The sequence below is a fragment of the Nothobranchius furzeri genome, chromosome 14 (assembly GCF_043380555.1).
Source record: "Nothobranchius furzeri strain GRZ-AD chromosome 14, NfurGRZ-RIMD1, whole genome shotgun sequence".
In the NCBI taxonomy this organism is placed as follows: Eukaryota; Metazoa; Chordata; class Actinopteri; order Cyprinodontiformes; family Nothobranchiidae; genus Nothobranchius; species Nothobranchius furzeri.
This window is the reverse complement of record NC_091754.1, coordinates 13,716,625-13,772,761: the sequence shown is the minus strand read 5'-3', so window position 1 is coordinate 13,772,761 and position 56,137 is coordinate 13,716,625. Positions and strand designations below refer to the sequence as shown.

Sequence of the window (56,137 nt, the reverse complement as noted above, 5' to 3'; positions counted from 1 at the left end):
TTTTTTTTTTAACGGGCCAAAGGCGGTGCTGATGAGAAATTTACTGTCATGAACAGAACTCAGAAGACCCGTGAAGACGCCAAACACAGTGAAAGTATGTCAAAAAACGTCTTTCTTTTGATGCAGAGTTACCAAAGTTGGGCGAGGCTGGAGACAGAGTCGGAGACAGGCGCAGGTCGAAATGGCAGGCAGTATACAAGGCAGGGGTCAGGCAAAGAACGAGGTCCGGAGGCAGAGATCAGGCAGGGTGGATGGCTGGAGAATTTACCGGCAAATGTTTTCAATAATCTGGCAGAGACTGGGTAGCTGAATGGATCTTTTACAGCAGGGGAAGCAGGTGTGTGAGATGAGCTGAGGAGTCAGCAGCAGGTGAGGTGGATGAAGCTGATTACAGGAACAGGTGAGATGAATGGAGTTGATGGTGGTTGCCAGGGAAACAGGGCTTGTCAGGAGCTTGGTGAGGGGACCAGGTGAGCTGAATGAAGGCTGAAAAATGAGTCATGACATTTACAGGAAGTGGCATCCTAACCAATCACAAGCTTCCATCACTTTCAATGGATAGTTAAAAACGTGGGCATATCTTCGTCAGCCAGTCAGAGAGCCCTTGCACCAACGCATAATGGCGTTGCTTGTCTCCGTGCCGACTCAGACGGAGAAGTATAAATTTGGGTTACGTGTCTTGCCCAAGGACACAACAGCAGCCAAAATTGATCCCACATCCCTCCAATTACTGGACAACCCGCTCTACCTCCTGAGCTACTGCTGTTGCTGACCATGTCCATCCCACCAGGGAGGACGATGGCTAAGGAGTTAAGTGTCCGCCCCATAATCAGAAGGTTGCAGGTTCAAGCCCCACTCAGTCTGTCGCTGTCATTGTGTCCTTGGGCAAGTTACTCAACCCACCTTGCCTGCTGGTAGTGGTCAGAATGGCCGGCATCGCCAGTGCTCGGCAGGCTCCACCTCTGTCATTGCGCCCCAGGGCAGCTGTGGCTACATTGTAGCTCATCCTCACCAGGGAGTGAATGTGTGTGTGTGTGTGAATGGGTGAATGACTGATTGTTTTGTAAAGCGCCTTGGGGGGTTTGGGTTAGGGTCAGAAGCATGGTAATGCACCATGTCAGAAAGCTCAGATCATCTCAGAACAGACGATGACCTCCAGTGGCCTCCAGATTCACATACGATGTTGCTAGCATCTTGGGTGATCATTTACAAACTACAATAATCTCTTGTTGTTTGCTTATTGTCAGTGAAATAAATACTATTGAAATATTTCATTTTAGAGCACTCACATCATGTGAGGTTTCACGATGTTCAAGCTTACGGTTTCCAATCGTTTACAGCTTCTTGTGGCCTTGAAGGCAAGATTAGTCGCGCTGAAATAACAAATGCAAACAGAGCGACGTGGGTGAAAGACTACCCTGAGATGGTTTTTCAAAACCTTCTGATTCACTGGATGAATGAATTTCTGTGTGGCAGACCAAAATGAAATAGAAAATATAAATTTGATCCGTGTTTTTTCTGGTATTTTGTCCTAGGAAACATATTAAGAACAAATGACTGATTTTAACTTCACACACAAGGTTTGAATCATATCTGCTGTTGAGCCCAAACTCGTTTTTGTTTTGGAAAAAAACGGATTAATCAGCCTGAACTATGTGTCGCCCGGTTTTTAGCCACTGAGTTTGTGATTAGAGTGAATAAATTAAATGAAAAACGAGGAGATGAGCTGGGAATTCCTGAGGACTTCCTCAGAGAGTTTAGTTCATAATGAATTAGTTTACTGGTAGAAACTTTAACTCTTTGTCAGCAAAGTGTGAATTTGTTTATGGTTTGCACTACAAACTGTTCCGCTCTCAAATTGTTGGGATAATATAAGACAAACGTATTTTACTGACTGCAGAAAACAAAGCTGAGAAAATACACTGGCCAAGTGTAACCTAATGAGAATTTTTTTGAAAAGGAAATTATCTCTTCATGTTCTATAAACAAGTTCACAATAATAATAATAATGCATTGAACTTATATAGCGCTTTTCTAGACACCCAAAGACGCTTTCACACACTCTCACATTCACACACTGCTAGTGATGGTAAGCTACTTGTAGCCACAGCCACCCTGGGGAGGTCTGACAGAGGCGAGGCTGCCATTTGGCGCTGTTGGCCCCTCTGACCACCACTAACACAGGCAAGTTGGGTGAAGTATCTTGCCCAAGGACACAACAGCAGGATACCCCTGGCGGGCGCTGGTATGGAACCCGTGACCCTCCGATCATGAGGCAACCCGCTCTACCACCTGAGCTACTGCCAAGTTCAGCCAAGTTGCACCTCATTGCACTGATGGTTGTCCCTTAACCACCTTTCCTTTCCTTTCCTTTCCTTTCCTTTCCTCTCCTCTACTCTCCTCTCCTCTCCTCTCCTCTACTCTCCTCTCCTCTCCTCTCCTCTCCTTTCCTTTCCTCTCCTCTCCTCTCCTCTCCTCTCCTCTCCTCTCCTCTCCTTTCCTCTCCTTTCCTTTCCTCTCCTCTCCTCTCCTCTCCTCTCCTTTCCTCTCCTCTCCTCTCCTCTCCTCTCCTTTCCTCTCCTTTCCTCTCCTTTCCTTTCCTCTCCTCTCCTCTCCTCTCCTCTCCTCTCCTCTCCTCTCCTCTCCTTTCCTCTCCTCTCCTCTCCTCTCCTCCTCTACTCTCCTCTCCTCTCCTTTCCTTTCTCATTCTGGCCCTCTCCCTCCTGGATGAGTGTGTGTTTTTTTTAGGGAGGGCTGATTCTTCATACTTGGCTGAACCTTTATGGACAATAAAGATCTAATTTCAAAGTCCAGCAGGGTGTTAGGCCTGGGGTTCTGGCTCAGCTGAAGTTGCCTGCTGGGTGGAGACTCTGTGCAGCCCCTAACCAGATGGCCATTAGCCCACATACAGTAGATGTGCATGAGGTGTGCTGCTGTAACTCTCGTCTGTGAACAGCTCCGGTCTTTATCGAGTTACACTGAACATGACTCAGCATCAGCAATCTGGTATTGCATCCAGTGCTCAAAAATAAATAAATAAATACACACCCTGCAAATAACTTCAGTTTGAAATCTTAATTTAACATTTTAGTTTTATGGATTTGAAGCCAGTTGGTTGTCCTCTCAGGTCATTAGACCCACGGCACATGGTTGGGGCATTTCTAGTTGTGAAAAATGCTCAAGCGACGCAGGAGAAGTGACCAAACCCAGTGTGTTCTTACAGATTTTCCTCTCTTCAGAGTCCCTTCGCTTGTTTACGCTCTCGGTGTTTCATCTTGTTCACATTGCTCAGGGTAGAGATATGCGACATGTTCCTCAAGCGTGTAAAATACATCTGTGGAGACTTAGGTCAGCGCTGCAAAGGAAACCGCCCTGATGGATATGGAGCTGCACTCAGATCTGCCAGCAGTGCATATTTTAGTCATTACATTAAACTTATAACGTGATTTTGGTTCAACAAAATATTTTGTTGTTGAACAAAAGAACAGGAGGAGGAGGAGTGGACTGGGGGTCAAAACGTGACACAACTGAAGCTGCGTTTCAAAAAGCAGACTGTGTCATTTGGGTGAGATGTTTACTGTGTGAGGGAGAAAAGTTGTCATTTTCATTTTACTTAATGTTCTGTAACTGACATCGTCACACTGCAGTTCACTTAACCCGTTAACGTATTTTCAATTATAAAAAGGTTTAATTTGTAGTTTCTCTTTTAGGTGCGCGCGGTGTTCTGGTTGCATTTGGATCGGATGCGGGTTGGATGCAAATTTGCAATAATCGGTGTCGAGGGGATAATTCATATTTTCACAACGTGTGTTGTCACAAGATCTGGTGCACAATCCTTTCTATCGTTTAATTAATTGGATGAGTTTTTAATTTTTCATTAATAATAAAGGACAGTTTTGATTTATTCTACAGATTAGTTAAAGTTGTGGTTCACTCCTTTATTGAGTTCATTGCAGTGGTCTCCGGTGAATGAATGTCGTACTCGGGTTCGGGTCAAGATGCACCTGTTTCGTTAAGTGCAAGTCATCTGGAGGAGAAAGTAGCTTCCGACAGCCACATTTAGAGTCCCATTTCCTGATATTCAGGCATCTCCCTTCTGATTGGATCACAGCAACACGACTCCACCACCGACTCTGTTTGCTCTGCAACATTGATGTTTTATCTTACTACACAAGCCCGGTGGAGTTCTGCCATGTGGTGGAGTTACTAATGCTAATGGTTAGCTTCTACTAGCCAATACGTTCTCTGCTGTTTCATGGACGCTAAAACAACAACAGCCTTCCTCATCGTGAGTCACGATGGGTGAGTCCATGAACGTTAAGTGACAGTGGGACGTAGATCTGTGAGGATTTTCAAATCCTAGCGTTTCACCGTCTATTTTTCTATCAGAAGCTACTGCAGGGGATAGGTGTAGGAGACTATTTTCATGTTCAGCCTGCATGAAAAAACCTCATTGTTTTACAATTATTATGCTCGTGTTATGTTGTGTTTTCATATATTTATGTTTTAAAGACTTACTTGTCCAGAAAGATCGCCAACTCTGCATCAACCGAGGTACGTCTTTAAACTCTCAAGCGTGCTCTGTGATTAACGTCTGTACGTAAGCAGTAGGCTAACCATTGTATTGGCTAGTGCTGACCGGCGCTCACTTCATATTGCATGGAGCTCTACAGGACAAGGGGTGGGCATAGCAACAACAACAACAACAAAAAAAGGTGTATTTACTACATGATAAGACAAACACTTTTATGTATTTCTGAAAAATCATAAGTAACTCCTGAAGGGAGAAAATTTGGGACAGCAGCGTCTTATTAATCAGTGTGAGCTGCATGGTGACATCACTGGTAATTGATAGAAGGTTCATTACCTGGTTGGATTTTGCACGCTCCCTCCGTGCATAGGTTTGTTCTGGGTGCTCTGGTTTACATGCATGTCAGGCTGAACGGACACCAGGTCGCCGGTCTTGTTCGTCTCTCTGTGTCTGAATAATACTTTTGCACCATAATGGAAAAAATAAAATCTTCCTGAGGTTTATTTTGTTGCATAAAAAGCAAAACAAAACAATTTCTTGCAAGAATTTGTGGTCTAATTTTCGGTCTGTCGTTAATGTTGGGAGCATTGGTCTGGATTATAAAGTGTTCCGTCCCTCCCTCCTCCACCTAGGAAAAGCTAACAGTCCTAACCCCTGTCCTGCCACACCTACCGTGTTTAAGCTACACACACATTCCCCTTCTGACATTGGTTTCATCTGGGCGTGAAACAGATTCCTACACCCTGCCAGAATGCACCACCTATCTCTCAATGTGGTTCTCCTTTACCCTTTTTTCCTTCCTTTTTAACACAACTGTTTATATTTTCTTTGTGCCACACGTGTGTCCCTTTTTTTGGTTTCTCACAGAACACGCCCTGCCCCTCACTGAAACTCCACGAAACACATTCCCGGGTGACTGAGATCAGAAATGATTAGAAATCCCATTGTGGCTAATATTTTATTTGACAGCTTGAATTAGATCTAAATGAGAAACACATGATGGCCCTAACCTTTGTAAAATAAACCACAGTCATCCCTGGAATCCCCAGGAGAAAAGCATGTTCATGAAATTCCTTCATAACTGGCACACACACTCACATCTGAGAGTGTGTGAGAGGTTGTTGTTGTATAAATTATTAATACCTCCTGCTGCCACATGATTTTACTTGTCTAGAAGTAGAAACCCTCCTCGGAGAAAGGAAGGAGCTGAAGATACACTTAATTATTGTCTTGTTAGTGCAGGTAGAAGCAAACCATGGCTGTTATCTCTAAGCAAAAGCTTCATAATTTAGGAATATGTTTATTAGCTATCACCTTTATCACCCGTCAGAGGTTACCATACATTAGGAGGATATTTCATATTGATAATAAGGCAGAAAAGCTGTTTTCCTGGAGAATAATGTCTCTTTTGCTGATTTCCTGTTTCTGCTGCTTGTTTTTAAAGGTATAGTATGTAAAACACTTAGAGTAAAATAATAACAAAAAACACACTAATGTCTCAGTTGTGCTGCAGGAAGGTTACATGAGCTACGTTTAAATGACTCAAATGTCCCTAATCTGATTCAAATCTTGGTTGATCGGAAATCCCAAATCTCTCTTTATATGGACACTTAACTGAAATGATCCTGTCATGCTATGAGTATACATGCACCAAGCATTCAGTTAGGTTTAAAAGGTTAAGCATGTGTAGAGTTGTCTTTCCCGGAAAAAAAAACTGTGAGCAAACACCATCTTGTTCGCACGTCTCTCCACTTGCATTTTCTTTTCTTAAGCCTGGTTTATGCTTCTCCATCAGCTCCGCAAGGGACAGACACGCACGGACTGATGGAAGCGTTTTGCTCTCATACTTCTCCGTCTCCTGGAGTGTTGCAAAGCAATTGCCCGGCAGGACAGCAGAGGGTGTAGCGCTGTTCTGTGGTATCCTGTTGTATCGGTCCAAGATAGTGTGCTTATATTGTGTTTTTTGTTTATAAGAGACTTTTTAACACGTACAAATTTGTCTCTCATCCTCCTCCACCTCTTCATGCGCTCGCCACCTCTAAACCCACGTTTCCTGTCATTTTCATCCACAAATAAAACGCTTGCTGCGCATCTTTTCACCCCTCCAGTCACGGGGGAATTAAACGTTCATATTTTGAATGGCGACTGGTTTCCTCTGGCGTTGCGGGTTTCCGGTTCTGGCAAAAACATCTCAGGGAAGATACCTGAGGGAAGGGGTGAGTGTTCTGTGTTTGTGTTCAAACCCTAGCTTGTTCTGTAGATTTGCTATAACAGCTTTACCTATGGTGCACAACATCTGTAGGAGTCGCATATACCCTTCAATATGCAGGAACAGACAAAGAAGCAAATACATGGACCTAAGCTTTGTGGCGTCTTTTATCGTCTGGTAATTTTAGAGGTTACAACATCAGTCCTTTAAGTCTGTTTAAACACACCTGAGACTGCTTTACATTATGAAACCCACAGATTGATGCTTTTCAAGTGTGCACTTATTCTCAACAATAAGGACGTAATAAGGACATTCTTTTCATTGATTTTAGCCAATAATTAGCCAATTTTATTCGATTATGTAAACATTTTTAAGTTTTCATTTTTAATCATAACAAGTTGCTAAACTTATCAGATTAAATGAAAAACTGAAAAAAATATTATTGCTTTTACACAATAGTTGTTTAGTCTCATCAAATTGATTTTGGCCTATGTTTGATTTTTTATATACATATATATATATATATATATATACATATACATATACATATATATATATATATATATATATATATATATATATATATATATATGTATATGTATGTATGTATATACATACATCAAAATTCCAGGTGTTGCATGGTACTCAAAAATGCTTTTATGAATAGCCACATTTTTTAGAAGCAAGTCTGGAAGTTGGGCCAATTTGCCCGAAAATGGGACTTTTTGTTCCTCATGGAGAAAAAAAAATGGAATTAGTAGAATTAATTTTACTGTATGTAGAAATGTATTATTACAAGAATCAAGATATCAGAAGTACGGCAACGTAGAGCTGCCAACCACACAAAAAATAATGAGAGCGATATCACATTATAACATCTTAAATGTATTGTTCTAACATTTTAACAATATGCTATCACATTTGTACACTATACTATCATGTTCTAACGATATGAATGTAATGTTTGTACAGTATAAATATTGTTCGTACATAATAAAATTTATATTGTAAGAATGTGATATATATGTTATTGTAAAAATATTAAAGTTATATTGTTGGAACAATTAGGTTATGTTATAACTTGATATCACTTCAATTTAATTTCACCCGAGTGGCATCTCTGTGCTTCCATACAAAAGAGCAATGTTATTCACTTCCTCATATAAATAGATATAAATCAACATGGTCAAAATCTAGTTGTGGAAAATATTTGTAGTTACTGAATATATATATTTTTATTTTGATAGAAAAAGTTAAGAGTAAAAAAACAGTTTTGACTTCTCGGAGTCAAGGAAAATCACAAAAATAAACTTTAATGTTAACATGTTTCGTAGCATCGATGCAGAATACTACGTAAAATTTTCATTATACAAGATGGTGGAAAATACATTTTGTTAACATTATAAAAGTTGAAGAGGAGGAAGGTGATTAGCTATCCTGCAGTCCTGACCTGTCCATAACAGAAAATAGGAATAAAAATGTGTGTATAAACATTTTAAGATACATTTGCAGGAGGAACTTCTAAGACTAACTTCTCCTTGTTATGGAAGCCCATTCCCGCCACTCAGATAAAAAAAAGAAATTATTATCTCATACTTATGACTTAGCTATCTCATAATAATTAGATACTATCTCATTATTATGACTTAGTATCTCATAATTATGAGATAGCTAAGTCATAATAATGAGATACTATCTCATAATTATGAGATACTAAGTCATAATTATGAGATACTAAGTCATAATAATCAGATAGTATCTCATAATAATGATATACTATCTCATAATTATGAGATAGCTAAGTCATAATTATGAGATACTATCTCATTATTATGAGATACTATCTCATTATTATGACTTAGTATCTCATAAATATGACTTAGTATCTCATAATTATCATAGTTATGACTTAGTATCTCATAATTATGACTTAGTATCTCATAATTATGACTTAGCTATCTCATAATTATGAGATACTAAGTCATAATAATGAGATAGTATCTCATAATTATGAGATAGCTAAGTCATAATTATGAGATACTAAGTCATGATAATGAGATAGTATCTCATTATCATGACTTAGTATCTCATAAATACTGTATGACTTAGTATCTCATAATTATGAGGTACTAAGTCATAATAATGAGATAGTATCTCATTATTATGAGATAGCTAAGTAATAATTATGAGATAATTTTTTTTTTTTATCTGAGTGACGGGAATGGGCTTCCATACCTTGTTTAACATCTTCAGTGCGAAAACTTCTCCTTTGCAGCAGTTTACTGACCCAAAAGATTTAGATGTAGTTACAGGCCAGTTAATAGAAGTAAAAATTATTTAAATAAACATTTATTCAATCTTCAACAACACTGAAGTACATTCATTTACTTTATTTTTTCACACTGGCCCATCTTTTACTGATTTAGGACCGTACTTCTCATTATGGTGACTTAAAGACTGTAAATAACGTGTAAATGTTTCCATAAGGTTTGAGGATTTATTTTATGTCCTCCACTTTTCTCAGAAAGCCCGTCCCACACAGAAAAGCACAGAGGAACCGTGACTACTCAGTGTGATTCATCAGCGTTACTGGCAGGGCAAGAAACTTTATTATAACAGATCTTATCTCGTCTGTCCTGCTCCCCGTTTCAGAGCGTTGGGTCTTTTCACTCTTTCTTCTTTGTCCAACTCGTGTCCAGAGGGCTTGTGGTGTTGCTGCTTGTTTGCAAAGAGATAGAGTGGACCAGCCAGATGGGTAACAGACAGAAACACACACACACACACTCCTACAGATTGACTTGAAGATAGTGGTTGCGGGTGGCTTTTGGGATCAACCTCTGACCACTGCCAGTCACAAACAATTCACACAAATATTCTCCAGATATACAGTTAGCTTTTTACGTATACTTGAAATTTAACCTAAAATTTGGGAGTAAAGATATTTATTGATCATAGTAAGGATTTTATAATGCATTGCTTGTTTCTTAATTCATGGAGTGATATGTGTGTGTAACTTGATGCAACATAAACACAGAGGTGGTTCACTTATTATGTCTCTGTCACCATCTTGTGGACATTGGTTCCAATTAAGGAAATTAACTTGTTCATTTTTATAAGAATTTGTCGCTGAATACTGAATTTTTCCACAGCTGGCGCCCTTCCACTGTATTAATCAGTTCTTTATTCAAAGTCCTGAGTGTCATGTTGTAGGCAAGGTGCTTAACCCAGGAGAAGAACCCCACGTGAAAACCAGGTAAGTAAAAAGAGTAAAATATTTTATTAAATGAAGCGAAGGAAAAACTAAGGACGCTGCTCCAGAAAAAGCAGGAACGGACCGGAAATCTAAAAAGAAAGAACAATCGTGAGTACGAGGCGGAACCAGAGAACCAAGAGAATAAGAAGTTTGGTGTTTGTTCTTACGGTCCTAAACCAGTTCTTAGCGATGGTGGACTGGGTGAAGTTGAGTGGAGGAGAGGTGGCAGGTCTGATGGTTGTAGAGGAGGTGGACAGGAGAAGGTTGTGTGAGTCCAGGGTGTAGGTTGGCAGGCAGGCAGAGCGATGGAGAGTGGAGGCCAGAGGATCCTGAGCAATGGGACGAGGAAAACAACTCCAGGCGTGGTTAGAGGATGTGAGGCGCGATACTAGAAACAAGAGCATACAGGATCTCATAGAACAAGTTCGTTGGAAGATCAGGTAATGTACTGGGCTAGACGCTACCCTGGTGAGAGTATCAACCAGCGCTGGAGTTGTGTCACACCGCTCCTTAAATCCCCTGGCCCTCTGATTAGCGGAATCAGGATCAGCTGGAGCTCGTGCCACGCCCACCTACAACACAAACAGCTGACTGCCAGGTCACCTCACCTGCTGATAGAGGCAGACCGTGACGCTCAGGCCACACATAGCCGGGGTTTTTTAAACGAATATCCGCCCCTACAAAAACTTGCATCCACACCACCTCGTTTTAAAAAAAAACTCTGTCCACACGTACCCGGATAAATACGTTGTTAAGGACATGCCAGACCTGTAGGCGGCAGTACTTCCCCCGTTCTTAACCTCGTCCTTCGTCTGTGGTCTTCCGCAAGGAGCAGTAATTCCGCTTGCAAAAACAAACAAGCAGAAAGTGCTTGGACAATTAATAAAGCGAGCGCAGCTCTGAGGGCTTCCATGCTGTCGGCTAGTGTAAACACAGGTCGCACACGTGATGTCAGCATTTTTTGTCGCGGAAAGTGACGTTGCGGACCTTAAACTCCGATTTGTCCGTCCACACGCAGACACCCAAAACGGAGAAAACGCAGATCTTCACTTTGGCCGGAGTTTTTAAAAAGATCCGTTTTCGTGTGAAAAAACTCAGTTTTCGTGTGGATGACAGGCCAAAACGTAGAAAAATATCTACGTTTGGGCAGATCCCCGGCTACGTGTGGACAGGGCCTGAGATGTTTGCAACTGTCATGCAAAAAAATGTTTCCTTCTCTCTCGTTAGTTCATTCAGCTTCCTGTGTGAATATTTGTTTATCAAAACACAATCTCCTAAAATTTCAATCAGATTAAATTTTATTCACATTTAAAAAAAATTTTTCTTCCCTAAGCAGAAGTGATGAGAATAATTCAACAGGATGAGAAGAAAACAGATGGAATATACGTGTAGCCTGATAAAAGCTGTGGCTTGCTAGGAGGATGAGAAGACTTGATGGTCTACTGGTCCTCCTCTGGCTTGGCTCTGCTTCTAAAAGAGCACAGAACACTTGTAACTAATTTATGACTACAGCAAAAACATCATTTTATAAAATTAGGTATAATCACCTCAGGTAAGAAGATGGTGGGATAATGCAGGGATGAGCTGTAAGGTCAAACTGTCCTTTGACCGCTTCAGTCAACAAGTTCTGAAGCGTATTCAACAGAACAGCTTCACACATGTAAGCAGGAGCAAGCATAGGCTGGAGTGTGTTCTGTGTTATCTCAGTACCCTCTTTAGCCACAGCCTCATTCAGCAGGCGGTGGTGCTGAGGTAAAGTGGCAGAGGTAGAAGGGGGACGCGTTGGAGTACAAGGGCTGGGTGGGACTGGAGAGAAGTGAGTGGAAGACATGTCTGCAGGCTGGTAGGGACGGGGCTTGGAGGACAGAGTTACCGGAGACCGGGCCAATTCTGGATCACTGAGAATATCACTGGAATGAGAAAAAGGATCAGAATAAGTAAAACACACACACACACACACACACACACACACACACACACACACACACACACACACACACACAAACTAGGGATGTTCCAAACTCATTTTATTTCGAGCATCCACCGATTCCGTGTCCCGATCCGCTACTTCAGCAAAGTATTAAAATAGAAGAAAGGAGAGCACATCCAAGTTGCCCTTTATGTTTTTCATTATTATTTATGTAGTTCTTCTTTCTTTCTGTATTTATGTCATTTCCTTAGTTTATCTGCCAGAAAACAGCCCTTGTTTACGAAGTACAGGACAGGCCAAACGTCTTCTCATTCAATGCTTTCTTTATTTTCATGACCAGGACCGCTTCCAAAGGGGCCAACAAGTGCTACACACCTCTGGGAACTCCTTCAACACTGTTGAAAACCATTTCAGGTGACTCCTGAATGCCAAGAGTGTGCAAAGCAGTAATCAGAAAAAAGGGTGGCTATTTTGAAGAAAATAGAATATAAAACATGTTTCAGTTATTTCACACAGGGAGTATGGAGGCAGATTTAGTGCTGCCTCGAACTTCCGTTTATCTTGGAACATAACTTGCTTTTTATTGTGATCGAAGCCACGCTCATGGCTTTTTTTTAACAAGCAGCTCCTAAAGATGTCTGCCCCCCACAGTCCTCGTGCAGTCTCTGGTGATCTGAACTCCAGCTCTAACGAAGAAAAGCTCCATGAGCGCTGCATCTCTCCAGATTATCAGCTCAACTGATTCTGTTTACAAAAGCGAACCTCACGGCCTGTTTTTACTTTCATTTTCAACACAGTTGCCGGCTGGAGCTTGGCAGTAACTCCCCACGTGATCACAACACTTCCCTCTGTTGCATCAAGGTGCAATCGCCGTTTTAAGACAGAAACTTACTACAACATTCCTACCAAGCGAGGCCGAATTCATGCGGCAAAAATCTTCAAGTGGTGCTTGCTGCAGAACCACAAAGGCGGAACTGCACCAGTAGGTGGAGCTGCACCAGAGTCAGCCCCGCCCGTTCCATCAGAGTCAGTCCAATTCCTTCCAGTTGTCAGACTTAATAGCATTCTGGAACCAAAGAGGGTGTTATAGCTAATATCATCTAAAATGCAAGATTGAGGACGGAGTTGAGAGGTTAATTGAACCGTTTTTGTAAAGGTTCCATATAATTAAAAATCTAACTTTTAGAACTTTTAATCATGTTATATTGTCATTTCCTCATAAGAAACATGCCAAATCCATTTTGCCCACTAGCCAATAGTCCTTAAATGCTGTTGTAGGCCGGTTCTGTTGGAGCGGCTATGGACAGATATCCGCTAAAAGAAACCTTTTCATTTCGGGATATATTCAGGCTTTGTCATGTAGCAAGTTATATTTATCTTGCTTAATTAGAGCATAGAACATAGCAACATTAACATTTGTAAACTGGTAACAGCCGTAATTCATGTGGGTCAGGTTAGTTTGCGATAAAATAATAATTAAAAAAAAAACAGAAGAAGTCAGTGGGCTAGGCTGTTTGCGTGAGTGGGCGGGGCTGACTGGTGCAGCTCCACCTTATGGTGCAGCTCTGCCTTTGTGGTTCTGCAGCGAGCACCCTCTCAAAATCTTGCATCGCCATTCCAGCATGACGCACTTGTAAGACACATCGCTGCGGTAGTATTACACTGATTTGCACATTGTGTCTTGAAAAAAGGACTCGAGAAAACCCAACTTTTTGCAGTTCACCTGCAGTTTCTCTTTGTTTATTGGCGCATCTTTCTCTGACGGATGGCTCCATGTTTTTGTCCCAGTTGCCGCTGTGAACTGAGACTGTTAGTGGCAAACTGGGACTTAATGAAGACAGATGATTGGCTGTGGGAGAAAGCCAAATGAGAAGGTAGTTTGTTTTAAAGGCAGCTGGGTCTTTTCCACCATGTTGAACGCCAAATATGCATACATTACAAGTAGCTGTTGCTCTGCAATCGCTGTCTGGTTTAAAATACGTGCAAATGGAAGACATTTTCTCTCTCCTCAGGAGACACATTAGCTCCGTATTAGCCTGCTAGCTAGTTGCTGGCTGTATGTTGGTGTCTGAACCCCACCTGCTGTCCATTTTGTGATGTTATGCTGTTGTTTTTGTCCAGGAAATAAAGAATGCTGATGTAGAGGAACTTGTTGAAATGAAAACAAATCCATTGTTATTCCGTTAGAAAAGTTCTGTCCCAGAATGAATTTTAAAAGTCACGTTTGTTGTTTTAAAAGGTTAAATGCATTATTTTGCACCTGTGATCGGATTGGATCATCCCTAACACAAAACATCTAAAAATGCAGAACTGGGTATTACCTGATCATGCAGGTTAGTATCTGTGCAACAACGTCCTTCCCAGGGCCAGGAGCTGATGAAAGCGAGGGAGCGAAGAGGGGTGGGACTGCAGAAGTGGGTCCAATTTTAGCCTGAATGTTCCTGCAAAAACAAGGAGATGATAAAACTAATCTTCTGTATTTGTAAAGTTCTACTCCCAAAAGGAAGCATGAGGTTACCTAAAACATGTGTGGTACTCGTCAGGACAGAGTTTCAAGTAGTCCTGAAGCTCAAAGGAGTGAGCTGCAACCCTCAGGTGCAGCAGAGCTGGTCGGGGGGGTTGAGGGCACCTCCATATTTTTGCGGCTTCTCGTCGCAGCCTTCGCTCGGCTCGGGTTTGGTTGGTATAAAAACTGACTGTTTCTTCACGCCTGTAGATTTCGCTACCAGCTGAGATAGGAGGAAGAACCTGGAGGAGAATAATATGCTGTGTCATATTTGAACACAGAGATAAAAAAAGTCTTCAATTATGGAAAATTAAGGCGACCTTATATTTACTGAGGGACCCTTTTCTGACAGGAGATGTTTGAGGTTTCTGTCAGAAGCATAAAAAACACGTAAATTCAGTGAAATCGTTGCATAAATTAGATTTTCTTTTCAAAAACGAGTCCTGCAGGACACACCTCATCCACCAAAACTCTTTGGTTTTTCGAAGCACTTTTGTCTGTGATTATGAATTCATTCTCCTGCCTTCGTTTCTCTTCTTCCCAGCGCTGCAGCTCATCATGATACTGAACAAGAGCAGCCTCCTGAGTGACCTGAAGTCGGAGTGGAAAGGAGCACATGGAGAAGTAGTTTGCTGTACATCAGACCATCTGCCAGGTAATTCCTGCTACACTGTCACTGTGGTACCTGACATATGAGATCCAGCTGATGAATGGTGGGGTAATCAGTGGAGCTGAAGGTCAGGACGCAGAGGGTGCACTCCTCTGGACGCAGACGGCCTCGCTCTGGATGGATCTGCACCACCTGTTACAACACGTGCAAATACAGACTTGGTCAGACGGTGTAATAATAACACTCGAAGCTCTGAATCTAAACAGATTCGGCTCATAAAACAAACCTTCTGGTCTGACCCCTTCTGTCGGGGAATCTCCCACAAGAAGAGAGCAGATTCTGTGTGAGACACATTGGTGAGGAAGAAGACTCTTGTAGTTTGTGAGCGAACAGGGACATCACCTATAAGAACACTGTCCTCAGACAGAAATAATACCTGCACACACAGAGGTGATGAGAAAATAGTAAAAATAAATAAATAAACAAATAAATAAATAAATAAATAAATAAAAAATGCAACGTGTCACCAAAATAAATATTTAAAGCTTGGGTGAATATTTTAAAATGCTTGAAGCCTAGAGCGTTGACAATACAGTTTCAAATCTACAAGAGGGAGCGGCCATTCAGCGAGAACGCAGCCCAGTCCCCAGCATGCACTGCGAGGTGACACCAAAACAAAACGGAAGTTTACAAAACACGTACCAAAGCTCCTCGGCTGCCAATACATGTTTTGGTCTGAAAGCGACCACTGGACCATCCGGTTGTCTCACTGAACTGATGCACTTCCCTGGGTCCTCCATTCATAACACACTCATGTATTTAGCAACAGAACACCACTGGTGTGAGAGGTTCTCCACTCAGTGATATCAGAGAAGGAGAAACAGCCGGCTGCTACCACTTCAACTTTAGGACAAACTACCAGAGTCCCAAAAAGAAAAACACCATCTGAAGTCACGGACAACGAAAGACATTTGGACGTAGAAAATAGTAACTGGTGTTTAGGCATTGCGGGTTTCCGGTTCTGGCAGAAGCATCTCAGGGAAGATACCCGAGGAGAGGGACCGTGTTTGCGTTCAAAACCTAGCTCGCTCTGATTTGCTAAAGCAGCTTTAAAAGATGGAGGGAGCTTTGTGATCTACAAGGGCTCAAAACTGATGGGAGTCAGTGAATTTTATTTAGGAAAGGTAAAGTCATTTATTGAATTTTAAAGAATTGTAACCGAACCCTTCCTGAAAGGGAAGGGGAGCAGAGGCAGGAGCTTTAGCCGAGCATATTTCAAAATCTCCTGCTCTCATTGGTTACCATTGGTAGGCCATTTTAAAGAGTCAGTTATGACATGTAAAATCACAAGGGTTGTTTAAATATCATAGGTGAACTCACCTGTCCTGGAAAGGGCTCTCTCTGCATACTGACATCTGAGGAGCTCTGTGTCAAAGTCTTAGTCCCACATCCTTCAAACCTCACAGTTATCAAGTCGTTGTCATGGATATGAATAGGAACATCCATCTCCATTAAAAAAAAACACATTAGGGCAGGGAAATCAGGAGAAAAGGTGTGCAGATAAACTTCTCCGAAAACAGACTGTACAAAGATCTTCTGACATATACATTTACGAGATAAAAATACAGTTATATAGAGTAAAAAGCCGACTATTGAAGCCATACTTGGTACAGCTTTAACTCCAGTGGAGAGAAGATCCACTCAAGTGTGGCTGTCTCCCCAGGGAGAACTTCTCCTTGTGGACTGATGCAGGACAACACCGGATGATTGAAGTTGTCCATCTGAAGCTGTGACAACACAGTTTGGTCAACTTCATAGTGTACTTGCACCGCCCCGCCATTGTATAATTCATACATCTGGACAAAAAAAAAAAACACATATAATACAGATAAAATATGTATTTTTTTTTCACTCACTGTAAACTGCTGGTACCCACCTGCCTTGGAGGCCTGCAGTCCCCGACATCTACAGGGGCGAACGCATGTTGATTGGAGGCAAAGAGGTGTGGTTTGTCTTGCTCTACTGTCACTCCCTGAAAGTTCAGCTGCACAATAAAACATTAAGATAAAGAAAATTAAAGTTAAAGTTGAGCTCATTTTAACAGCTGTTGCAATAAACTTGAAGGAGACTCACCAACGTCTCTCGGCCATAAGAGAGTTTGAATACAACCGGGAGACGATTTGTTCCGATTACATTGTGACTAAAAGAGAGAAAAATCTACTTATTATTGTGTCGTTTAATAAATGAAAGCAGTTAAGAATCTAACTAGTTGACAGAACAAATGCCTGAGGCTAAGAGCAATAAAAACAGACCTGTAGCTGAACTGTACTGCCCTCTTCTGGCCAGGAAGCAAAGTCCCAGAATGAGGAGCAACAGTGAAGAGCTTACAGTCTTGAATCTGCCAACACATAAACATATTAAAACATTGGTCATTGATGTAACGTGATGATGGAGCTGTTCCACCGAAGGTTATTTACCCTCTCTCCTCACATGTCTCTGACACACACAGAACTAATCTGCTTGCTTCTAAAACTGCTTCCTTTCCGGCTCAAGAGAAGAAAGAAGACGAGCTCTTTCTATTTTTAATAAAGCTAATCAAACAAAGTGTTAGTCCAATAATAAGATGTGAACCTATGTGTGAAATGACAATGTTGTGATTAGTAAGTTATAATAAGTAGTATAACTTTAAATGTTTCCACTAGACATACTGATTCACGTAATGTAAAGTCACATGACACATTTTATCTTTCTCATCCAATCGGAACCTTCCTTTCAGAAGCGTGGCATAGTCTCTGTGGTGTTTATAAATCTGTCCAACTTTGATTCGACCGTAAATCAAAACATCCAGATTAATAAAACCAGCCCACACGCCATCTTAGTTCAGTTCACCGCATTCTAAGAGAAGTATCGGACCGGCCACCCGGGCTTCCTTTATAAGCAAAGAACCAACAAGCTGGATAAAATCTGTTGCACTTTACCAACCAAGCAAACGGTTCCTTTCAGAATAAAAGCTGAACCCTCAGGGTCCATCTGACGCTGTCAACCAACTGTCGCTTTTTACCTGGAGACAATCCAAAGACTAATCTGTCGTACTGCTGACGCTGTTTCATCGGTTCCGGTACCGAAAGGGCGGTCCGAGGACCTGGCATTCTGGATCTGTACGGAGGTCTCATCCTGAAGGGTATGTGTGGAGCGACAAGATGGCGTCTCATGTGTTTATGAAACTCCGATCATAGCTTAAGAGCAAAACATCACTTCCCACTCAGACTTGCTTCTCCGGATACGAGAGTTCTGATGACAACATCACTCACACACACACACCACTCATCTCACGTCTCATTCACACCAAGGTCCATTCATCACTTAGAGTTTAGAGTTAGTCTTGTTTAAAATTGTTTAGAAATAAATCTTCTTAAACGTTAAAGGTGACTCTCTCTTCTCATGTCTCTCAGTTAATACGAAGTGTTACATAATCCCTGCAATAAAAAGTTCCAATCTTCTGATTAAAATTACCCAAAGATCCATAAGATTGATTTCATATTTTCCATGGAATCTCACATCTTATGGTTCATTAAATAGATATCAATTAAATCATTACATTGAATAAGTAAAATTATGTCTAAAAGGACTAAATGGTTTTCTACAAAAATCAATTATTTCTAAATATCAATAAGACCTGCATGTGGTCCAGCTCTGTGCTGCTGAGCTCTCCTGTCTCCGCCCAGCCTGGCAGCTCAGTGCGCTGGTCCTTCGGAAATAAAAAGGCCCTAAAATTAAAGAGAAAAACAAATCAGTTAAAAAACAGATATTATATTCAGTTTTTCACATTACATTTGTTATAACCATTTAAAGAGCAAGTCACCCCCAAATCAACTTTTTTTTGGCTGATAAACTACAAAAACGAGTGTCTAATTGTGCTGTAGACACGTGTAGTTAATAATTTGACACTTTAGTGCATCTTAGTTAAAATTTAAATATTCTGCCTAAAACTGTCAGTGTTGTGCCGTCGTCAGGTAAAAACTCTGCACTGTATTCGAATATAACTCTGCCACCGCTATTGGCTAAGAGGTATGCTATGATGTTAACTGGTACATTATGATGTCACAATGTTGTTGTGAGCCTGTGTGTGTGTGTGTATGTGTTAGCGGATCCGCCCTCTTGGTCTGCCAGGCAACGGCATTTGTTGCATTTTTCAAACATGAAGTGGAAATGAAGTAAGTTTCTTGTAGGAGGTGACTTGCTCTTTAAAGTTCCTTGTGTTAGTTATGTATTTATTTAGATTATCCTGAGTAACACGTATCACTCTCATTTCTTTAACAAGCTGTTATAACAAGATAACATCTGAATCTGTGGTTTGTTGTATGCATACCAGTCTACGGGGAAAGAACCAGGGTTGTGAAACATCAACACAAACTCTGCAGGATCAGAATACACAGAAGCTGAACCAAAGCTGAAGTCCAGCAGGACTGTGGGGAAGATGGGAGGACTAATGTGCAGACTGGAGAGAAAAAAGGAGAGAATCATTTCATGGATATGTCCCCAATGCAAAGTGAAAATAAATGCTTTCGTTAATAATTCAGTAAAATTAGCAATGTTTATTATCAGAATAACTTGTACTTTATGGGGGGTTTTGTGGTGACTTCTGCAGAAGAGGGGGCAGAACGCAGATGTTCATTAAGGCTGTCCAGTGAGAGGAGTTTCCACACATGCCCCTTGCTGAGCCTGTCCACACTTCCACCACTACATGCACCGACAACCTGTAAGGTGGGGAACACCCCCTTAGCCTGAACTTCACACAGTTTCTGAGGAGAAGATGATGTAGTCCCTGGAAATAAAACAGATAGATACAGGACGCATAGAGATCAGAAGGATTTGAATGATTGATTATGTATAAAGTGTAAATCTTCTGTTTACCATCAGCATTTAGAACCTGAGCACTGATGGCCCAGAGGTAGCGCGCTTGTTTGTAAAGTCTGACAGAGGACTGGAGCAGCGTCGTGGAGTTTGAGGTGATGGCTCCCGTTTCCCAGTCCAGATGAAAAGCTTAAAGAGCCACACATGATTAGTTAGTATGTGAATTGCTTAAAGAAGGTCTTTGCTCATATTTTAATACATTTGCAGTCATCTCCAGTAGGAATGAATCCCTCGTACGTCATACTCTGGGGAAAAAAAGCACCGGTGCGCCTGTTTCAGCACAGAGAATTCCGCCAGAGGAGAAAGTAGCTTCTAACAACAGGATTTAGAATGTTATTTCCTGATATTTGGACATCTTGCCTCTGATAGGCTAACTGCAACACAACTCTAACACCGACACCATTTGCGCTGCATCTTAATGTTTTACCTCCACAAATAACACACGCTTGGAGGAGTTCTGCTGTGTGGTGGAGTTGCTAATGCTAACAGTTAGCTTCTACTAGCCAAGATGTTCTCTGTTCTCTTCTGGATGCTAAACCAACAACAGCCTTCCCAGTCACGAGTCAAGATGGGTGAGTCCTTGAACGTTAAGTGACAGTGTGACGTAGATTCTAGTCCTAGAGTTTCACCGTCTATTTTCTATCAGAAGCTAATGCAGGAGATAGGTGTAGGAGACTATTTTCATGTTCAGCCTGCATGAAAAACTTAGAGTGACCCATTATAATCAGAAATTATTTTTTAAAAATGGTTTCTCGGAGAAGGACCTCTTTAAACACACACCCATAAAGATGAATGAGCAACATCACACATCGCTGAGTCATTATGAAGAAAAGCACAACAATTACCACTCTGATCGTATTCTTGCTCATAAGAAGGGTGGACATCTGCTTGAATCCGCTCCACAGAAAGACGAAACTTTAAAAAACAGGGACTGTTGTTCACCAGAGGAATTTCCACTTTTCTACAGCTTCCATATAAAACATCCCCCACATCCACGACTGCGTTCTCCACCTGGTAAGGAAACAAACACCCGGATGCAGCACTCACTTTTATTTAGGAATAAAGATTACTCTAACCTGAGTGTAACTGTGACAGTCCCACCTCTATGAAGCCCTTTGCACCCCTTCCAACCACTTCAAGGGTGAGATTCCACCTTTTGGATCCATCACTCTGGACTGGCCAGAAGTTGAGGGTAGGTTGAAGCGTGTAGGATTCCTCTGCCAAAGGACTGAAGGTCCACACCTGAACCTGTAACCAAAGTATTTTTAACTGATCTGTAAAATAGTTTTCCACACGAATGCACAGTAGCAGAAGTCTCTGATTCTCTTACCGAGGTTTCATTGGGATGCAGTTCACCAGCGTCTGGTTTGACAAAAATAAACCTCTGTTCTGTTTCTGGAATGTTCCACTCAAACCTATCATGGAGAACAATCAATAGAGAGTGATGTAGAGCTACGTCCAGACTGCAAACTTAAAAAGCATAAGAATCAAATCAGTATGATATCAAATAAATAAACCAACTGTATAGGCAGGCAACTGATGTTCTTAATGTGATGGGTGCTCTGGGATGTTGAACCCACAGCTGTTGGGTGGAAATACAAACTGCTGCCACTTTCCAGGGACACGTGTGGCTTTTCAGCCACACTTAATATTGTTAGCTCCTAAAAGAGACAGATCACAGGTCAACAACAACAAAACTAAATTCTACTTTGTTCCATGTCATTGTGGAGTGCAATACCTTTGAGAATTCAGCTGCGTTAAGCTGCAACGTTAAGCGTAATCCCTGTTCAGGACTGTCCTCAGTGGGAAGTAATCTGATGGTGATGATCTGGTGATCCCCCGGTGGGATCAGACCACAGCCTGGCAGCAGGGAAAGAGAGTCTCTCCAGGTGTTTGAGGCGTGGCTTAGGCAGAAGGTGAGTGGCAGTGTGCTGTTGTTCTGCAGTAGAACATTCTGACAGGACATTCCACCCAGGCCAGGAAAAACCTAACATCAACAAAAAGATGCGTAATAAAAGAGCAATCAATCAATCAATCAATCATGAAATGTTTAATTAATGCTTTTATTAATACAGATCAAACACTTTTTTTTGCTTTTTACTACCACTTGAGATGGGTTCAAAGAGCAGCTTGGGTCGAAATGTTTCTTTCCTTGCTGAAATGAATGACCGATGACTCTGACAGTAAAACATAAAGGCGGTCGCAGCCCATCAGAAATGTCCTGCATCATCAAGAAAGGAACAAACAGATCAACACTGTTGGAATAGTCTGCACCGTTTAGTGATTTTGAGAAATATTTTTATAAAAACGTGCTACTTTTTTAAAGGTATAGATCAAAACTACCTCTTGGTACACAAAACACTCAAGTTGTCCCCCATGCAGGGTATTAAGCTGCTTGGGGGCATAAGTCACTGTGAATGAGTTTGATGTCAGTGAGTCCAGGTCGAACGAGGATGGAGACACTGAGAAGGGAGAATCTTCAGCGACGGTCCACGCCAGCCTTCAACCAGAGCACAAACAATATGAAAAACCTTGTATTTTATTCTGGATTACATTCAAGAACTGAAACAAACTGAAAAGGGTAGTTACCTAAGTTTCCCTCCACTGTAGTTCCTAACAGTAACATACTGTACGAACTCTGATGGAGAAATAGAAGAGGGTATGATTTTGTGGTTAAACAGCAATTCACTTGGCACCACCGATACATGTGGAGATGATGGTGAAGAAGAGCTAGAGGAGAAAAAATCTACGGATCCCGTGCTGACTTGACGAATGTCTTCCATGGGTGTGGTCAAAATAACAGGGTTTTGATTTATCTGATAAAAAATAGAGAAATGTTCAGAGTCATTCTTAAATACAGCTTGTGTTAGCATTGGGCTGACTGTTATCCAAAATGATGCCCGTTTATAAGGTCTGTAATACAGTTTGGACATGTAGTTACCTCCGGCATGGGTAATGGCACCCCCTGCTGGTCTAGCTGCGTATTTACATTTTGCTGCAAATCATTATCAGAGAATGGGCTGGTCTGGACATAGCTGTAGTGACTCATGTACTGAACCAAGTGTTCAGGTTTTAGTTTTTGTGGTCGCTGGAGCTCCGAGTGACAAGTTCCAATTAAATCCAGAAACACTGGATCCTGAAAAGATGAAGAAGTACGTTTTTAGGAAATCTTTCTCATCTTTATCTGCACATCATGTGAATGTACCCTTCATACCGTGTGCAGGACGAGACATGCCACTCTTCTGTAGTATGCTATTGGTTGTGTGGGTCTATAGACTGCCTTAAGCTTGATGTGGCTATGTGGGGCCACAGACCCACTTGCTGGCAAAATACTAAATACACTGTTTCCACTATCAATGTCCCATTGGTAAATAGCCTCAGCAGGAGATGAATTAATCAGTTTCACTGTCAGCACTGCCGATCCACGTTCTTTAACACACCCAAAGTCCAAAACCAAGGGCAAGAGTGAAACGCTGGGACCTGAAGGCAGAAATAGAGGTTTTGTTTTTATTCAAATGATCTAACTTGTTCTAAAACATAGAAATTTTCCCTAATGAAAAATCCAAGTGAGTTTACTTTATCTGAATTTTTCAGAAGACAAAAAAAAAAAAAAAAAAATTCTCACCTATACATTTGCCTTTAAGTGTGAGCTGAGGATTGTTGATTGACCCGTTATATTTTAGAGACAAGTACTCGACAGAGACGGTGTCCACCACGGTGGGAGAATACGTGACTGAAGCCCGGAGGGACCCACCAGGTGGCAAGATGCCTCTGGTGACATCACAGTAGAACGCTGATGTAAACATGGCTACAGCAGGCAGTGGTGATAGGGAAAAATGCACGCTTACCTGGTTGGGAGGAAAGAAAAAGCAGATGTGAGAGAAGCCGGTCAGTAATGAAAATGTGTGTATGTGTGTGTGTGTGTGTGTGTGTGTGTGTGTGTGTGTGTGTGTGTGTGTGTGTGTGTGTGTGTGTGTTTGTGCGTGTGTGTGTGTATACGTGTGTGTGTGTGTGTGTGTGTGTACGTGTGTGTGTGTGTGTGTGTGTGTGTGTGTGTACGTGTGTGTGTGTGTGTGTGTGTGTGTACGTGCGTGTGTGTGTGTGTGTGTGTGTGTGTGTGTGTATGTGTGTGTGTGTGTGTGTGTGTGTGTGTGTGTGTGTGTGTGTGTGTGTGTGTGTGTGTGTGTGTGTGTGTGTGTGCGTGCGTGTGTGTGTGTGTTTGTGCGTGTGTGCGTGTGTGTGTGTGTGTGTGTGTGTGTGTGTGTGTGTGTGTGTGCGTGCGCGCGTGTGTGTGTGTGTGTGTGTGTGTGTGTGTGTGTGTGTGTGTGCGCGTGTGTGTGTGTGTGTGTGTGTGTGTGTGTGTGTGTTTACTCACAGAGGAAGGGTTAAAGATGTCAAAGTGTTTGCTTAAACTCTGGTCAACTGCCACAGACCCAAAGTGTAACTCTGAAAGGCAATTTTCCTCCTTTTTGCTGCCCGGATGTTTTAACTCAAGGTAAGGATATTTTGCTGGGGGGGGGGGGAAAAAAGATTGTGACTGTCTGAAGTCTATTTTACACACATTTCTGATGTTTCCGTCATTTCCTTGGTGGAGAAAAATAATCCTGCAGATTTTATGGCAGGAAAATTAAAGTTTTCACGTCACACTATGATAATGACCGCCTCCACTAGAGGTGCCGGATTCACATCTGAATCGAGATTCTTATTTATAAAGATTATGAATCGATTCTAAATGTCAACGTTTCGTTACTTGAGAAGGCATTTTCCAAAGAATTTCTAGCTCATTCGCTGCTCCCATTATTTGTCAGCCAAAGGCTTTGGTACTGCCTCAATCTGGCAAGTGATGCATGGACTTCCAGAGCAACCCACTCCGACATCATAGACACCTAGCAGATGTCTGACATACCGAAGAAAGTAGTTAATCCTGGAATTTACACTCTTTAGTACTAAGAGTGCTGATTGTGAATCGATTCTTAACTGAATCGTGAGTTGTAGCCTGGCCTTCCAGACTCCTCCTCTGTTTAGTTCTGCACAGAGAAAGGGTCTGGGAACTCTCCTTTTCAAATAACCCCGCCCCCTGAGAATTCTAACTAAGCCAATCAGCGCTGAGTAGCGTACGTCGCACACCACAACGCCGAGTTTGTTGAACATGGCGACTGAAGCGGAGTTCGCTGTGGATCTTTCCTCCGTTCTAAATGACTTGGACACGTCTTTAAAACCACAACAAGTAGAATCTCTAAAAGCCTTTCTTCAAAAGAAAGATGTTAGCACTGCCGCCAGACGCCATTTTTTACTGCAGCTAAAAAAAACTACAGCGTCGCAGCCGTCACACACAGCGACGCTCAGTTTCTCATGAACAACGGAGACAGCGGCGGGGTTTGCTGCGGCTCTTTCCTCTGTTCTAAATGACTTCAATGTCTTTAAAACCACAAGTAGAAGCTCTAAAAGCATTTCTTAAAAAAAAAATAAACTAATAAAAATATAAAGATGTTTGTGCCGTTGCCAGACGCCTTTTTTTTTTTTACTACAGCTAAAAAACTACAGCGGTACAGTCGCCATCTCCGTCGTTTTTCTGATTGGTTATTTTTGAGCTGCCTAGTCCCGCTCCTTATGTGCCTCTCTGCCTGTGACTTACCAGACTCAGACGCAGAATTAAACAGGCCAGGCTAGAGTTGTAAAATTCACACCCCTACTCTCCACTGTATCTCTATGAAAGTTGATGACGATTTTTTTATGCCAAATTTCTCCAACTTTCTCAGAAAGCGCAGAAATAAAATGTGATGATGTCAAGAAATCATTGAGATAAAAGTGATGTAGTCTGCAGTAACAATCAAAACTATTCTTTGTAGTCACCTAAGGTAAAATATAAGTTATTAAACAAAATAATCCTTATGCTGTGATTTATAGAAACTGTAGATTAGATAGTTTCATTGAACGCTCCAGTTCCTTCTCAGCTGCACCTTCTCCCTGTAGATGTACAGTGACGCTATTAGCCTTTTCCCCTTCATCTCCAAATCTGCAGCAGGCCTGCTGCTGGTGCATCTGCGCCTCTTGTGGGTGGAACATCACTCTGATGGGACACTCCTGCTCAGGCTGCAGCAGGCCTCGCTCTGGGCTCAAATGAAACGGTTCTGCACAATCCCACTCGAAAAACGTCTGGAAATTCCTAGGAGAGAGAAGATTATGAAAATACTTGTTAATGGAAAAGTGGAGATAATTTATGTGGAAAGGGTCGGTGGGGTTCATCACACTGATGCACACAAATATTCACTCTCAGAAATACCTGGCATTTTTTATATGGAATTCAGTTTGTGAGGTGTGCTGAACGGCACAGAGTGGGAGCTCCACAGAACCAGGAACCTCCAGCATATGGCAGGGGATGATGGCATGGAGATACACACAAAATCTTTCTTTTTTATCTTGAAACTCAATGCTGTCCTCATATTCACACTGTCACATGCAGTCAAACACACAACCCATTAAACAAAGCACATAACATTTCACAGGAAGGAGTTAATGTCATGTTTGTGAGTCTGTATTATTTATTTTTGCAACCACTCCAGAATTTCACTCTAAATTGGAATGGTTTACCATTTGTTGTGGCCCAAAGGTGATTGGAATAATGAAAGTAGTCCCCGGGCTGATGAAGACGATCTGAGGAATCGAGGCAGAGAAAATGTTGGACATTGGATGTCTGTAAAGAAAAAAAAACAGGATCGTGACTTCATGTGGATAACTTGGGGCTGTGAGTAGATTTGTGATTATTTATAACCTAATGTTCAGCTTCTTCAGCTTGTTATCGATGTTTTTTAACACCAGAACCTTGGTGAATTTGCTTCCAGGGCTCCAATTGTCCCATAGGAGCTCTGGTTTGGTTTCCAAACCCAAATGACAGGTTTTTTGGTTTGAGGTATTTTTCTGGTACCGCCCATCCTGTCCGTTGTGAGTTCCTGTATCCTGCAATTTGAGGTTTTGCAGAAAAATTGAAATGAAAAGAAAAAGAAATGACTTGAATAAGCATTAAAAAGTCAACAGCTTGTCATGATAAGTGGGTGTTTGGGGTATTTGTCCAAATCATTTAGTAATTTTTCCTGGCAGTTTGGTTGCTCTCTGGTCTGTCAGGTTTGTTTTCACTTCTCTAAGTCTACTGTCATGGCCTGCTAACTTTTGAGGAGGATGTGTATAGCTGTGTGCAGGTGAGATGTGAAACAATCAGACTCAGGGGCGCTGAATAAGAAGTGTCTGGAGAGCTGAGAGGAAAAAGAACACCCACATTTTATGACAGATATTTCAACTTAAAAAATCATTTTACCACTTTGTAATAATTACAGAACATTGTTCACAGTTATCTTTATACTAACTGTATTGCTAACTCAAAGTGTCATTTAAGCTTGAATAAAACCAAAGAGATTTGGGTTCATTACTTCGACATTTTGTCCAGAGATGGAGATTTCCCATCGATTTGCAATGCTGCTAGCTTCTGCCAACATGCCTGTGGGGCAAAAGATATATGGTAATAAAAGTTTAAATGTAACTGACTGGCTTCTTTATTAAACCTTTGAAATTCAAACTGCGGTCAAGTGAGCCGCACCTACAATTGAAGTGCGTATTTATATGGTACTTTACGGTAACACCGTCTCGCTGCTGGAGAAGAGCTGAGATGAGCGACAGAATGGGCTGAAATGCTAAATGTGCCTTTTTCATACACACTTACTAAGTACCTCGAGTACTACCTGGTACCAAAGTATGAACTACTTTTACTGTGTACGTTTTCAGTAATTGTCCTTAAAGTATATCCAAAAAGCCAAAAGTGCTGTTTGAGATGGGATAAAATGGTGGAAACAAAAGAGGTCGTAGGAACAGAAACCAGCAGCATCAGGAGAAAAACCTGGGAGCAACAGAACTACTATTGGAAGCATAAAGGGATACACATAGAAAAATATAAAGGAACAGGTTCTGCTCCAGCCACCAGACCCAGGTTCTGCTCCAGCCACCAGACCAAGGTTCTGCTCCAGCCACCAGGTCCAGGTTCTGCTCCAGCTACCAGGCCCAGGTTCTGCTCCAGCTACCAGACCCAGGTTCTGCTCCAGCTACCAGGCCCAGGTTCTGCTCCAGCCACCAGACCCAGGTTCTGCTCCAGCTACCAAACCCAGGTTCTGCTCCAGCTACCAGGCCCAGGTTCTGCTCCAGCTACCAGACCCAGGTTCTGCTCCAGCCACCAGACCAAGGTTCTGCTCCAGCCACCAGACCCAGGTTCTGCTCCAGCTACCAGGCCCAGGTTCTGCTCCAGCTACCAGACCCAGGTTCTGCTCCAGCTACCAGGCCCAGGTTCTGCTCCAGCCACCAGACCCAGGTTCTGCTCCAGCTACCAAACCCAGGTTCTGCTCCAGCTACCAGGCCCAGGTTCTGCTCCAGCTACCAGACCCAGGTTCTGCTCCAGCCACCAGACCAAGGTTCTGCTCCAGCCACCAGACCCAGGTTCTGCTCCAGCTACCAGGCCCAGGTTCTGCTCCAGCTACCAGACCCAGGTTCTGCTCCAGCTACCAGGCCCAGGTTCTGCTCCAGCTACCAGACCCAGGTTCTGCTCCAGCCACCAGACCCAGGTTCTGCTCCAGCTACCAAACCCAGGTTCTGCTCCAGCTACCAGGCCCAGGTTCTGCTCCAGCTACCAGACCCAGGTTCTGCTCCAGCCACCAGACCCAGGTTCTGCTCCAGCTACCAAACCCAGGTTCTGCTCCAGCTACCAGGCCCAGGTTCTGCTCCAACTACCAGACCCAGGTTCTGCTCCAGCTACCAGGCCCAGGTTCTGCTCCAGCTACCAGACCAGGCTCTACTGGGGTGCGTCAGTAACAATGCCTCCAAAAAGAAACAATGTGGCTGAGGAGGAACTGGAAGAGATAAAGAGATCACTGAGCTTTATGTCAGAAGAAATTACGACAGTCTAAAAAACAACAGAAAGCGCTAATGGAATTAGTGGAGGAGGTTAAAGTCCTAAGAAGAAAAAAACGAGGAAAAGGACAGGAAAATCACCTTACTGGAAGAAAGAGTGTCAGAACTGGAACAATATTCAAGAATAAATGATGTAATAGTGACAGGACTTGAAACAAACATCAAACTTATGCAAGAGCAACAGCTACAGAGAGTGGAGAACCACCTGAACAAGAATTAAACAACTTAGAAAGGCAGGTAATGGACTTCCTTGGTAGCAAAGGGATACATCTAGAGGCCAAGGACATAGAGGGATGTCATCCTCTTCCACGTAAAAATAAAAATCAGAAACCTGCAATCCTTATCAGATTTATGAACAGAAAACACAAGAAAGAACTGCTTAAACAAGGAAGGAAGCTGAAGGGAACCAATGTATATATAAATGAACACCTAGAAAAATGCAGACATTGCAAGGCAAGCGAGACTTCTGAGAAAGCAAAAGAAAGTACAGTCAACATGGAATTCCAACTGTAAGGTATTTTTTAAACTGAATGGGTCTCCGGAGCAGGCACAGATTCTGATCATTAAGGAACTAACAGAACTAGAAAAATACACAAGTGATAAATGAGAATATAAACAAGTTTACAAACTATGGTTACGATCATCAGAATTTATGCTTCCAAACTTATTTTGGATACTGTAAAAACAACATGGATAACTCGGTTTGATATTGGTCTTGATTCAAACTGGCAAAAATCACTCGACTGAAATGGATGATAAAATATATGATATTGACAATAAAATAGATGGAAATTTATATGAATTAAACATAAGTTATGATTATATTGGAGAAGAACAATTGAACTGTGGAAGAATGACTAAGGACACAATGTCACTTATCCACATTAATAGTAGAAGCTTATTTCCTAAGTTATTAATTATCAAAGATTATTTAAATAAATTCAAAAACAAATTTAGTGTGATTGCTATAACAGAGACTTGGCTCAAAGATGATATGATGGATGAAGTACAAATGGAAGGGTATGAACTTTATTTTGTAAATAGAAAAAATAAAAGAGATGGTGGGGTTGACCTGTACATTAAATCAGATCTAGAATGTTAAGGAAATGACAATGATGGAAGATAATGTTATGGAAATTGTAACTGTAGAAATCAGCAATGAAGCTGCCAAAAATACTTAGATGTGTTTATAGAGCACCAGAATCATGTATTGGGACATTTAATGAAATAATGATTGAATTGGTTGATCACATTAAATACAAAACATTAGTTCTATGTGGGGACTTTAATATTAATTTAGAACATGAGGCTGGACGGATAACTAAGGATTTGGCAGATTCACTGTATAGTGTAGGTTTATTTCCCTTGATAAACAAGCCAGCTAGAATTACATCTCAGACTGCAACAATCATTGATAATATATTCACTAACAATAAGGATGATGTCAGGAAAACAGGGATATTAATGACGGATATTAGTGACCGCCTACCTGTTTTCGCAATCTTCAAATACAAACATTCCATAAAACAAAACATCACCATGAACTACAGAAGAGATAAATCAGTTAAAGCCATGGAGGCATTAAGCAAAGATCTTAATAAACAAAAGTAGAAGGAGGTATACGTCAGTGATGTCAACGCTGCATACACATCCTTCATGAAAATACTGTTGAAGTCATATAATGATAACGGCAAATTAATCAAATCCACAGGTAAAAGGGAAAATCAGCCTTGGATGACTAAGGGATTAAAGAATGCGTGTGCAAAAAATAATAATTTATATAGGAGTTTTTTTTTATTGCAAACAAGGGAATCAGAAGATAGATATAAAAAATATAAAAATAAATTGGTAACAATAATTAGGAAGCAAAAAAAAGATTATTATGGTAATCTATTGAATCAGAATAAAAATAACACAAAAGTTATTTGGGGAATAATAAACAGTGTGACTAATAGAGAAAACAAACTCCAGTATTCCAAATCACTTTGTCAAGAACAAAAAAAGACATTTATGATGATAAAGACATCACTGATGAGTTTAATGATTTTTTTGTAAATGTAGGTAGGAGTTTGACGGAAAACAAACCAATAATAGAAGCTAAATTGACCACAATGATTAGTACTGTCAATAGTATTGTCCTTGACAAAACAGATAAAGAAGAAATACGAAACATTGTAAGAAACTGTGGAAACAAACGATGAACCGATTATCAGGACCTGGACAAGATAACTGTTAAAACCATCATAGAATCTGTCATTGAACCATTCACTTACATTTGTAATCTATCACTTTCTACTAGAAATTTTCCCGACGCAATGAAACAAACAGCGAAAGTCATTCCTTTGTACAAGAGTGGTGATAAACATAGTTTCAATAATTACAGGCCGGTGTCACTGCTTCCACAGTTTTCTAACATATTGGAAAAAGTATTTGTATCAAGGTTGGATAAATTCATCAAAAAATAATATTTTAAACAATGAACAGTATGGGTTTAGAACTAAACATTCCACAGCAATGGCAACAATGGAATTAAAGGATAAAATATGAACAGCAATTGACAATAAAATGATTTTGTTAGTGTTTTCATTGATTTGAAAAAAGCATTTGACATCATTGATCACTCAAGGTTACTTCGAAAATTAAGTCAGTATGTGTTACAACCAGGTGTCTAGGGGGCCTGGGGTAACATGGAGGACGCGTGACACAAAGGAAAATTAACAAAGGTTTTATTTACTTTCTCTTAATTCAGAAAAGATGACTATTATTCTTTTAACCACCACGGATCTAAATCCACTTTTACCAAAACAGGTTCAAACAGTAAGAGCACAATATCGAAGTTCTAAGTGGGAGACAACAGACCAGAGGAAAGGCAGCTCTGCACTATTGTCCCCCTTGGTGAGGAGCTCCAGCTGGTCCTTTAAACAATTTGCGGCTGATGAAAACCCAGCTCAGCTGGTGCAGGGAGGAGCAAGGGTGAGCCAACATAGTCTGCAGGCAGGCTCCTCAGATGCAACATAAAATGCACAGAAAAATGAAATCACAACACAAAAAGGCTCCAGCCGTAACACTTCCCCCCATAAAGCCTAAGGTCTACACCTTTGGGTACAAAAAACAAAACAACAAACACTGCTACATCTCATTCTCCAGGTTGGGCTAAACCAAAATCTTTTGTGCCTTTGCTGCTTGTCATCTTACTTAATAAGTGGCCAAAGCACGGAATTTGTAAAGCGAAGGTCTCTGTACACTACTCACAGATAAATCATAATGGTTTCTTTTTATTTTTCCTCTTTATTTTGGCTGGTCCACAAAACCCAGCATCAAACACGGGCGGCTCAGGCTCAGCAGCACGTCTGTCCATTTCACAGGAGCCTGTGTTTTTGTTTCCTGCAATGAGACCATTAGGAGTAGAAACTGACATGTTTTCTACCCCCTTAGCTTGAGGTTTTGACCAGGCAGGTGGAACCATCAAGTCCCCAGCGATGTCATTTCCCAACAGGAGAACGACGCCATCCACTGGTAGGGAGCGACAGACAGCAATGTTAAAATATCCTGTGACGAGATCAGATGTTAAAAACACACGATGGACAGGCCTCTGAAAGGACGGGGGCGCAATCCCTTTAACAACTACTTTAAAACCACAAGCACTTCTTCCAGAAAAGGGTAATGCCGAACTCAGAATGAGAGAATGAGATGCCCCAGTGTCCCTCAGGATTTTTATCGGTACAGGCCTATCATCAGCCGACAATGAAACAAATCCAGAAAATACAAATGGCTTAAAACAGGATCCCACATCCCGTTCCCCAACATGGGCTGAACAGGTAAAAACCTCAACATTGTCAGGCTGTTCTTGTCTTACATTCTTGGCCTGGAGAATGGGACAGTCCTTTATGACATGACCAGGCTTGTGACAATAAAAACACAGAGCAGGTTCAGGAACGACATTCGTTATGTCTGCCTCAGCCGGCGGCCCAGGTGAGGGTCTTCTGTTGGGATCAAAGTTCACCCTGTGAGTTAACACAAACTCATCCGCGAGCTGCGCTGCAGCAGACAATGACGTCACCTTCTGCTCGTTTACATACTGAACCACTTTATCAGGGATGCAGCGTTTAAATTCCTCAAGGAGCAGGAGCTCACGCAAAGTAGCAAAGTCTTTTACCTTGGAGGAATTACACCATTTATCGAATAGAACCGTTTTTACTCGAGCAAACTCTATGTGTGTCTGTGCAGAGTTTTTCCTGGAAAGTCTGAATTTCTGGCGATAGGCTTCTGGCACCAACTCATATGCCTGTAAAACTGCAGTTTTAACAGTGTCATAATTATTGCTATCCGAGACAGAGAGAGCGGCTACAACCTCGGAGGCTTTACCTGTGAATCTGCACTGCAGCAGAAGAGGCCACACATCCCGCGGCCAATTAAGCGCCGTTGCGATGCGTTCAAACGCAGAGAAGTAGCAGTCAACCTCAGATTCCCTGAAAACAGGCATCAACGCCATGCAGTTACTGATATTAAAAGAGTCTTGCGGTGGGGAACTCACCGGAGATGTCTCTTTCTCAGCCTTCACAGCCTCGTGTTCAAGTTCAAGTTTGCGGAGCCGCAATTTTGTATCAGCTTCCAGTTCCAGCTTTCTCATCTCAAACTCCAGCTGTCTGTGCTGGGCTCTGTCCTCAGCGTCCAAACGGAGTTGCTCAATCCTCAGCCTGAATTCGGCTGGAGTCACGTCCTCATCAGAGTCAGCCGGGTCGGCGTCTCCAGCAGCTGTAACCAGTCTGTCTCTGTCATCAGGTGCTGCAGGGCTGACAGGGGGCGGGGTTGCCAGGGGAGGTTCAGCATTTACACGGGCCTCCGCAGGAGAGGCAGCCTGTTGCCGAGTAAGCAGGCCCAAGTCCTCCAAGCCACTGATTACCACCTCCTGCAGCTCCACCTTTAACATTGAGCTGTCCACCTGAAATCCAAAGTGATCCGCCACGTCCAGCAGACCCCGCTTGCGACAGGCACCAATCAGTCCACGGGATGGGGCCTCCACAAACTGCGCTAAATCAAAAGTAGCCATAACTGGTAAAACACTGATACACACAAATGATCACGCATCCGACCTCAGTTTAAGGGTACTTAATGATCCCGGACGAGCCCCCATATGTTACAACCAGGTGTCTAGGGGGCCTGGGGTAACATGGAGGACGCGTGACACAAAGGAAAATTAACAAAGGTTTTATTTACTTTCTCTTAATTCAGAAAAGATGACTATTATTCTTTTAACCACCACGGATCTAAATCCACTTTTACCAAAACAGGTTCAAACAGTAAGAGCACAATATCGAAGTTCTAATTGGGAGACAACAGACCAGAGGAAAGGCAGCTCTGCACTATTGTCCCCCTTGGTGAGGAGCTCCAGCTGGTCCTTTAAACAATTTGCGGCTGATGAAAACCCAGCTCAGCTGGTGCAGGGAGGAGCAAGGGTGAGCCAACATAGTCTGCAGGCAGGCTCCTCAGATGCAACATAAAATGCACAGAAAAATGAAATCACAACACAAAAAGGCTCCAGCCGTAACAGTATGGAATAAGGGGTGTGGCTCATCAATCGGTTAAAACTTATTTAGAAAAAATGAAACAGTTTGTTCAGATAAAGGACCATAAATCAAAACTACTTGAAATTAATTGTGGAGTGCCACAAGGGTCGGTCCTCGGGAAAAAAACTGTTCATTTTGTTCATTAACGACTTGGTAAATGTATCTAAGACACTCGGTACCATTCTATTTGCAGATGATACAACACTGTTTTACTCAGGATCAAATATTGAGGAGGTGGCTAAAGTGATAAATGATGAACTGATTAAAATTAAAAACTGGTTTGATATAAATAGATTGACACTGAATCTTAATAAAACAAATGTTTTACTGTTTAATGATGAAAAGAACAGTGATGTGTCATTGGAAATAGATGGGATTGAAATTCAAAGAGTAAAAGAAACTAAATTTCTTGGAGTTCTTGTTGATGAAGACTTGACATGGAAATCCCATATTAGTTACATAAAAGGTAAAATTGCCAAATCCTTAGGAGTATTACATAGTCAAGTTTTTACTGACTAAATCTGGTTTGTTGGCATTGTACAATTAACTGATTGTTCCATACTTGACTTATTGTGTAGAAATCTGGGGAGCAACATCCAAAAACTATACACAACCCTTATTTATTTTACAGAAAAGAGCTCTGAGAATCATCAATTATAGTGGCTGTAGAGATCCATCGAACCCGTTGTTTAATAAATATAGATTACTAAAATTTCATGATTTAAAAGACTGGAAAATTTTACAAACCATGTATTAGGGCCAATGTAGGTACTCTGCCAACAAACATTCAGGGGTTATTTGAAAAGAGAACTAGTAATTACATGCTGAAAGAAACTGATGTGTTTACAAAACCTAGATTTAGAACTAAAATTAAGGAATGGAATATATCTGTAAATGGTGTTAAATTATGGAATAACCATAAAAGGGAAATTAAAAGAGAACTCTGTCATTTAATATATTCAAAAAATGTACCAAATTGAGTGTACTAAATAATTATGAAAATGTAAATTAAACCAATGATCATGATCACACTGGAATTTAGAACAGGAAAAAGTTTAAAATGAATCTGTATGTGTCTGACAAATGGTAATTATATATAAATTGATTATTTCTACTGGAAAAGGGGGCAGAAATTATAAGATTATTTCTTTATCCTGCTCCTTTTCATTAAAAGTTGATTTTTGTTATGCATTTTTTATTGTTTATATGTTTTATTTGTTTTTATTTTGAATGAAATAAACGGAAAAAAAAAGTATTTGGGAAAAAGGACACTAGGGCACCTATACACACATCCTAAGTACCTCTAGTACTACCTGTTACCAAAGTATGAACTACTTTTACTGTGTACTTTTTCAGTAATTGTACTTCAAAGTATGTCCAAAAAGCTAACGTGCCGTGTTTGAGATGGGATAAAATGAGATTTGGGAAAAAGGACACTAGGCCATCTACATATGGAGTTGGAAGAAGTGAAACTTATTCAGCCCTCTCCAATATTTCAAGATGGTTTTATCTAAATATTATAATGCACAAAAACAACTACAGTCATGGCTAAAAGTTTTGAGAATGACACAAGTATTAGTTTTTACAAGTTTTTTTTTAATAAACTCCTTTTAGATCGTTGTCTCAGTTGTTTCTGTGATGTACTGAAATATAACATTCTGGAGTTTATGCTAATTATTATAAAAAATCCAAAACTTTTCCAGTTTCCAATACTTATGCAATTTTAAAAACCTTTGGCCACGACTGTATTATTTGTTCTTCTATATTGCAATGTATCAACCAAACTATCACAGAGTAACAGTTAAAGCAATGAAGAACCAATTACCTCACAATCTATCTACAAACACACACCCAACAAGATAAAAGTCATCATGCACAATAAACATTCTTATTAGCGGCGTTGGAGCCACGCACTAACTCCATCTCCCATAGTAGTCTTTATACTTATTTAAAAAAAACAAATACATTTCTTAAACAAACTCATGTGTGGCTATTGCTTCAGGTCTTGACTGAGGTTACTCCACACCTTCACACCACAGAGTGGGGTGCACATTCTCTACATGGTTTTTCGAACAGTCCTGGTTGAGAATTTGATGCTTCCCTTGTAGTTACAATCCCCCTCTCAGTTAATTCAATTCAAAAATACTTTATTAATCCCAGAGGGAATTTGATCCCATAAGTAAAAAGTAAGATAACATTTCTATATAAATTACTTGGTAATTGTTTGTTTCTTTCTTTGTATAAGCTGGTCTGTTTGAAGTTCAACCAGATGTGGGAGTTTTAGCAGGCGTTTATAAATTACTCTTTAATGTGATTCTGGTAACCTGCCGTATTCTGATGGCTCTTTTCTGAAGTGAGTGTGCAGGTTATGAAGAGCTGTGTTTTCCCAAACTTCAACGCAACAGTTCGAATATGGCCAAAAAGTGACCAATATACGAAATATAATGCTTGATTATTCATTACAGATTTTGCTTAACTAAGGATTGAAATACTCCAAAATACTTTAGGTTGAATACAGTATGTTGAAAGTGAGGTTTCTGGCAGATCTTGTGGTCTATCACCCATAAACTAGATTTAATTCAATCTTGAAGTACTTAAACCATCTATCATGACTTTACAATTGTATTTCCCAAATATGATTCCCACACAGTATACCAATTTTTTTTAATCAAACCAGGTTATTTGTTAAATTGAGTAGACATCACTCAGAAGGTCCTGTAAAGTCTCCCCTTCAAACAATATGCTACTATCTCCTATGAAACCATACTGGCTGTTAGATAGAAGTTTGCATTTATGAATGAATTGTCCAGAATTTAATCAAATAACATTTATCGTTTTTGAAAAACTTTTTCTTTGTATCTAAAAAAAAAGTGACTTTTTTTTTTACTTCGTTTGAATTACAATAAAAGGTTAAAGGAACAATAAAAGTAAAAATAGTACCACCTGGTACAATACTATAGTATTATGTAGTTGGAATGAGTCTCCAGATGTCATAGTGTCCTTTTTTCCAAATCTCATTTTATCCTATCTCAAACACGGCACGTTAGCTTTTTGTACGTACTTCGTAGTACAATTACTGAAAAAGTACACAGTAAAAGCAGTCAATACTTTGGTACCAGGTAGTACTCGAGGCACTCAGTCTGTATGTATAGATGGCCTAGTGTCCTTTTTTCCAAAAAGCCATTTGATCATATCTCAGGCTCGGCACTTTTGGCGTTTTGGACATACTTTGAAGTACAAATACTGAAAAAGTACACAGTAAAAGTAGTTCATACTTTGGTACCAGGTAGTACTCGAGGTACTTAGTATGTATGTATAGGATGCTTAGTGTCCTTTTTTAAAAACACAATTCTATCCTTTATCAAATAGGCACATTTAGCAGCTCTGTGCCATCCTGATGCCATTCTGTCGCTCATCTCAACTCTCTCCAGTAGCGAGACGGGTGTTACCGTAAACCGTATAAACGCGCACTTCAATTGTAGGTGCGGCTCACTTGACCACTGACAAACGAACGACGGCTCACTTGACCGCTGTAAATTACCGGATGTGTAAATGTGTTCAATTGATACCGCAACTGAGAAGCTAGCTGCCCTGTGTATGAATCAAACTTTAAGCTAGGCTACATGACCGATGCACTAGGGTTTTGTGGAGCAAGTATCGATTATGAAAACTTACTTTAAAAATTAAACTGCACGTTTTAACACAAAAAACTACCCCTTACCTTCAACGACGTATAATCAGCACCTTAGCGAGTACATTTTGTAGCAAAGAAATCATAGAAACACAGCGGATAACGCTCGGAGTTCGTCTGCTATGGCGTTTCCACGGTAACGAGCCATTGCTGTGGTCACCAGAGAGGTTACGGCAGCCGATGAGGGACATTTCAATGAAGAGAAATGTTCACTCAAACCTAACGTTTCTTACTTTTCTAGATAAAGGAAAGTCTTCAACTCAGTCATAAAAGTAAATCTTTATTGTTTAAACCACTTGTGTCTACGAAAAATTAAAGTATCAAACTCATACAGAAATATATTAGATTTTTTCTATTACATAAACAACAAAGTTAAAAAAATACTAGGACTGTTTGTTACTGTACAACATTTGTTGCCATGTATTTGCATGTGCAGCTTTGATACATTTATTAAAATAACAAAGCAAATCATGAAACATTATGGAACAAACTTGAATAATTAAACGTTTAAATAATTACAACATTGGGTACTTTTTTCTACTTTTACTTGGCCTAAAATATCTGGCATGTTCCACTCGGAAATAGTATAAAAACATTTTTAATTACTTTATTATACAGTCATTTTCATGTTTACACACGATTTTTGTTCATACTTTTCCATTCGTAACTTTCAGCAAAAAGAAATGAGTTCCTATGTGCATTTATACATAGACAACAAATGTATCTAGATTACTGGGGAAAACATCTAGAGTTGCTAATAACTGAACATGCATTTGTTGTGACTTTGGGGGAAAGTGGATCACCCAGAAGTTTGACAATTGCTCATGTGGAATTGGTGGTTCTAGGGGTGAGGCCACAGGGGCATTGGCCCTTGCTGAAATCTGATTGGCCCCCTGAAGTGCCCCTTATCTGACACAAATCAGTCCTTTCTGCAATGACCAGATTATGTCAGATTATATAGGTTCAAACGTTTGTGGCACTAATGAGCCAAATTGGATATTCTAGCATAAAATCTTGTGTAAGTATGTTGGACTAATACTTGGCACCTCTATAAATATTGTGTTCTCTATGATGCCATACTCATAAATATCCACATTCATCAGGGGGCAGGACTTGAACTCCAAAAGAAAACAAATTGGAATTCAAAAATAAATAAAAATCCCAGTACTAAAAGTACTGATCTTGTTGTTTTCTTGGAGCCTCCTCTAAACTTTTTCTCTGAGTAAGAAGTTTGATTTTCCATCTCTAAACCCCAAAAAAGCCAGTAGAATCCAAGGAGTCTTCCTTCATCTCTTCTTTTTCACCCTCATCCTCCCCTTCTACGTCATCTTCATCCTCCAGGCTGGAGCTGACAGAGCCACCATGATGTTTGGTTCTCTGTGCATCCAGACTGTCCTCCATCAAGGAGGCTGCAGGCACCTGTTCCTTGGTTTTATAGCTTCTCTTCCACTTCATACGACGGTTCTGGAACCAGATCTTCACCTAAACACAACAAGAAAAATTTTAAACACATGTTCTCTTTCTGGTAACGTTTTCTGACAAATGTGCCAAAAAAAGAAAGAAAAACACATATAACTGTATAGCACAAACACTAAAAAGATCAAGTTGGCAGATGAAATCATCATGCCATCTTGCTTGATTTAGACCCTAACCTGAGTTTCTGTCAGCATGAGAGAGGTGGCCACCTCAAAGCGTTTTGGCCTTGACAGATACTTGTTGAGCTTGAACTGGTTTTCCAGTTCCAGCAGTTGCTGACTAGTGAAAGCTGTCCTTGGTCTCCGGCACTTCCCCAGCAGAGCTGTCTGACCTAATGATGAGACAAAAATCATATATTATAATTAAAAAAAATCTAAATACACCATTTAACCAAAAACAAGTGCAATGAGAAGACAGCATATGACAAAAACACTTGAAAAAAGCCTGATTGTTTGGAAAAATGTGTCCCGTTAGAGGAGGTAATAAACTATGGAGCTCCATTACCTTAATGAAAACCATGTGATTATAAACAAGTTGTAATTTTTTATATTTTATTTGTATTTATGTAAGAAGTAACTGCAAATCAAAGTCATGGTCCTATAACCTACAAGGTTTTTGAATATTAAAAACATCTTAACTTTAATATTATTAGTATTGTTGTTGTTGTTGTTGTTGTTGTTGTTATTATCATCATCATATTTTTATTATTATTATCATCATAATCATCATTATTATTATTATCATAATATTTATTTATTTATATATTATTATTATTATTATTATTATTATTATTATTATTATTATTATTATTATTATTATTATTATTATTATTATTATTAAAGTGTTTTATTTGTGAAGTACTCACTGCCAAGTTCTCCGACTCTGGGCATCACCATCCCTGCTCTGATCCATGGCTCCAGGGGGATTGTTGTGGCCGTGGGTCCCCCATTCATCTCCTCTGGATAAGGCTGGAACAGCTGCGTGAAGCCGGGATACATGAAGGCGGGATGCTGACCTCCGAGGGTCACCAGCGGATGCAAGGACCCCGCCGGGTGCATTCTGAAAAGACCCTGGTGCAGCGCTGTGAGCCCCGACTGCGGCAGGGTGAGGAGATGGGATTCAGACAGGAACCCTGGTCGGACTGGAGAGGAGTTTGGAGAAGAGGAAGGAGACTTATCAGCAGCTTTGCAGTAAAACAACCCCGGAGAGCCTCTGCCCCTGTCCGTCTTCTTCTCCGAGTCATGCGCCAGGAGCGCGTCAATCCGAAAGTTTTGGGACTTCTCCACTGACGCTGTCATTTTGCTTCCCTTTTATTTTGAATTCTAACCTTAAACAATAGAAATGTACTTCTTCAACTCCAACTCGTAAATAATGGGACTCAGGCTTCCAAATGTGAACGGAATCTCCTCTTTTGGCCAATTTCAATTCAACCTTGTGCGTAAAAGACACCCTGCCCACCCAGCAGCGAATGAAAACCTACTAACACAATAGGACCATAAAAACTGCTCTGCTATGATTGGCCAGAGCCCCACACAGGCTCAGGACACTCCAACTCTCTTTTATATCTGATCATCTCCAAACAAAATGCAGACTTTTCACTTTACTCTTGAAATGCTTTAATAATTTATAAAATGACCAAACGTATTGCCTTTTATTGCATTTATTGGTAAAGAAAATAAATGTTCAATCATTTAGTTTTGGTTCTTTTATTTTCGTTTGGTCACTTTTTTCTTTACACTGGTGTCCATAATCTCATAATTCAGATTAAGTCAGTTTAATTTTCTCACAAACACATCAGGAACCCACGTGTTATATTGCACTTTCAGCTTGTGATGCAGGCAAATACTCTTGAAATATATATTGCTGTAATTGCCTGACTCTTGATGACAACATTAATCATTTCAAATCTAATTCCTCGTTAAACTTTATTGCTTACTAAAGCTGACGGATACACAGCAGCTCTTATCAGCGGCGGCTGCTGATTACCGGTCATCACCACACCACAGAGCAGATAAAAGAGCAGTAATTGGACTCAAAACAAACTTATTTTCTCGCGTTGGAGACCAGAAGAGTCTGAGCAGGTGGCCAAAACCCACCGGGTGCTTCTTCTGTCCCTTTAAAATCAAAAACACTTAAAAGTAAAGTAAGGAGCGTGAAGTTTTTGCATCAAACTACACATTGTCCCTTAAAAGTCTTGATTTAATGTTTTTTATAGTCATTAAATTTCACTTAATGGCCACAGGCTGTGTAAACATACACCTTCTGCTGTCATCTGTGGTGATTTCCTGCTGGATTTTTACAGAACTGATAGGAGGAGGTCGTATACCTGGGAAAACAAACCTTCTCATGTCAAAGACAAACACGGCAACACCTGCTCAGCTGCCCCCATAAACTAAACAACCAATGTGCTTAAAGTTGAACTTGTGTGTGCCGGCATGTGGAGCTGTAGCTGCAGCCTGCAGTTGGAAGATTTAAATTAAATCCAGTTTGATTTTGACGGAAGATTTCTCTGAGTTGCAGCAGGGAGATGCTTGTAGCAGATAACGCAAGATTTAATTTGCACATTTACTGATAAATTGTCTGAAATTAAGGCCTAGTCCACACGTAGCCGTTTTTTTTAAAAAATGGATATCCGCCCCTCCAAAAACTTGCATCCACACCACCTCGTTTTAAAAAAAAAACTGTCCACACGTACCCGGATAAATACGTTGTTAAGGACATGCCAGACCTGTAGGTGGCAGTACTTCCCCCGTTCTTAACCTCGTCCTTCGTCTGTGGTCTTCTGCAAGGAGCAGTAATTCCGCTTGCAACAACAAACAAGCAAAAAGCGCTTGGACAATTGATAAAGCGAGCGCAGCTCTGAGGGCATCCATGCTGTCGGCTAGTGTAAACACAGGTCGCACACGTGATGTCAGCATTTTTGTCGCGGAAAGTGACGTTGCGGACCTTAAAACTCCGGTTTTGTCCGTCCACACGCAGACACCCAAAACGGAGAAAACGCAGACCTTCACTTTGGCCGGAGTTTTTAAAAAGATCCGTTTTCGTGTGAAAAAACTCCGTTTTTGTGTGGATGACAGGCCAAAACGTAGAAAAATATCTACATTTTGGCAGATCCACGGCTACGTGTGGACAGGGCCTTAAACTTGCAGGATAAAGTGTAGGTAAAAACCGTCGTATAAACAGAAACAAACTGTGATCACAGTCTGTGCACATGACATTTAAAATGAGATTGCATCCATGATTGGAGCTATTGTTATATAATGCATTGTTTCAGTGTTTTGGTATTAGCAGGTGAGGCAGCTAGCTAAGAAATTGTCTTTTTGTTATGAATTAAAACAAATAAATAAATAATTCATTTATGTGATAAAGACAATTACGTTAAAGCTGAGAACATTTAAGCTGTTGTTTCTGAAGCTAAAATGCATTCAACTTTGAAGTGTATTTAGTTGTTTGGATTTTATTTTATTTCCTCCTGTTATAAAAAGACATTCCTTCGCTCATCTTTGCCCTTGAACTGTTCACGTCTTTCACACACAAACAAAGGCGGGGTTAACCCAAGTGGGCGACGCTGTCAAAAGTCTGCAGTTCACTGGCGAAAAGGCCTGGTCTGTTCTTCACAAGTAAAAGCACAAAGGCAAAATCTTACAGCATTTTAATGATTTAGAGTGAAAAGTATGTTTTATAGAAAATAATTATGTAGTTTTTTTTATTGTTTTTTTGAATGCTTTATAATTTCGACCAGAAACGGAGACAGAGGTGAAAGAGAAAGGACAAAGGAAAAGAAAGGAAAGGAAAGAAGAAAAATAATAATTATATTCATTTCAATCACAGTTAAAGTAAGAAAAAGAAAATTTTCTATTTTGGTTTCTTTGTTTTTCATTGTTGACTGATCCCAGTTTTACACCTTTTAAGGAAAATGTGTTAAAATGCAAACAGCCTTTAGAAGTGAAAACACAGTATTTGTGCTAAAACAATGCAGAACGTACTTTGTAAGTGTTAGTATAATTAGAAATAACAAGTGCGGTTTAAAATAGGTGAAGATCAATGTGACATTTGAGTGACTCTTCTCATAAGATAAGGAAGTTTTTCTCAAATTAAAAATGTCTAATTAAATTAAAAATAAGCTAAAGTATCCTGGAAGACATTGGGTCAAGTGGAGTACCTCCACACATTTCTTAACAAATCCAGCAAAAAGAGCTCGTTGGTCTCCTGCTGTCCGCGTCTTTCTGCACCTTATTGTCTAATATCTGCTTTTGGTTGCTATTGTTTCGCTTGTCACACGTCAGTTTAGCTCCGACTGGGCTAATGGACCACAGGGGAATAGGACACTTCCTGGTTGAGCAGGGGTGGAAGGTTCAACTTGGTTTAAAATGAGGTGATTAATGACAGCCATCACAATCAGGGCTGGGTGATAATGAAGGGGGACAAGAGGGAGGAGCAGGAGGAGGGGGGAGGGAGGGGAGGGGATGGAGCTGAGATTGGACAAGTGAAAAGTAGAAGGAGGCAGAAGAAGATGGAAAGGGGGGGCGGACTAATTAGTCCTAAACAGGAGTTTGTGAATGAGAGGAGGAGGCAGACACACGTAGAGCCGGTAAACACAAAGAGATGGCTAGTCACAGGGCAGAGGAGGAGTGGCTGCAGAGAGTAGTTAGGCATCTGCTCCTCTGCGAAACTCCCAAACTGCTCATTCATCCAAACTCAAATATAAAATCTGTCAGTGCAAAAGCAAGATCTTCATGAGGAGAAAACACTGTCCCGTTTCTTATACAACGATCGGTGACATGAGTTCAGTTCACCAGAGGAGCAGTGTGCTCAGGAGAAGCGGCCAAACTACTGCTTTGAAGTAAAAGCTGGAGCTACAAATAAAGCACTTGACTGCCGTGATTGCATCTGATGGGTGTGCAACTAAATCACACGAGGACTCGGCCATGTTTATGTTGTCTGAGCTACATCCTTTGGTTTCACTGAAACCATATAAAAACACATTTTCATGTTTGTGTTTGTGTAATATACAGAGATATGTGTCTCGGAGTAACAACTAAAAATGTACATTTTAAAAGTGAATGCTGCTTAATCAACTGGAAATTGTGTTTAAAAACCACACAAAGAAAACCTTAAAAAGAACCAAATGCTGTGATTTCCTCTGATGAGAATGAGAAAATGAAAACCACTAGAGCAAAATGACATCAGCTCTGAGTCCTTTTATTATTTCTACTTCTTAAATGCTGAAAATTTCCATAACCTAAAACATCATTCCCTCCTTTTCCCAGTTCCTCGTCTTGTTCTTTAGTCAAATGCAAATATTATGACTTAATCGTCCTTTCAGTCTTGACAGGTAGCTTTGGGTCTGGTAGACACGCCCACCAATCCATCCATCTATCTATCTATCTATCTATCTATCTATCTATCTATCTATCTATCTATCTATCTATCTATCTATCTATCTATCTATCTATCTATCTATCTATCTATCTATCTATCTATCTATCTATCTATCTATCTATCTATCTATCATCTATCTATCTATCTATCTATCTATCTATCTATCTATCTATCTATCTATCTATCTATCTATCTATGCGTGTGTGTGTGTGTGTGTGTGTGTGTGTGTGTGTGTGTGTGTGTGTGTGTGTGTAAAGGGTTACTGATGCATTCCGCAGAGCATTTCCACACACTAATGTGTTTAGTGGTATTTAAATGATACTGACACTTTTTCAAGTATTCACACATCTCGGTTATTGTTTAAGGAGTAAAATCTACTCAAACAGTGCAGAGAGATAATCAAAGGAATTAGAATAATTGGTTGTTTCAGCGCAGACCGGAGTGAAAGCCTTAGAGGAGGAGCTGTCGCTGTTTGATATATGTCATGCTACATTGAAGATGAGATTTAATTTCCCTAAATTAGCCCTTTTTCCTTGTGCATCACTCATTCCCTTGCAACTCTGTCTTCAAACCTTCTGCTCACCCTTTTTGTGATCCCACCACAGATGCCACTTGCCTGATGAAAATCAGAAGTAATATTTAAAGAAGCACTCACTGAATTGGTTAGCATCACCAGACATCAAGAAAGCCACTAATTATTTTTAAACTGATTAATACCCATTTTTTATTGTTATTTCTGATTATAATCAGTCACTCAGAGTTTTTTCATGAGGCTGAACGTGAAAAAACTCTTCTACACCTATCTTCTGCGTTAGCTTCTAAAAGAACGTTGACAGTGAAACTCTAGGATTTGAAAAGCCTGGTGGATCTACCTCACTCTGTCACGCAACATTCATGGACTCACCCATTGGCTCGTGACAGGGAAGGCTGTTGTGAAATTTAGCGTTTAGGAAACAGCAGCAAATATCTTGGCTACTAGAAACCAGACCCTTGAGATACAGAGTCCGGACACTCCCATAGGCTTCAATAGAAAGAATGGAATACGGAAGTAACGCCGGCCATGGAGCTTCAGATAGCTCCAAACGCCAATAGTTCCACCACTGAGCGTTGTTTATTCTCACTGTTTCAGAGCTTTTTTCCTCTGGTAACTTACAGTTTTTCTCAGTTGCTTTGGTGCATTTCTCACAACAGAATTAAACTTTGCACAACAGTTAGTTCAACCTCCACAACATGCAGTCGTTTTGGCACAACCTAGTGGCGGTTTCATGTTCATTTCGTCCAAAGGCAAATGCCTTTCAATTCAATTCAATTCAGAAATACTTTATTAATCCCAGAGGGAAATTCTTTGGACAAGAAGTAGTTGAGTAAGTGCAAATGTCTAAAGAATGGTCACTTTTGACTTGCTATTCATCACTATCTCCTTGCTTTTATCATGAATGCCACAATTATTTATACTTACCGGCTGAAAAGTCATTGTCCTTACAACTAATAGTCTTCATTTCATTGCTCGTGTCATTGCACTCAAAAGTGTTGAACATCTTGTCAAACAATTTGTACACCCATTTTGAAAACCCTATTTTTAAGGAGTTTCCATAGAAATCTCCATACATTACTTTTCTCAGGTGAACCTTATCTCACACTAATGAAAACTGGTGTGTGTCCTGGTGACAATCAGACAGTGGTTTGGGATAATGTCAGCTTCCATCACTCTGCTGTAGTCAGGCAGTGGTTTGCAGCACACAACAGGATGCTTATGGAGTTTCTTCTTCCTTACACTCGATTCCTAAATCCAGTTGAGGAGTTTATCTCTTCCTGGAGGTGGAAGGTATATGACAGGCATCCACATACCCAAATGACCCTGCTAGCAGCTATGGATGCAGCTTGTGATGACATCACAGCAGAGTCCTGCAGAGATTCGACACTCCAGAAGATACTTTCCCCGATCCATCGATAGAGCTGACATTCCCTTTGATGTTGATGAAAATATGTGGGCAGACAGACGGGAGCGTCTAGATATCAATGATTGATATGCAGCAGTGTCTGTTCAGTTTTTTTTTTGTTTCATAACTGCTGCAGTAAGGTTTACTGTCTAAGTGAGTTTACGTTGGCTGTAAAATGTTTGTTTTACTGTATTTCCCCAGTTGCACAATGCTGTGAACAGTTTCAATTAAATATTTTCAAGAGTTCATATGAAGTGTCTTGATTTTCCTTTACAATTTATGGTTTTCAACATGCCATGCATGCTGTCCAGACTTGACATGTCATTGGGAAGCACCTACAAAGAAATCTGTCACAATGAGAACATGTTCAAACCATCTGATTTTGTGACCAAAGGTGCTGATGTAATGACTTGTAATTGTGACAGCCCTGGCACTTTGATTGATATAAGTTCTTGCTTTTGATGAATATATTATCTGTTTTGGTTAAGGGACTTGCTTTTGAAGCATTGACTACTTATTTTGAACAACTGACTTTTCTTTTTGATGAAGTGACTCACTTTTGCAAGTTATCCACTATGTTTTGCAGTCGTCGTCGTCTTCCTCCGCTTATTCGGGTCCGGGTCGCAGGGGCAGCATCCCAACTAAGGAGCTCCAGACCGTCCTCTCCCCGGCCACCTCCACCAGCTCCTCTGGCAGGACCCCAAGGCGTTCCCAGACCAGATTGGAGATGTAACCTCTCCAACGTGTCCTGGGTCGACCCGGGGGCCTCCTGCCGGCAGGGCATGCCCGAAACACCTCCCCAGGGAGGCGTCCAGGAGGCATCCTGACTAGATGCCGAAACCAACTCAACTGACTCCTTTCGATCCGGAGGAGCAGCGGTTCTACTCCGAGTCCCTCCCGATTTGTCCAAGCTCCTCACCCTATCTCTAAGGCTGAGCCCGGCCACCCTACGGAGGAAACTCATTTCGGCCGCTTGTATCCGCAATCTTGTTCTTTCGGTCATTACCCAAAGCTCATGACCATAGGTGAGGATTGGGGCGTAGATTGACCGGTAAATCGAGAGCCTGGCTTTCTGGCTCAGCTCCCTCTTCACCACGATGGATAGGCTCAGCGTCCGCATCACTGCAGACGCCGAACCAATCTGCCTGTCGATCTCCCGATCCCTCCTACCCTCACTCGTGAACAAGACCCCAAGATACTTAAACTCCTCCACTTGAGGTAGGACCTCACCACACAATGTTGCAGAGGCGTGTCACCCATGACAGCCCTACAACATCCATAGCCTTGAGATATCCAGGACAAATCTCATCCGCCCCCGGTGCTCCGCCACTGTGTAGTTGTTTGACTACCTCAGCAACTTCTGCCCCCGAGATTGGACAGTCTATCCCCAGGTCTCCCGGCTCTCGTTCCTCCTCTGAATGCACATAGGTGGGATTGAGGAGCTTCTCAAAGTATTCCTTCCACCATCTGACTATAGCCCCAGTTGACTTCAGCAGCTCCCCATCCCCACTGTTAACAGTGTGAGCGAGTTGCTGCCTCCCTCTCCTGAGGTGCCGGACAGTTTGCCAGAACCTCTTTGGAGCCAATCGATAGTCTTTCTCCATGGCCTCACTAAACTCCTGCCCCGCCCGAGATTTTGCCTCGGCAACTGCCACTGCTGCACCCCGCTTGGCTATCTGGTACCTGTCTGATGCCTCCGGAGACCCACAGACCAGCCACGCCCTGTAGGTCTCCTTCTTCAGCCTGACGGCTCCCCAAACCTCTGGTGTCCACCAGCGGGTATGGGGGTTGCCACCACGACTGGCACCGGGCACCTTGCGACCAGAGCTAGCAACAGCCGCCTCAAAAATCGCAGAGTGGAACAAGGCCCACTTGGAGTCAATGTCCCCCACTGCTCTCGGGACGTGGTCAAAGCTCTGTCGGAGGTGGGAGTTGAAGACCGTCTTGACAGGTTCTTCTGCCAGGCGTTCCCAGTAGACCCTCACTATGCGTTTGGGTCTGCCAGGTCTACGCGGCTTCTTCCACTGCCATCTGATCCAACTCACCACCAGGTGGTGATCAGTTGGCAGCTCTGCTCCTCTCTTCAGAGTCAGAGTCAGGGTCAGTTTTACTGTCAATTCTACCACATGTGCAAGACATACAGAGAAATGAAATTGAGTTTCAGTGCACACAGTTCAGAGATCAGACATACATGGGCAAGACACATGACAAGAATTGGTGACAGTGGTCCTTCGCAACACGAGTCGCGCTACCTTAAAAGATGAAAAGGGAATTACATGAGGATAAATTGGGGGAGGGAAAAAAGGCATACCAGAGTTACTCCCGGCAGGGTGTAGCTTTACTATGCAAAAAAATGCCTCAAACATAAAAGCACGACCATCACAGTTCACAACATAAGACTCCGATGGGGGGGGGGGGGGGGCTGGGATCCTGTCTCCCCAGCGGGAGCAGCCCTGTGTGGCGCTCAGCCAGCTATATCCACAGGAGGGAGGGAGATCTTGGGAGGAGCGCAGAGCACATTGAGTTCCTGCAGGTTGATGACCTCGCTAGGCAGAAGTCCACAATCTGAAGGCGGGGGGCTGGGGGGTGAGTGGGTAGGACGGGTTTTCACAGCATCTGTCTGCATTCCTTCCTTCGTGGGGGTTGTTGTTAGCAGCTCAAGGCTGCCTTGGCGTCAGATTTGCATAACAAGACTTTGTTTGGGTCAGGCAGAGATAATTCACTCGAGTGTCCAAAACATACTGCCGCAGGTCAGATGATATGACTACAAAGTCTATCATCGACCTGCGACCTAGGCTGCCCTGGTACCAAGTGTACCGATGGGCATCCTTATGTTCGAACATGGTGTTCGTTATGGCCAAACTGCGGCTTGCACAGAAGTCCAATAACGAAACACCACTCAAGTTCAGATCAGGCGGGCCGTTCCTCCCAATCACACCCCTCCAGGTCATGCTGTCATTGCCCATGCAAGCATTGAAGTCCCCCAGCAGGACAATGGAGTCCCCTGATGGAGTACTATCTAGCACTCATCCCAGGGACTCCAAAAAGGGTGGGTACTCTGAACTGATATTCGGCCCATAAGCACAAACAACAGTCAGGACCCGTTCCCCGACCCGAAGGTGCAGGGAAGCTACCCTCTTGTTCCCAGGGGTAAACCTCAACACACAGGCAGAGAGTCTTGGGGCTAACAAAAAGCCAACCCCAGCCCTCCGCCTCTCACCCGGAGCAACTCCAGCAAAGGAGAGTGTCCAACCCCTCTCAAGGACTTGGGTTCCAGAGCCAATGCTATGTGTTGAGGTAAGTCCGACTATATCTAGCCGGTACCGCTCAACCTCTGCCTCAAGCTCCTGCTCCTTCCCCGCCAGCGAGGTGACGTTCCATGTCCCAAAAACCAGTTTCATTGTCCGGGGATCGGACCGCCAAGGCTCCCACCTCGGTCTGCCACCCGATCCACACTGCACCAGATCCTTCATGTTTCTCCTGCGGGTGGTGGGTCCACAGTTGGATGAGCCCATTTATACGGTTCGGGCTGGGCCCGGCCGGGCCCCATGGGCGAAAGCCCGGCCACCAGGCGCTCGCTCACGGGCCCCAAACCCAGGCCTGGCTCCAGGGTGGGACCCCGGTAACCCTCCTGGCCTGGTACTCAGACTCCTTGATAGTTCATCCATGAAAGATCTCCATGTTTTGCAGTTTGCACTAATTGTTTTGAGAAAAGCCTTAATAGTGGTGCAGAGATCAATTCTGTTGAGAGAAATGCACCAAAGCAACTGAGAAAAACTGTAATGAAATTACAACATTTTGGCATTGTGAAGCATTAACTCACTGCCTCGAACCAAAATAGGTCAATAGTGATTTTTTTGTGTCGCCAGTTTTAGTTAATTTATCGTGTTACCAGCTGGTCATGGTTTTAACTGCAGTTAGCTTATTGTTAGCCGCCTGTTAAACTGCCCTATTTTTGTCTGATTTGGCTTTTTAACTTATTCAGTGCCATTTTAAATATTTATTTTTAGAGTTGTGTAAATTATTAGGAATTTTTTTAATTTAAAGTAAATTCTGTTAAGACACAATAATGTCCGTGTGTGAAGATCGGAGTGGTAGAGAACCAATGAATCTTCAGAAGACACGTTTTAACTTCCTTTCTCCATGCAGCTCTGTAACTCATTCCAACTCCAGTTAATAAACCATCTCAACTAGAGAAAAGCTGTTTTTATTCTGAGACAGCCATTGTTAGCTTAGTTAGAGATGTAGATCATTTGACAGACAGCAGCATAAATTGGGACATCATCAGTAAAGTAAAATGTGATCATGAATATGAGTTATTATTTCATGTTTTTCAGTTGAACCACATGATGCTGCACACTGGAAGCTATAACCACAGCCACAGTGGCCACGGGCACAGCCAATGTGCTATGAGCAATACAGTTGACTGCTATGACCACAGCTACTGGGCTACAGGCAGAGCACCGCACAGCCATGTTAGCGTAATATGATGGCGCACGAGTTCAAATTACACCAAAGACATTCATTAAACATAAAATATGAGCAAAGTTTCAAATATGAAAAATTTTTTAAATTACTGTACTCATAAATTGCCAAAACAATGCTTAAGTGTTGACCAATCGCAAAATCTTTAACGTAAAGGAGTCCATCCGGGCAATGGGTGCTGTCACAGAAATTCATAGCTATGGCCATTGGCTGTTCTCGTAGCTACGAGATAGCAGTCATCGCCATTGGTGGCCACGGGCTCGACCTCGTGGCTGTGGCTACAATCAGAGCTCGGCCCTACTGGGATATCATCAGAAGACCAATTTCATGGTCTTGTCACTTTCAGGAGTTGCTGGTATCAGCTCAGCTGAGCCGTTTACACACAGATGCAGTTGTTTTTTTACTGAATTATCTGGGTGCATCAGCTTGATTAGAACCAGTTCACCTTCAGCAAGACTACTGCATTTACTGCAATAAAAAACAAAACAATGTCAGTCTATTTTGGGCAATAGTTCAGATTTCTGAGGTGCACGTAAACACACTGACAGTTGCAACGCAAATGGATTCAGTGATAGAGTTGCGTTGCTGTTAGCCAATCAGAGGCAAGATGTCCAAATATCAGGAGAGAAAACATTATCCTGCTGTCTGAAGCTACTTTCTCCTCCTTCTGACTTCTACATCCTCAAACAAGCACGGCAGAGCCTCCCCCCACCCCACCCCCACCCCCCAGAATATGACTTACAAGGCATTCATTCCTGCTAGAGATCACTGCAAATTTATGCTAAAATATGTGTAAAGTTGACCTTTAAAAAGTTTTTCCTGATGAATACATATCTTTAAATTGGTGGCCTTTGGCTTTAGTAAGTGGGCAGTGGGCCAGCTAAGTGTAATGCTGATAGCAAGTGATGAGTGGAGTCAAAGCTGAAGGAGAAAGTTATTGCCAAGAGTTAATTTATTGAGTGTGAAGTGGTGTTTTGTGGAGTCAGTAGTCATTATATCACAACAGAAAGTACTCAGTAGGATCTATTTGAAGATTTGAGATTTTATTACCTATTTTTAAACAACTTAACTTATTTCTTTGTGTCTTGGTTGGAAATGATAAAGGCTCCCCCTGCCTAATGTCTGTGAATGAGCAGCTAATAATGTGTGTGCAGCTATTTGCTTATCCTTATCATTTCCACAGCTGCCGTCGCTCACACAAAAGCCTCATGCGCAGAGCTAACAGGCACATGTTTGAGGCTTAGTGAGCTTAGAGATAGTGAGGATTAATCACTTTACTTGCTAACACTTTTACGATGAAAGTGTTCACATGAAACACACTGTTCCATACAGCAAAATAACATTTGTCATCATCAAGGCAACCTTTCAGTTTATGACCGAAACAGCTGCAGAACTGTGCACTTTCCCATCAACATCATGTTTAGGGTTTTCCGTGCAGGCCTCTTTGTTTTTTAGAAGGCTGAACAGACTTTTTATTGTAAAAAATTCTTTAAAGGGGACACATCTTGCAAGACTCGCCTCTTGCATATGTGCTGTTGTGGGTCTCTGCAGCCTGTACTAACTCTCAAAATGTGAAAACGACAAACCATCCATTTTCTATCAGTGCCTAAAACACACCATTTCAAAAAGAGCTCATTTGTGATGTCACAATTAGAATAATAACAGCTCTCCTGTGCAAGAGAGAGCTGCTGTTGGAGAGCCTCTGCCAGATATTACCCCTGCTGCACACTGGAAGCAAAAGCGGTGCGGAATGGCAGCAAAAGGGCACCACTTCAAATAGAATCCATTATAGTCTATGGACTGTAACAAACCAGCCGCAACGTGGCAAATTTTAGAAGCGGTGTTTCATGCCGCACCACTAAAGTTGACGTCAGGTTCTGTTTTTTCTGCGAGCCGTTTCTGGGATGCGTCATTTACCTCAGTTAACATAGGGCTAGACAGGAAATCACACATGGTTTCAGTGTAAAATCCCAGTAATTGTCAAAATAAAAGTACTGCAGTGAAAAGTTTGGACACACCTTCTCATTCAATGTGTTTTCTTTATTTTCATGACCAGGACCATTTACAAAGTGGCCAATAAGTGCTAAACACCTCTGGGACTCCTTCAAGACTGTTGGAAAACCAACTCAGGTGACTACCTCTTGAAGCGCATCAAGAGAATGCCAAGGGTAAAAGGAACTACATTTCTTAGAGTTCTTATTGATGAAGACTTGTCATGGAAATCCCATATTAGTTACATAAAAGGTAAAATAGCCAAATCCGTAGGAGTATTACATAGAGTCAAGTTTTTACTGACTAATTTTGGTTTGTTGGCATTGTACAATTCACTGATTGTTCCATACTTGACTTAATGTGTAGAAATCTGGGGAGCAACATCCAAAAACCATGCACAACCCTTATTTATTTTACAGAAAAGAGCTCTGAGAATCATCAATTATAGTGGCTGTAGAGATCCATCAAATCCGTTGTTTATTAAAAATAAATTACTGAAATTTAGTGATTTAAAAGACTGGAAAATTTTACAAACCATGTATTAGGGCCAATTTAGGTACTCTGCCAACAAACATTCAGGGGATATTTGAAAAGAGAACTAGTAATTACACGCTGAAAGAAACTGATGTGTTTACAAAACCTAGATTTAGAACTAAAATTAAGGAATGGAATATATCTGTAAATGGTGTTAAATTATGGAATAACCTTAAATGGGAAAATAAAAAAAACTGTCATTTAATATATTCAAAAAATGTACCAAACTGAGTGTACTAAATAATTATGAAAATGTAAATTAAATCAATGATCATGATCACACTGGAATTAAGAACAGGAAAAAGTTTAATATGAATCTGTATGTGTGTGTGACAAATGGAAATTGTGTATTGTATTGTATATAAATAGATTATTTCTTCTGGAAAAGGGGGCAGAAATTATAAGATGTTTTTCTTCATTCTGCTCCATTTCGTTCAAATTAGATTTTTGTTATGTATGTCTTATTGTGTATATGTTTTATTTGTTTTTATTTTGAATGAAATAAACTAATTTAAAAAAAATTAAAGAGTGTCCAAAGCAGTAATCAGAGCAACGGGTGGCTGTTTTGAAGAAAATAAAATACAAAACATGTTTTCAGTTATTTTATGGTTAAGCACATAACTCCACATGTGTTCATTTATAGTTTTGATACCTTCAGTGAGAATCAACCAATGCAATGTAAATGGTCATGAAAATAAAGAAAACACATTGAATGAGAAGGTGTGTCCAAACTTTTGGCCTGTAGTGTATGAAGCTTACGTGCGATCTAACGGCGTATTTACTCAGCATTGTTCCAGAAGTGCAGCAGTGTGTTTTCATGGCTTTAATTCTGACAGTGGAGAGAAACAACATCATATATGACATCAAACAGCAATATAAAATGTGATTTCTTTCTTTTTGGTTTAATGGCGGATTGCATAAACAAACCGTAAACTTTGAAGCCTCTAGGGATTTTGTGATCTCGCGAGTTGAGCAAGGATCACTGCAGAGAAGCCATTTTGCTGCTGAGACTCTCGCGGTGTGCACTTCAGTGCAGTGATTGTCGCGACGCAAGTAAACCTTTTCACTGCCGTTCCGTGCTGCTTTTGCTTCCAGTGTGCAGTAGGCGTTAGAGCTTCTCAGCTTATAGTAGCCTGAGTAGGGGATGGGTGGGCGTGGCCAGCTCCGGCTTGTGATCCACAGTGACAGAACCCTGAACCGGCTTATTCTGGAAGGTACGTAAATCGTCAAGAATAAAATAGCTGGAATTGCTTTATTTGAGAGGGATTTAGTGCAAAGAAACTGAAAATCCTGTTTTTTATTGACCATTTAGTACTGTTATAATTTGAGGAAAAATGTCATAATGTGTTCCCAAAGTACATAAAATTTTTGTACACAAATACTTATAAGAGCAATGTTTGCCTTGTATAGTTTCTTGCTTATTGCTCTCTTCGTGGTCAGCTATCCACAGATGGTGCAGCAGAAGTTTGTTCGCCCTCGATCCGCATGCCCCCTCCTCCCTTCATTCGTGTCCATTGATGTGATAATGGATACAAATTGATATAGCCGCTGAGTGTGCTGGTGACACAAGGGTGAGCGAGGATACACACTCTCCACCACCCAGCAGCACTCATTAATCAGATCTCCTCCAGCCCCTGTCTCTCCCTTCAGACTTCCCACTGCCAGAGGCACACGTGTAATCCATAGTGTCTGTTCCAATCTAGGGGTGTTTCTGGCTGTCTGACTCTACTTTTACCATACTTTTTCTGTGCCTGTCTCAGCAGAAGCAGCAGTATCTTCATCTTAAACAAAAACAGATATTTGTTAAGTGGTAGGGAATAAAAAGAAAAACCATCAGAAATAACTGTATTAGATATTGTGCCTTTTGCTTCAACAGTAAAGATTTATGCCAAAACAAATCAACAGGCAGGCATTCAGTGATCCTAAACTTCCTTATTCATTAGCCTCAACGGGACGACAGTCAATATGGTGAACTGATTTCTGACAGACACAATAAGCCTCTAATGCCTGTGGGGGGAAAGGGAATGTTTTTTTTAAATTATTGGAATATTTAAAGAGAAATATGTGTTTCACTCTAGAAAAACTTACACCTCTTATAGAAAAAACATGTCTTGTACACGTTCTTCACCAAGGATAACGTGATCCCGTGTGAAGAACATAGTAACAAT

The 56,137-nt window shown here is 41.3% G+C and overlaps 2 protein-coding genes across 10 annotated transcripts; both read right to left on the bottom strand.

Annotated features, from left to right (window-relative positions):
• Window positions 1–9,994: 9,994 nt before the first annotated feature.
• Window positions 9,995–38,321, bottom strand: cfap65 (cilia and flagella associated protein 65). 9 transcript variants are annotated; one of them, XM_070544419.1, is made up of 38 exons: window positions 33,268–34,447; window positions 27,378–27,445; window positions 26,726–26,910; window positions 26,545–26,647; window positions 26,237–26,403; window positions 25,914–26,119; window positions 24,329–24,462; window positions 23,579–23,801; window positions 23,168–23,433; window positions 22,895–23,089; window positions 22,543–22,769; window positions 22,297–22,453; window positions 22,058–22,174; window positions 21,692–21,940; window positions 21,475–21,614; window positions 21,284–21,368; window positions 21,055–21,201; window positions 20,799–20,964; window positions 19,954–20,082; window positions 19,657–19,864; window positions 19,409–19,537; window positions 18,716–18,806; window positions 17,352–17,437; window positions 17,173–17,239; window positions 16,976–17,083; window positions 16,704–16,895; window positions 16,420–16,545; window positions 15,326–15,475; window positions 15,115–15,231; window positions 14,886–15,020; window positions 14,750–14,797; window positions 14,442–14,671; window positions 14,245–14,364; window positions 11,704–11,903; window positions 11,541–11,620; window positions 10,458–11,463; window positions 10,161–10,381; window positions 9,995–10,082 (listed from the first exon to the last, which is right to left on the bottom strand). In XM_070544419.1, exons 1-35 carry the CDS (start codon window positions 33,950–33,952, stop codon window positions 11,607–11,609), a joined length of 5,670 nt encoding a protein of 1,889 aa, XP_070400520.1. In that variant the 5' UTR covers window positions 33,953–34,447; the 3' UTR covers window positions 9,995–10,082; window positions 10,161–10,381; window positions 10,458–11,463; window positions 11,541–11,606. The 9 variants fall into 9 exon arrangements, with proteins under 9 accessions (XP_070400520.1, XP_070400515.1, XP_070400516.1 ...); XM_070544414.1 differs by having other exon boundaries at window positions 10,458–10,604; window positions 10,729–11,463; window positions 11,541–11,903; window positions 33,268–34,446; XM_070544415.1 differs by having other exon boundaries at window positions 10,458–10,601; window positions 10,729–11,463; window positions 11,541–11,903; window positions 33,268–34,446.
• A 103-nt stretch (window positions 38,322–38,424) lies between these two features.
• LOC107390194 (motor neuron and pancreas homeobox protein 1) lies at window positions 38,425–41,161 on the bottom strand. The gene is made up of 3 exons (XM_015966766.3): window positions 40,502–41,161; window positions 39,813–39,967; window positions 38,425–39,642 (listed from the first exon to the last, which is right to left on the bottom strand). Exons 1-3 carry the CDS (start codon window positions 40,932–40,934, stop codon window positions 39,406–39,408), a joined length of 825 nt encoding a protein of 274 aa, XP_015822252.1. The 5' UTR covers window positions 40,935–41,161; the 3' UTR covers window positions 38,425–39,405.
• Window positions 41,162–56,137: the final 14,976 nt, after the last annotated feature.

What these genes read in the sequence shown, in the direction of transcription:
- LOC107390194 (XM_015966766.3), bottom strand. Translation starts at nt 40,934, where the DNA reads ATGACAGCGTCAGTGGAGAAGTCCCAAAACTTTCGGATTGACGCGCTC. An exon ending in CAGAGTCGGAGAACTTGGCA is followed by an intron (nt 39,968 to 40,501) that starts GTGAGTACTTCA and finishes TCTCATCATTAG; the next exon opens with GTCAGACAGCTCTGCTGGGG. An exon ending in TCATGCTGACAGAAACTCAG is followed by an intron (nt 39,643 to 39,812) that starts GTTAGGGTCTAA and finishes TGTTGTGTTTAG; the next exon opens with GTGAAGATCTGGTTCCAGAA.
- cfap65 (XM_070544413.1), bottom strand. Translation starts at nt 33,952, where the DNA reads ATGGCTACTTTTGATTTAGCGCAGTTTGTGGAGGCCCCATCCCGTGGA. An exon ending in CTTTGAACCCATCTCAAGTG is followed by an intron (nt 21,941 to 22,057) that starts GTAGTAAAAAGC and finishes TGTTGATGTTAG; the next exon opens with GTTTTTCCTGGCCTGGGTGG. An exon ending in CCACCATCTTCTTACCTGAG is followed by an intron (nt 11,464 to 11,540) that starts GTGATTATACCT and finishes GTGCTCTTTTAG; the next exon opens with AAGCAGAGCCAAGCCAGAGG.